Source organism: Setaria italica, chromosome III, assembly GCF_000263155.2.
Source record: "Setaria italica strain Yugu1 chromosome III, Setaria_italica_v2.0, whole genome shotgun sequence".
Classification (NCBI taxonomy): domain Eukaryota; kingdom Viridiplantae; phylum Streptophyta; class Magnoliopsida; order Poales; family Poaceae; genus Setaria; species Setaria italica.
The window spans coordinates 2,542,211-2,611,976 of record NC_028452.1 but is presented as its reverse complement, the minus strand read 5'-3'; the positions used below and the strand labels follow the sequence as shown (position 1 = coordinate 2,611,976).

The window sequence follows — 69,766 nt, the reverse complement described above, 5'->3', positions numbered from 1 at the left end:
TGGGCATACACGTACATCAAATATTACATTGAATTCCATTAACTTTTCAAGTTCAACATTGGATCAACTATTCTGAACCCGAGTCCTGACGGTGATGCTTATTTGATCCATCATTATGGAAATCCCTGCTGGATTTACTACCTCATTCAGAAGAAATCCACATAGTTGTTCTTGAATTGCTATGCTTTTTTCCGTCTCGAGGAGTGCTTCCTTCGTGTGCATCATTTGTGTCATTGGCAAAGGTTATTATATTAGATCAATGGATGTGCACAATTAGAACACTCCAACTTCTTGAAGTTATCTTTGTAATCCTGCAAAATTTCGTTAATACGAAAATTGCATGTAAGAAATGAGATGAGTAGCTTTGTGTACTCTCGAATCTATTAAGCCTAATTAGTCCATGATTTGACAATGTGTTGCTACAGTAAACATTTGCTAATGATGGATTAATTAGGCTTAATAGATTCGTCTCGCTGTTTAGCCTCCACTTATGTAATGAGTTTTGTAAATAGTCTACGTTTAATACTCCTAATTAGTATCTAAACATTGATGTGACACTTGCTTAAAAATAAGCAAAGGGAACCAAACGGGCCTAATGTCTTCATGAGCAGCGTCGATGCCAGGGGCTGGGTCAGACTCAGACACCAAAAGGTTCTGCAAGGCTCGCTCGGCACCATCAATGTCCCCAGGTGGTCTGCACAGAAGCAATCCAGAGTCCAGCAACTCTGAATTAAACTAGCCATCGATTGTGATATCAGAAGCTTGGACCTTGTGGCCCTTGTCCCAGTCCTCCCAAGAGCTCGACATCTTGGTGTTGCTCCATGTGGTGATCGCCCAGTCATGCATCAGGACGGAGCGGAACCCGGTTTCTTCATCATCATAAGGAAGCTGAGTGGCTTTAGCTTCCAAGTGAACAAGCTTGAGGCAGCGGGTGCCTAATTTGTCATCGCTGATGAAGGAAATGCCACGGAGGGACTTCGGGCAGCCTAGTTCAAACCCATTGCCATTCTTGCCGCTCATCCACCGGCATCGGCAGTGGCACGCCACGGAGCGTGGGCTCATCATGGAGCACGTCGCCGAGCAGGATGCCGCGCCAGAGATCGACCCAGCCCATGGTCCCCCCCTTCACCACCGATGGTGATCACGGTGGTCGTGTCATGGTAGAAAAGCCGGTAGCAGTTCCTGGGGACTTTCAACGGGAACTCCCCCTGTGGCTCCTCCACCGACACATGCCGGCAGCTCCATGTCTCGGCCTCTCGGGGGACTCGGAGTGGAACAAGTGGAGGTCGTACACGTCGAGCGTGGGCGTGGCAGACAGCACGGCGATGGTGTAGTGGTCGCCGCGGGCGAGGAGGCCGACGTCGTCGTCGTGGAAGGAGGGGTGCGGGCGCGACAGCCGCTCGAGCGACGGGCCCCTTTCGGTGTCGGCGCGGTAGACGAAGTAGTCGCAGTCGTCCGGCGAGACGTAACCCGATGGCGACGCGGAGGAGGAGGAGGCCTTCCGCCGTGCGGATGATGCGAGGTGGCACGGCGAAGTCGGCGGGGTCCAGTCCGGGGCAGTGCACCAGCAGGTCGGAGGGGAGCGGCGGGCGGGCCGGACGCAGGGATACCTCGGTGGTCTGATGCTTCCTCGTGGTGGCGCTGGCGGTGGTGGCGTTCGCGTGGCTGACTATACTGACGTAAGCATGTGCGTTGAGATTGAGATGGTCGGAAGGACCCATAGAGCCCGGGGCAAGCGGGGATTCGGAAGGCGGAAGCGGTGGCTGATGGCGGCGCCGCCGGCGCGCCGGGTACCAAGCAGGAAGGGGAAAGAATTGGAAGAAGGCGTCCTCCACGAATAGCAGAGCAGCGTTTCTTGGGCCTCCCGCACATGTACGGGGCGCAGAGGCCCAAGAATGGCCCATCAGCTGCAACGCGGGCGTTTGTTTTTTTTCCTTTTTTTTATTACATTATTACAGACTTGCAGTCCAGTCCTCGATTGTGGCATGGGCTTAACAGGCCCTTCACAGACCAATCACCCGCTTTGTGATGTCTCAAGATCAGAGAAGACGGCGGCATCATCATCTGAAGCATGCCGCAGGCCAGTAGTCTGCTGGGCAACAACTGAAAATCAGTACCAATTGTTTAGCAGCAGTCACAGTATTACGGTTTTTTTTTAACGAACGGGAATAAGATAGTGCCTATTTCATCGATAAAGAATCCTAGTCTTTTTTGCTCCTGCCGTGACCCAAGATGACGCCTCGTCTTTGATGCGCGCTAGGATGTCAAGACACTTATGATTCTCGATGTCTGAAGATTCTGAAATTTCTTTCCTTCCATATTTCCCAGCTGACTAGCAGCGCTAGGCTACGGATGGCCTTGCAGGGATGTCCGCCATCCTCGTGAGGTTTGTCCACCACCCCAGTGGTGTTCTGCTCTACGTCCAGGCCGCTGGGTCTAGATTAGGTTGTCCCACCCAAGCAGCCACCTGACTCCATACGCATCTTGTGTAGCGGTAGGTCGAAAGGAGGTGGTGCGCCGTCTCCGTTGTGTTTCTGCATAGTGGGCAGGTTGGGTTGTGGTCCCAACCTCTGCGCACTAGCCTGTCCGAGGACCAAACTCGGTCATGTAGGATTAGCCATGCGAAGAACTTGCATTTCGGCAGGCCTATAGTCGCAATGTCCGGCGTGTTGGGGATAGATCCCCAGCATCCATAAGGAAGGAAGAAGACGGACTCCTATTAGGATTTTCCTGTAATCCTACTAGGATTTGTACCCTGTAATCCTACTAGGACTCCTCCTTATAACCGACTAGTAATCCCGCCCCCGAAGTATATAAAGGAGGGTAGGGGTCCCTAGATCGGTAGGTGAAGACCTCAGAGAACAACAACAAAGGACTAAATCCTCAATACCAAACAATACCCAAGCGCAGGGCGCAATATACAACACCCCAAACAAGATGTAGGGTATTACGCTACTCTGGTGGCCCGAGCCTGTATAAATCAGTGTCTTGTGTCCTCGCTTTTACCTTCGAGTTCCAGGTCCGATGATCCCCCACCAACCAATCTACTACCTCGGGATACGATGTTGTGGTGCAGCCAATAAATTGGGCATTGTAAGCTGGTTGGGTCGTAGTCTCGCCATGCGGGGTTAGTTTCCAGGTTATGCGATCTTCATGCTCTGGTTGCAGAGTTGATGTTCTAGTTAGGTTCCAGAGCGTTGCAAACTCCATTAGATGTGCTGTCGTAAATCCCGTTTTATGGTTGAGGTCGCGAATCCAGTTATTGTTGTGTAGTGCGTCAGCCACCAATCTTTTTTTTCTCCTTGTCTTGGCGTAGAGCAGTGGCACGATATCCTTCAGCCAACGTCCTTGGATCCAGCTGGACAGCTAGAAGCTTGTTTTCTTACCATTGCCCATTTGGATATGTGTGCAAGCCGCGAAAAGGAGTCGATCTGCTTCATCGCACGGTGTCTCAATTCCTACCCATGCCTTTTCCGTAGATGTCCACTCATGCCATAGCCATCGGAGATGTAGGGCCCTTGCGAATTTCTCTAGATTGAGCACCCCTAAGCCGCCATACTCTTTCGGCAGACTGGTTTTGGTCCAGTTCATCTTGCATTTTCCTCCCGAAAGTTCTTGTTCACCGGCCTAGAGGAAGTTCTTGTGAATCTTGTCCACTTCCTCGAACACCTCTTTCAGCGGCTTTAACACAATCATGAGGTAAACTGGCTGGGAGGAGAGCACCGATTTAGTTAGACTGACCATGTCTTCTTGTGTTAGGTTTTTCCCACTCCAGTTGGAGAGTTTGCCGGCTGCTTTGTCAATTAGTGGCTGAAAGTCAAGTTTTCGTAGCCGTCTGGGCGATAGAGGCAAGCTGAGGTATTTTAGCGAGAAATGTGATCGCGCAACTGGCAGATCCGTGAGGATTGTGTCCAGGTCTATGTTTTGGCAGCTGATTGGCGTGACGCTCATATTTTGCAGGCTAGTGGAGAGACCGGTTACCGCACCAAATTGTAGCAGAAGATCTTTCAAGTTTGTCACATCTCTCATAGTCGGCTTGATGAATATTGCGGCGGCAGCCGCGTACAAGGAGGCTCTCAGCCTAACAATGCAGCCGTTAAGCTTGTTGAGCAGTCCTCTTTCTGTAGCAACATGGAGGAGTTTGCGCAAAGGGTTGATGGCCAGGATGAACAGTAGGGGGGAGAGTGGATCGCCTTGGCATAGACCTCGACCGTGTTGGATGGGGTCCAAAGGAATTCCGTTCAGCATGACACGCGATGTTGAGGTCGATAACAGGGTTGCAACCCAGTTCTTCCATTTTGTAGGGAAGTCTCTTTGCTGAATAAGCTTCATTAGGGAGTCCCATCGCACTGAATCGAACGCCTTGGATATATCGAGTTTCAAGAGAAGGGATGGTGCCTTGTTTTGATGGAAGCGTCTTGTCAGGTTACGTAAGGTTGAAAGTGGGAACGGGAAATTCCTGTAGACACTGAATACCGGAATTCCCGATCGGATATCATTTTCACGCGAAAAAACGGATTCGGGAAGAAATCCGGGAAAATACGGCGAATCCGGGATCGAAATCGGTTAGGGTGTTTTCCTGACCGAATTAGCGGATCCCGTATTTGCTCAGGAAATTTCCCGCGGGAAATTCTCGTTTTAAGGCCTCCCTAGCTTCCCTGCCTGCGGTCTGCCCACAAACAGCCCAGCCCACCCCGACCAAACCTCACACTGCGCGGCCCACTCCTCCAGGCAAAAGAATAAGCAAACCCTAGTCCCTACCGCCGCCCTCCGTCCCTCCCTGAATCGGCACTTCGGTGGCTCCCTACCGCTACCCACCGCAATCATCTCCCATTCTCCCTCTCAACTCCCAAGCCGTCGGTGTCAAGCTCCTGCATGGCTGCGCCTCTCCTCTCCTGGGCTCCTGGCCTCCATCCTGGTACGGCCGTGTGGTGCCTTGGCTGGCCGGTGGCCGCCGCCGCCCGCCACCCACCACCAGGCCACAAGCCCACGACAGATCCATGACTTGGGGGGCCTAGGGAGGCAGGCTGGATGCCAAGATGAAGCCATCACCAACTAAGCAAGCTTCTGGTTCTACATCTGCCTCATCCGCCTCCAAGCGCCACCTCTTCCTGGAGCCACCCCCGCCGGTGAACAGCAGCACCCTCGCGCCTTTTCCAACGTCAGGTAAAGATGTGTGAAACTGTGAATTAGTGTATCTGTGTATGTTTCATTTATTAGCAAAATGTTAGATGTGTGAATCACTACATGGGATTGCTTGTTGTTAGGGATGAAACTAACAGATGAATATTGTCCCCTTGTGTTTTATTGCTTGTGTGTTAGATGAAACTATCAAACTAACAGATGCATGAGTAAAAGTAGTTGAGTAAGGTCCAATTGCTACTGTCATTTTGATGTCTTCTATTCTTGTCTTGGCAGGATCTAAGAGGTCAAGTGAAAGCCCTGGTAAAGATCTTGGTATATGTCTGTCTGTATCATCTGAAAGTGCAACTCCTGCATCTAGTCCAAGTCAAGGCGGCAGTGCTATTGGTGGTGGCAGTGGTTCAGGTTTAGGTGGTGCTGGTGGCAGTGGTTCAGTTGGTGCTGGCCTAGGTGCTGGTGGTGGTGGTGCTGCTGTTGCAAGTGACAAACGTGCTACTGGGGCAAGTGATATAGGTGTTGCTGTTGCAAGTGACATAGGTGGTACTGGTGCAAGTGATAGAGATCTTGTTGTTGCTGGAACAAGTACTGCAAATACAATCATCGTTGAGGGTGATGAGCCTGTGCAACAGGAAGATGTACCCTGTGGAAAGAGGCACAAGAGGTGCACATCCAATGTATGGTAGTACTTTACCAAGAAGAAAGTGGTCGTTGAGGACAATGGCAAGACATATGTTCAGTTGTGGGCTTATTGCGATTGGCCCAAATGCAATCACAAGGGCAGATGTGAGAGTAACTACGGAACAACTGGATTTTAGACCCATCTGAGGGTGGCACATAGTATAGTGAAGGGCCAGCAGCAGCTCAAAGTGGAAAAAGATGGGGGGAAAGACATGACTGTTGTGGTACCAAACATGTATGATGAAGAGGCTAGCTTGAGAAAGTTTTACTTGGCAATAGTCATGCATGAGTACCCATTTAATATATCTAAGCATGAGTAATTTGTTGATTTCATCAAATCCCTACGTCCTACCTTTCCAATCAGATCTCAAGTTACCATTAGGAACAAAATTATGAACATGTTCTTGCTGAAAAGGAGAGGTTGTATAGCATGTTCAAATCTGTCTCTTATCGGTTTAGTGCCACCATGGACATGTGGACTTCAAATCAGAACAAGTCATACATGTGTGTTATTGTACATTGGATAGATGACAATTGGTGTATCCAGAAAAGGATTGTGAACTTTGTGCATGTACAGGACCGTCATACTGGTACAAAGCTCTCTGAGACATTTACTGAACTTATGGTTAAGTGGTATATTGACAAGAAAATGTTTGCTTTGACCTTGGACAATGCATCAGCAAATGAAGTAGCAGTCAAAGACATCATCTCTGATCTAAAGGCCAATGCTAGTTCAACGTCTTTGATATGTGATGGACTATTCTTCCATGTGAGGTGTGCTTGTCACATACTGAACCTTGTTGCTAGGGATGGTTTGAGTGTAATTGCACCAACAATTGAGAATATTAGACAACTAGTTCTTGCTGTCAAGGGATCTCCATTGCAATGGGAGGAGCTCATGAAGTGTGCAACTGAAGGTGGGCTGGATACAAACAAGGGTCTTTCACTTGATGTGTCAACCAGATGGAATTCCACATATTTGATGCTTCGAGATGCTTTGTACTACAAGAATGCATTCATGAGGATTAAATCATCAGATCGTCGTAGGTATGAAAAAATCACTCCTTCTCCTGGTGAATGGGCCATGGCATTTAAATTGTTCCAATGCTTGAAGAAATTCTTTGATCTCACTAAACTATTGTCTGGTACTTTATATCCAACTACAAATCTGTTCTATAGAGGGTTTTGTGAGATAAAGATTTTACTAGATGAATGGTCTATTTGTCAAGATACCACTATTAGTGCAATGGCTAGTTCTATGAGTAGGAAGTTTGAAAAATATTGGAAGAAATCATCCACTACACTTGTTGTTGCCTGCTTTCTAGATCCTAGATATAAGAAAAGGCTTATAGAGTTCTGCGTGAGAAAATTCCATGGCATCTCATCTCAAGTTCATGTTGATGAACTTGTTGATGTCATGAAGAAATTGTACCAGTTCTATGCTGCTCCTGCTCCTCCATCTTCAAGGTCTAAAAGTGGGTCATGCTAAGGATAGAGATACAGTTGACATGTTAGTGGACAGTGGAGATGATGAACTAGAGAACTTCTTATATGAGTCTAGTGGGCATGGTGCTGATGATATGAATGAGCTGGACAAGTACATGGTAGATCCGCCTCTAAGGCTCAGTGGTCAGTTTGATATCTTGGCATGGTGGAAGAACCAGACCGATGAGTATCCTATTCTTTCAAAAATAGCTCGTGATTTGCTAGCTGTACAAGTCTCAACTGTTGCTTATGAGTCTGCTTTTAGCGCTGGTGGACGTGTTGTTGATCCTTTCCGTAGCCGCCTTGACCCTGAAATGGTTGAAGCTTTGATATGCATGAAAGATTGGGTTGCTGTAGGAAGAAGAGGTTAGAAAAGCATCTTAGTTTTAGTTGTACAATATTATATCATAATCATGTTTGCTGATATATGAGTCTTGCCTTACTTTGAATTTCAGATCAGAAGATTGGTTCTATTGTTGGTGATCTTGAAGTTATTGAGGCCCTTGCTTCAAAGCTGAACATTGAGGTATTGTCAATTGAGTTATCTTAAGTCATTTTGCTACATTATTTGTTACTGTAACACACTAACACTCTAACACTGATGCCTCCTATTTTTTGTAGGACGATGATGTCGCGGACAGCGATGATGAAGTAGATGGACCACATGGAGATGATCTGAGCTTCTTTGACATGTAGTGTTGGCAGCTGGGCATGTTTCATTTTTAATTTGGACTTGTATTTGTGAGTTGAGTGTTGGATCAGTAGTGTGGTTGCCTTGCCTCATTGCCTGTGAACTGTGATGTACTGTTGTGACTTGTGTGCTATGTGGCTCAGTGGCTATGTGACGTACTGTTGTTTTATGTTGGCGTGTTGCTGTCAACCTGTCATTCTGTCAAGCACTGATGCTATGGTGTGGATATGTTGTTGTCATTTGTTTGAATATAGATTATGCATGGTTGCAATTATTGCGTTGAGCTAACTGTTTTAAGTGGTTACATGTATATCGATGTTCCCGTTTTGTGTTATCAATTCCCGATCGTAATCGACACGTTCCCTATCGAACTATTCCGTTCCCGATATCCCGTAATATCGAATTCGTTTTCTCGTCCGGCTTTTCCGTTCCCGGTTATAAAATGCAGGAGCGGGAATGGTTACGGTATTTTCCCGATCGTTCCCGACCGTTTTCATCCCTAAGGTTACGCACGTAGAGGAAATTGTCGTGGATGCTTCGCTTTTTAATGAAGGTGCTTTGGTAGGGTGATATCAGCTCATTGATGAATGGCGCTAGTCGCAAGGCTAGGGTCTTTGTTATGATCTTGGTGATGGCGTGGATCAGACTTATCGGTCTGAAGTCGCGGATGTCCTCAGCTCCGTCTTTTTTTGGGATTAAGATAATGTTCGCTTTATTTAGGAGGTTGAGGTCCGCACATCATGAACTATGTAGAGAGTTGATGGTTGTGATGAGGTCCTGTTTAATTATGTGCCAGTATTTCTTGAAGAATAGCCCAGTGTAGCCGTCGGGCCTGGGGCCTTGTTATGGGGCATCTGGCAGATTGCTTGCCAAATCTCCTCCTCCATGAAAGGTCAATCTAGATAGGTTAGGTCGACAGTTGGGAGATCCACGGAGGGCCAGTGGAGTCTCTACTACGTGGTGGGGGTTCGCTCATGATGTTCTCGAAATGGTCCTGGATGAGCTGGTGCTTGCCGGTGTGGTTGAAAACCCAACCCTCTCTCTTGCGGAGGCGTTGTATGAAGTTTTTTCTGCGTCTTCCATTTGCTCTAAGGTGGAAGAAGCGAGTATTAGTGTCCCCTTCCTGAAGGTATGTGATCCGTGAGCATTGTTTTTTTCTTGCCTTTTCAATTACCATCCAACCCATCATGCGCTTTTTTAATTTTGCCCTCAGTGAGAATTCGGCGTCGGAAAGCTGTCTAAAGTCTTGTGCCTCATCGAGACATAAGATGACCTCTTGGGCCATATGGAGTTTCTGTCACACACCGGAAAGGAGGGTGCCACTCCACGCCTTAATGGTGAGGGATGTGCAGATTGTGGCCGAGTCTATGGAAAGGCTCCGTGTGAGATGTCGGGGCGTTCCAAGCTTGTTGCACTACTTCCTGAAAATGGGGCAGGTGCGTCTAGAAATTTTCAAACTTGAAGGGTGTCAGCCATCACGGGCCTGCTTGGTCTGAGAGTAGGAGAGGGCAGTGGTCCGAGTGCGAGGAGGACAGGGCATGGAGGAGACAGCTATTGAAGGCAAGATCCCAGCTTTGGTTGCAGAAAAAATGGTTGAGGCGAACGGGAGTGGGTCCGCGCCTTTCATTGCTCTAGGTAAACTTCCTATTTTGTAGGTGATCTCTTTAAGCTCGCAAGACTCGATCATCCTTCAGAAGCGTCGCATGAGCCATAGGTTTAGGTTCCTATTATTTTTATCCCTAGCTTTATATATCAAATTGAAGTCGCCTACGATCAGCCACTTTGCTCCTCCCATTGGTTTCAGATTTCTCATGTGGGCAAGGAAGGCATCCTTTTTTTGCACGTCTCGATGGGTCATAAATCTCATGTGGGCAAGGAAGGCATCCTTTTTTTGCACGTCTGGATGGGCCATAAACTGTACTTAGCGTGAAAGTAGTCATGCAGTGTCGTAGAGTGATGTCGGCTGCGAGGGACTAGCGGCCTATGAGCACATTGTTCATGTCGATGGCTGCATCATTCCAGAGTAGGAGGATGTCGTCCCTTGTGCTGCTTGTAGGTTTGTACGCGAAACTGTTGAGGCGGTAAGCATCTAGGAAGAGCGCCTAGGTCGCGTCGATAGCTTGGAGCTTTGTTTCTCGTAGGCAAGCGATCTGGCACGGGTTGCAGGCCAAGGTCTCATGTACCGTTAGACATCTGGCCGCAGCGTTTAGCCCTCTAACGTTTCAGGAGATGATTTTGAAGTTTTTGCTAGACATTGATTAGATGTTGACGCTCGTAGGACCTGGTTTGCTTTGCCTGCTAGTTTGCTAGTGACTTGTCTGGAAGCAGTTCGAAGCGCAAGATGAATCGCCAGTTGAAGCGCCACTGCCTGAACGTCTACGCCAGCAGGGCAGTGGCCACGAAAGCGGTTGTGTCTGGTCTACGGGTGAGTACAAGTCGCCAGTCTTACAAGTTCTAGTTGCCCGAAGGTCGAAGCCAGCAGGACCGCAAATGAAGTCCGCCCGAAGGTCGCAGCCAGCAGGGTGATTTGTGCAGTAAATAGAAGATACATGGTAAATGAAGTGGCTCTGCTTGCCGATCGTTGTCGATCAGGTTGACGTAGCTCCATCCGTGGAGTGCAGCTCCGTCACCGCCGTCCCCGCGTGCTGTAGCATGGCATCATCCAGGAGATCGGCGTCGTCTTCTTCCAGGTTGAAGATCGCCGTCATCGCCACCACAATGTGTTCCGGTAGCGGGTCGCGGAACATGGCGATGAAGTCCTTAAGCACCTCCTCAATGGGTGCCAGCTTGTCATTGGAGATGCCGAGCTTTCGCCAAAAAAAGGTTCCGTTGCGCCTGCTCCGCCGCCGGCATAGGCGTGTTTTTGGTGAGGCGCACGCTCCTCCGCACCACCGTCATGTCGAAGGTGTGCTTCTGTCTTGGCCGGTGCATCCCCAGTTGCGCCAGGATCGACGGCTCCAGGGTGCAGAACAGGGCGTTGATCCCGGCAGCGTTGTTGCTGCTGCCCGGGGCTCCCTCCTGCGGTTCCTCCTTCTGCTCTCTTGGTCTTCCTGTCCCTGGATTGTGGTCGCCTGGACCAGAGTTGCGTGGACAGGCGGCATTTCTTCTGCTTTTTCCCGATCGATGTCTTCGGCACCGCCATCGCCAGAGACAGCCTTGATCTCAAGTCTGTTTATCTCTTCCGCCGGCTCATTCCGTACAAGGTACACGGGAGTACAAATTTCCTTGAAGCAGCTCAGCTGCTAGTCTATGCGTATTTAACAGTTCCATAGTTCCATCCAGTATAACAGCATGCTGTGTGGCTAAAATTTCTTGTATTTTCATTGCAGCAACATTGCACTCCATTGTGCCACTGCCCCTGGTGCTCGTGTAATTCCGGCGCCAATGCCGCCATGTAATGACAAATCCCAGCCGTGCTTTTGAATGAAATGCTCAGTGGGCGCATCTCCACCCCACGTTGCTTTCTTTTAAAAAAAAAAGGATACAACCGACCTATGATGTGAATCATTGCACATAACGAATTGTTGATTATGACTGGTCAAAAACGAGTACTCGCGCTAATGGGTGCTTTTTTTTTTTTGAAAGACCTCGCGCTAATGGGAGTACGTTTGCAGTTGTGAAATCACTTAAGTTGGGCCTGTTATGTTGTAATTAATCACTATACATGGGCGTGAGGTAATGGTGTAGAGATTAACCACTATACATCTTGTACGAAAATGATAAGCTCGTGCTATTGTGCGATACGATTTTTACAGGAAGTTTTGGCCCAGCCCAAATATAACCCGGGCCGTGTAATCAGAGTTGCCGACAACATACAGGACGTATCGTTTCAACATACTCGGAATTCCGAGTTCGTTTCCGGATCGATTTCCTTCCATGGCTCGGACGAGCACAATATAAGGCCGGGCAAGAGGGAGCAGAACACAGAAAGACACAACATAGATCGCGAGACCTGGGCAGCGAGGCGACGCAACCGCTCACGTACCATCATCAGAGATCGCCTGCGGTGCCTCGACGCAACAGCTTGACCAAAACTCAGATGGACGAAGCGGCGGCGGCGGCGCTCGGCGGCGGCTGCCAGAAGGGGAAGAAGAGGGCGCATGTGGTTGAGAGCCTGGTGACGGAGAACCACTCGGAGAAGAGGGTGAAGGCCAACTGCTGGGAGCCGTCGGAGGACGCCTACGTGGAGTCCGTCCGGGAGAGTGGCCGCGCGAGGTCGCTCCGGTCCCAGGCGACCATGGCAATGGTTGCCAAGGTGTTGGCGCAGGTAGACGAGTTCCTGTATAGCCTCAAGAAGAAGTAGTTCTAGCGCGGGATCTGTCCGAGGAAACATGTGGTAGCATACTAGCATATAGCTCTCTGATGTCTTGATTAGTACAGTTTTGAGTCATTCGTAATCAAAATTTATTTTCTTATGTTGAGTTTTGCCTTCAAAGATTGACATGTAAAGTGACATTACTATCTGAAGCAGTAGGAACAGAACGCTGCTTCAGTCAGCTTTTTTTATATGTGCTAAGTACGCACAGTTTTATAATCACTGAGGGATGGCAACACCTGCCCATTGGTGATTGCTTCTCAGTCGGTCAATTCTGTCTCTACGCCAAGCTATATCTGGAAAATAGATCCACAGCAAGAATTCAGAATTTGAGCCCAGCCTGTAGTATAGCACCCAGCCTTTCCATGGGTGATTGCATTTTGGTTGCTCCAGTTCTTCCACAAGAACATTTAGACCACAACATTTTGATGCCTTGTACCGCAAGATGTAAACAAACTCTCCTTGTAATTTTCTGGCCGGTGTTGGCCCTATATAACATGCAGCCGTGGTGAGCCTAGATTGGCAAGGAGTCGTGTGGTTTTCCAACAAGAAGAGATGAACCTTGCGAATACAGTAGTTTACAGGTGTGTTAAATTGATGCTCGGTTCTGGGGATGCAGACTGCCAAGACGCAACATGGGCCATGTGAAACACGTTGCTCTGGTTTTGCATCAGCAATATAAACCTTTATTCTAAATTGTAAAACTCTTTGATAATCATCTGGCCTAGCCTGGGCCAATGGGTGAAAATCTTAGGTAGAGGACTCTCTTCCCCTCCGTTAACCCATCAAAAAAATGACAGAAGCAAAAAGAACCACTTCAGGCCTCTGTTCATCATCTGGCAACAAAACAACACTCGCATTCATCAGGACTAGGGCGAAAACCAACATCCATGGCCTGATTACAACAATGGGGAAAACATTCTTCAATCTTATACAAGAAAACTAACATGCTTATTTCGTGCGACAAACGATTTCGATCACAATAGGTATTTGCTTAGGCTGTTTTACTACTTCAGCAGTGACCTTGGGTGCTCCGAAAGCAGCATCGGTGGCTCCACAGGGTGGCCCCCAAAAGACCTGATCCTGCTCCTACGACGGTTAGCCTCTTGCGCCATAGTATCGTAATCGTCCAACATCCTTGTAACGGAGCGGTCAATGTCAGAAACCTGACGAGAGATGGACGACCAGTCCATCGCGTCATCTGCTGCCTCTTGAACTATCCTCCGCTTGTTCACAAGTTGTCGGATAGACTTCACACGGTGGACCATATCAGTATAGACTTCACTCAATTCTTGGTTTTCCTCTACGACAGAGTTGCTGTTCTGCTTCGGACCTTCGGCTTCCGGGGGTCGGACAAAACAAGTTTCCGGGTCCTCTTCTTGTACATCTTCTGGCGGACCCTTGTAAGCAAGAAGTGACTGAGCCGCACGCCGGCGCGCCCTTCTTCCCTGCCCCTGCACAAGATAAGCAGCCAACATGCAACGAAACAGAACGATTACAAAACTAATCTATGCAATCCATCAACATCAAATTCAGATGGAATTATGCTATGAAATAGAAATACAACATGACATACCGCTGGAATTTGACCACGGCCAGCTGGGATTGCTGGGCGAGCTTGGGGTGCTCCTCTCCCATTGCCAATCCCAATTGGATGCGCTTGTCTAGGTGGTAGTGCAAGTGGCACACCACGCCCAACGGCGTCGAGTGCAATTTCACGCGCTGGTGCGCCATGCCCACCTCCGTCGACCATGGCTACACCGACGCGACCGCGGGCGCCGTGGCCGCCCACCCCGTGAAGGACCTCCGGGTGGTGGACGCGCACGCGCTCCACGGCCCCGGGCGCGACGGGGCTGACCGCACCGTGGAAGACACTGGGGCTTTGGGGGCCGACGAGTCCCGCTTCCCAGGGCGCAACTGGGACGGCCGCCGCGTGCAGGAGCCCCGGGTGGTGGGCGCCGACGAGCCCCGCGTCCAAGGGCGCGACGGGGACAACCGTGGCGTGGAGGAGCACGGGGTTGTAGGCACCGACGAGCCCCGCGTCCCAAGGCACAAAGGGGACGACCGTGTCGTGAAGGAGCCCGGGGTTGTAGGCGCCGACGAACCTCGAGTCCCAAGGCGCGACGGGGACGACCGTGTCGTGAAGGAGCCCGGGGTTGTAGGCGCCGGCGAACCTCGCGTCCCAAGGCGCGACGGGGACGACCGTGTCGTGAAGGAGCCCGGGGTTGTAGGCGCCGACGAACCTCGCGTCCCAAGGCGCGACGGGGACGACCGTGTCGTGAAGGAGCCCGGGGTTGTAGGCGCCGACGAACCTCGCGTCCCAAGGCGCGACGGGGACAACCGTGGCGTGGAGGAGCACGGGGTTGTAGGCGCCGACGAGCCCCGCGTCCCAAGGCGCAAAGGGGACGACCGTGTCGTGAAGGAGCCCGGGGTTGTAGGCGCCGACGAACCTCGAGTCCCAAGGCGCGACGGGGACGACCGTGTCGTGAAGGAGCCCGGGGTTGTAGGCGCCGGCGAACCTCGCGTCCCAAGGCGCGACGGGGACGACCGTGTCGTGAAGGAGCCCGGGGTTGTAGGCGCCGACGAACCTCGCGTCCCAAGGCGCGACGGGGACAACCGTGGCGTGGAGGAGCACGGGGTTGTAGGCGCCGACGAGCCCCGCGTCCCAGGGCACGACTGGGACTGCCGCAGTGTGGGGGAGCCTCGGGTAGTTTCCGCCGACGTGCTCCGCGCCCCAGGGCGCGACGGGTACGCCCGCGGCGTCGAGGAGCCCCGGGTGATTGGCGCCGACGAGCTCCGCGCTCCAGGGAGCGACGGGGAGGCCCGCGGCCTGGAGGAGCCCAGGGTGGTAGGCGCCGACGTGCTCCGCGCCCCAGGGCGCGACGGGTACGCCCGCGGCGTCGAGGAGCCCCGGGTGATTGGCGCCGACGAGCTCCGCGCTCCCAGGGAGCGACGGGTAGGCCCGCGGCCTGGAGGAGCCCCGGGTGGTAGGCGCCGACGTGCTCCGCGCCCCAGAGCGTGACGGGGACGCCCCCGGCGTCGAGGAGCTCCGGGTGGTAGACGACGGGGTGACCGGCGTCCCAGAGCGGGACGGCGGGCACGGGGACGCCCTCGCCGTAGGGGATCCATAGCTGGTTAACCGTGGCGTGATCAGCGCCCGAGAGCCCGACGGGGCCACCCGGATCCGCGGCGGCCCATGGCGCACCGTGTATGAGCTCTGGGTGGTGAACCGCCTCCCAGAACCCAGGGGCGCCGCCTTGCCCAGCAGCGACGAACCCCATCACGGCGTCTCTAAAGGGCGGTGGAGAAGCCATATCGGCGGGATTAAGCGAGTGGGAGAAGAGACCCGGACCGGAGGATTGGTGGTGGATGGATTTGAGGCAGGTTTTGATGGGGCGATAGGTTTCCTCGCGGGAAGAGGAGGGGGCCGAGCGAGCACCGCTAGAGAAGGAGGCCAGCTGGCCAGGGGATGGAAGGCGGTTGCGGCGGCGCGTTGGATTTGGGGGCGGGCTCTTGCGAATCGGTTGGTGCTGGTTCGTCCTCGATCGGAAGCCTTGTGGTGTCGGGTGGATTTTGGGGGCGGATCATGGCGCGCGCGCGGTGGCGGGTGCTGGGTTTTGTGGCTTCGATTGAGTCGGTCTGGACTCGCCTGATCGCGGTGGATGCTCAAGGGCGGATGCCTCATGGCTGCCGGGTCGGCGCGTCGTGGGATGGCTCGCTGGTGCGCCAGCAGGCAGCCGTGCAGTGGGAGGGAGGGAGGAGGCCCCAGCATGGACATCCGCACCAGCACCAGAGGGAGGGTGTCGGGTGGCGGTGCGCCGGTGAGCATCGAGCGCGCGGCGATAAAGGGAAGGAGGCGGCGGTGCTGCTGCTCTGCTTGGTGCTGGTAGAAGCAAGCAGAAGAAGGCGCCTGGGCGACCGCTGGATTCAAAATTCGAAAAACGGGTTCTCGTCGTCGATGCCGTCATGGGCTCCGCCGGGGAGAGAGAGGGAGGAAAAAGAACGATAACCGGCCCACACAGCCCGGATACCGGCCCATACAGAGCGGCGGTGCGGGGAGAGAGAGCGTCGGCACCGAAGGAAGCGGAGACCATCCGCCGCCGCAGTGGGAGGGAGGGGTGCGAGACGGCGGCGAGGGAGGCTGCACGGGCGAGCCCAAGGAGGCGGCCGCGGAGGGCACTCTAGGACCTCGCCTTCCGGTGGACATGTGGCGGCGGCAGCAGTCTCTCCTCCGCCGGCTCCCGCAGCTGAGGACGGTGGCGCATTCCCCTTCCCCGTGGCCGAGCGGCGGGCTGGGATGCTACTACGGGTCCGCGCCGGAGGGGAGGAAGGGAAAGACGGCGCCCTTGCAGGTCTCTTCCCATCCTTTTCCGATTTATGATTCTTCTGTATTCTCTCTCCGTCTGCCGCCTGTGGTAGTGACCGGCGGTGTGCACTGTACCGTGTGGATTTGGTGCAGGCGCGGGGGATGGTGGACAAGTTCCGAATGCGCGCAAAGGGTGGCGACGGCGGCAGTGGCTGCGTCAGCCTCAGGCGCTCAAGGTCCGACCGCCAAGGCAGGCCCGACGGTGAGTGACAGAGCACTTCCATTCACTACCTCTCTTGTACTGCCTTGCTTTCATCATACTACGAAATGTTGTGATGAACATTGTACCTGATGTTGCTATTAGTTTGGGTACCAATATGTTGGTTCCATTTGTAGTGACAGTGTGACACTCCCATCATTTCTTATGTCCCTTCATGAGAATCAAATCTATAAGGCTCAACTCTAGTTGCTTTGTCTGTTTCAAAAGCTTGGACTGTTGGTAGAACTGTGAATCTTGCTGCAAGCTTGAAGCTTGAAAACATGCTATTTTCTTCTGAACCATCCTGTTATTCGTCAGCAATTCTTCAGCTTTGTTTGGTTCAAGTAATCTGTTTTATTGACCAACAGATCATGAGCAAAGTAGATGTTAAACTGTGCCACTTACATGAAATCTTAAAGGTTTACAATGTTTCCCCTTTAAGTTGGTTGAAGTCAGTTCCTGCTACTTGGGCTAGTTTTAACACTCTACTGGCCAGAGTTATATTATTCACAATTATCTGGACCAACCGATCCTGATCAGGCTGTTCAAAAAAATGCAGGTGGTAATGGAGGAAAGGGTGGTGATGTCATTCTTGAGTGCTCGAGGTCTATCTGGGATTTCAGTGGCTTGCAGCATCACATGGTATGTTTTCAAAAAATCGTATTGTCCTGAATTTGTGTATGTTTGCCGCTTTGATTATTGCGCTTCATGTAAAATCCTCCATAAAACACCTTGGCCTAATTAAAAGTTTAGGTTGTGATTTGTGAATATATTTGAGTTAGAAAGGCCCAACCCGGACTTTTATTTATGAACCTAAAGTGTCAATGGTGTATCTTAATGTGGTAGGTAGCATTTGAATTCTAGGGATGCCTGACTTTTAGCCTGTTTTACTTTTGGTTTTCAGAGAGGAGGCCGAGGCGGCAATGGAGTTTCTAAGAATCAGATAGGAACAAGAGGTTCTGATAAGGTTGCTATGTGGATATGCATATATGCCCTTCTCAAATATTTTTAGGTTTACCTTTTCTAAGAAAACTGACAGCCCCATATTACCTTCTGTTCATCTGTGTAACAGATCGCACAAGTACCAGTAGGCACAGTGATTCATCTAGTCGAAGGGGAGCAACCTTCTTTTGCAGTAAATAAACCAACCAGAGCTCTCGATCCCTGGGACACACCTGGTGTGGCTGAACACTCCTCTGCCAGTTCGAATCAGATTGAAAATACGGTGACGAAAGGTTTTGAGGGTGGTGTATCCCATCGGCATATTGCTCTCAAGCATAATACTGAAGGAAACGAAACTGAAAAGGAAAGCAGCGGTCGGTCGGAAGATCGAAAATACTTGCATGCATGCTCCGAGCCTGGGTTCTCAAATGCTGATTGTGATGTAAGAACCTATCCACATCAGGAGGAGATAGATGAAAAAGATCAGATTGAAAGTGAGGATGAAGACTTTTGGGAGGATGAAGACGAGTTCGACACTGATGAGGAGGAGGAGGAGGAGGAGGAAGAGAGGGAGGAACAGGATGTGCAATATTCTGTTGCTGAAATGACAAAACCTGGGCAGCGGTTGATCATAGCACGAGGAGGGGAAGGTGGACTGGGGAATGCTTTTATCGTGAAGGAGATGCGCCCATCCAAGGCATACAGACAAGAGAAGATAGCCCGCTTGAGTACCGGAAAACCAGGAACCGAAACCTTCCTCGTCTTGGAACTGAAGAGCATCGCAGATGTCGGTCTGGTTGGATTGCCTAACGCTGGAAAGAGCACATTGCTGAGTGCTCTCTCTAGGGCACAGCCAGAGATAGCGGACTATGAATTCACCACACTGAGGCCAAACATTGGCAGCCTAACCTATGAGGACTACTTCTCTGTGAAAGTGGCTGATATACCCGGTCTGATCAAAGGAGCCCACAAGAACCGTGGTCTGGGCCATGCTTTCCTGAGGCACATAGAGCGCACCAAAGTTCTCGCCTATGTGCTTGACCTTGCTGCCACACTCAACGGCAGGAAGGGCATCCCGCCATGGGAGCAACTGCAGGATCTGGTCATGGAGCTGGAGCATTACCAAGAAGGATTGACAAGGCGACCATCACTGATCGTCGCAAACAAGATAGACGAAGAGGGAGCTGATGAAATGTATGAGGAACTGAAGAGGAGAGTGCAGGGTGTCCCAATATTTCCAGTGTGCGCTATCTTGCAGGAGGGGGTACCGGACCTGAGAGTTGGTCTTAGAAACCTAATGGATGATTCAGGTCCCCAGGGCATTGATTTGAGAAAAATAACTGTATAATGAGTCTGCATGTTTCTTTGTCACCCAAAAGATACTGACACAGAGGACAAGTGTGTTTGCGATTTTCGCATTCAGAACCACATGATCAGATGGGTTAGATATTTTATTTGCAAATATTTCTGTTCTTCCTTCCTTTTGAGTTACTTATGGTGATAGACCATTTACAAATGTTTCAGTGTATAATAATATCAAAGTGGGAATTAGTATTCCTTCTTAGTTCTTACCTTAGAAGAGCAGAGATGTGTTGTAACTAAAAGTGGTTCTTTTGAATCACTGAGTTACCTTAGGCAGGAATAACTCAAGTGGCACGAAAATATGTTTGTGTCATGCTGAAAGATGGGAAATTCCATTGAACTGTACTCTTCTCAGCGAAGGCAAATATTTTAAGGTCATTGTGTGTGCTGCTTTCTTCCTTGCCCTTCTCATCTCTGATACCACCTTTTGCTACTTCTGATTATTTTTTCTGTGGAAAGAAACTTCTGATTAATTTGTGCATCTTATTTACATTAGTGTGTTGTATTTGACGCCTTCCACCGCAGAAGCCGTAATTATTATTTGCTTATGCATTCACGTTTTTTTCATCGATGTTAATTGGCAAATGATTATTTTAACTCTGATACGAACATGTTTCTAAGAAACTCCTTTATTTTCTGGGAAGGACTACATACTTCATAAACATTTACAGCTTCAACTCTTCCATCAGTTAAAGCAGGACACATGTTTGAGAAATTAAGAAATACTGCTGGAAGAAAGAAAACAGAAATTAAACAACATTGCTGAATACTGATACACATGCTCTTGTTCACTTCCTCTTGTTCTTGCTGCTGACGAGCAAGACAACATAAAACAATGCTCTGAACAGGAACCCGCAGGCCACGGTTACCAGCAGGCACTTCCACTTCCCGATGTCGGTGACGGCCTGCAGCGCGAGCACGTCGGCGCCGGTGGTGACGCAGGTGTTGGCAGTGACGTTCGTACCCAGCGTGGCACTGATAGCTTCCAGCACCTTCAGCTTCACGGCCTCCGGCAGCCGCCCGATTGGGCTGCCGTCGAACAACTCGACGCCGCGCGAGAAGCAGCGCGCCGCACCGCCGAACTCGTTCTGGAGCACGGCCTGGTACGGATACTTGACCAGGGACAGGTAGTGGAACCAGATCCAGTAGCCCGGGATGCGGTCTCGGGTGATGAAGAAGCCGGAGAAGAGGAGGAAGTAGGCGAGGATGGCGACGACCACCGTGTACCCGAGCATGACGTGCGGCACCACGGCGGAGAGGAAGGTGACGAAGCCGCTGCCCGCCCAGAAGGAGGCTAGGATGGTGAGAACGAAGAAGAGGAACGACGAGGCGCCGCCGGCGAGCCCCACCGCCCAGAAGGTGGTGACGGCGAAGGCGAGGGATAGGAGCACGAGCGGCGGGAAGGCGACGGCGGCGTTGGCGAGCACGTAGGAGATGCGGCGGTAGGCGTTGTGCGCGGTCTCGCGGAGGTAGATGTGGCGCTCCTGCACGAACACCGGCAGCGCGTCGGCGCACACGTAGAACATAGTCGACATGGCCATGGCGAAGAAGCCCAGCCGCTCCTGCACGCCCTTGGGCGTGTCGTCCAGGCGCCAGAAGATGGTCGCCAGGATGAAGCCCGTGACCATGATGGTGCCGAGGCGCATGGCGAAGAGCTCCGGCATGCGCGCCGTGTTGGTGAAGGACCGCTTGATCAGCACCCACACCTCTGTCCACAGCGGGTTCGCGAACGTCGGCACCGTGCCGCTCACCGGGCTCCCCGACCCGCTCCCGGCGACCAGCTTACCCCGGGACACGCTCTCGGCGATGGCGAGCTCCAAGGGCATCGTGCTCATCAGCTTGCTGTCCTTGTCCGTGGAAGAAGCATTGTTCTGCCACTTGGCGTTGAAGTCGGCGAGCGCGGCGGCGCCGTCGGGCTGGCGCTCGTACTCGCGGATGGTGTCGAGCGCGAACTCGGCGGGGTTCTCGTTGTCCGGGATGGGCGCGCCGAACTCGGCGAAGAAGGGCTTGAGGCCGGCGGGCGTGCCGGCGTAGACGGTGCGGCCGCGCGAGAGGAGGAGCAGGTGGTCGAGGATGCCGAGGATGCGGGCGCTGGGCTGGTGGATGGTCATGATCGCCACGCTGCCGCTCTGCGCGATGCGGCGGAGCACCTGCACCACCATGAAGGCGCTCGCCGAGTCCAGCCCGGAGGTGGGCTCGTCCAGGAACAGCAGGATCGGGTCGTGGATGATGTCCGTCCCGATCGACACGCGCCGGCGCTCCCCGCCCGACACGCCGCGGTGGCCCTCGTCGCCGATGATGGTGTCGGCGGCGCGGGCGAGGCCGAGCTGGTCGATGAGCGCGTCCACGCGCGCTCGCTTCTTCTCCGGCGACAGCGCGCGCGGGAGGCGGAACTCGGCGGCGAAGTGCAGCGTCTCGCGGACCGTCAGCATCGGATACAGCAGGTCGTCCTGCATGACGTAGGCGGAGATGGCGCGGAGCCGCCGCCCCTGGAGCGGCTCCCCGTTGAGCGTGACGCTGCCCCGGAGGCTCTCCCGCGCGATCCGCCCCGCCAGCGCGTCCACCAGCGTCGACTTGCCGGAGCCACTGGCGCCCATGATGGCGAGCAGCTCGCCCGCGCACGCCTCGCCGGAGACGCCGTTGAGCAGCGTCTTGGTGTGCCTGGACCCCGACGACGACGGGGGCGCGTCCGCGGACGCCACCAGGCGGCTGCTGCTGGCGCGCGACGGGAGGCAGCCCGCCAGGCCGCCGCCCTTCCTGACGCTGTAGGAGAGGTCGGCGAAGCTGAGCACGTAGGGGACAGGCGCGAGCGCCGGCTTCGCCGCGTCGATGTCGACCACCGCGTGGCCGGAGGCCGCCATGTGTGTATCTGCTTCGTCGCGGGCGCACGGCCGGCGTCGTTGCTTGGATGGTCCGTTTTGGTGTGTGAAGAGCGTGGCGTGGGCTCGTCTACATGTTGTAGTCTTATAGAGGAGGGGTGCGCCTGCGGGCTGCGGCGGGGGGCCGACCGAGTCGGGCTCTGACTCGGATCGGGGGTCGGACTCGTTACATGCTGGAGCAGGAGACCGACTTGCAGCTGGGTTGGGCCCTGTACTAGGACTAGGAGAGATCAATGTCCAAGAACATATTAATTCCCAAACTGTCCATGATATGATTGTGCCAGCGCAAGAGCCGATCTGTAGCTGTTAATTACGCATTGAACTATAGGAGTACGTACATGAGACCACATTTGAAAGCTATTTCCGGACTCGTTAATTACGCATTAAATTAGGAGCCGGCAAGGTAGGGCGGAAGCTAGCTGCATTGATTTAGAGACAAGTTGAACTCCTTTCTGTTGATGTACATTCTTACACAGAGAAAGAGAAAACATTCTTACACAGAGAAAGAGACTTGGTATTGAAAGGCTGATTACACCTGCAATGTGTAGATGGAGCATCATCATCTTGTTTTGATCTCGGGACGTCCTCATCTAGCTAATCATCACAACCAGGGCCTGCATAAGAGAAGCGGCCCTCTGACTCTATGTTGGAGATAGGACAGCACATCTTTAGGTTTATATTGACTGGTGGATTTGTGTTAACAGGATGATTGTTACCATCTACATCAATAAGCTTGAGACCACTAAATGATGCAGCAGAGCCGCTAGCCGGAAAAATTACCATTTTCCATTGGAGGACTCGGTTTTGGCTTGCGGTGAAATACCAAACCACCGAAATGAATCTCCACTGGTTTATCTATCATATCAATCCCGGAAGGAAGGACTTCGGGAGGTAACCCACTGGTTTGGGAGCACTGTTGAATCCATAATGAATATGCCAATCGCCAGTCGATTTATCCTACAAGAACCAACAGCAAATTCATGGATTTTTTTTCAAGGGTGAATTCATGGATTTATGGACACAAGAGTAACATATATACACTATCTATTCTAGAATTATTGTGCATTGCCATTCTAGATAACTTATATTAGAATTGATCTTTCTAAATTGCCTATGCACCTAAAGTAAAATTTCAGAAATGTGGAATTAAGATCAGACTCGTATCAGAACAGAAACTTGGAACCGTATTATTCCTGGTTTAGATATAAATGATTTTATTTAGTTCTTAAAATATTTTCAAACAATTGTTTCATTTTTATTAAAAAAACAGTTTTAATGAATCTTGACTTTACTAGACTCCAACTAGCTACTAGTTTTTTAGGCTTATGAAAAAAAGACACCTTAAACAAAAATGCAATAGTATTTATGTGAAATGTTAATGCCTTGCAATAAAACATTGCCTATATAGCTAAAGTAAAGTACACCGAACAGACTTGGGAAACTTAGCCTAATCAGGCACAAGCTTGTGCCACCATATATGATAATTGCTTGCTCTTTTTTAGGTATATAAATGGTTTGCTTCCAGCCCGTAAATTAAATTGTAAAACAACTGTATCCAGTTCTTTTTTTGGGGGGGAAAACACTCTTATTGAATGCTGATTTACTTGACTCCACCTAGCTACTAGTTTTATGGCTTACGAAAAAAACACACCTTAAATATGAAGATGCAATATTTTTCATGTGAAAGGCTAGAGCATTATTGCAATAAAACATCATGCTTCATAATATTAATGGTAATAGATGTGGCATATTATGGAAGACATAAGAGAGAAAAAGAAGAGGAGATACAAGGAAACATAAAATTTTATTACTAGGCTAACATTAAAGCAATTGTTTGAGTTGGTGGTTGGTGTTGAGAGTTGAAGAGAGACTGAAAGAATGAATCCAAGGATTCTCTCCATTGATTGAATGAGTGGTCTAATTACATATTTATACAAGGGGAAAGAACATTCTCAAAGGGCATCATGTCCCTTGGGGGTTATCCCAATTAATCATGTCATTGCGTACTCCTTGTTAGTTGAAACAATTTTCCGTGAGCACTCCTCAATATCAACGTCATCATATACACGCACTAGTTATTTTTCTAGATAAGTTAATCTGCAGGGTAACTTAAGTCAGCTGAAGATGGCAACTCAAATAATACTATCAAAAGAGAACAATTAAGTTTTAAAAATAGGTCTATCAAAAGAGAATACAATGATTATATAAGGTATCCTAGAGAGTTTAGGATAAATTAAGGTGGCTTTGTAAAAGACGCATGTACCCCTCTTTACTTCAACATGGTGAGGTGTGTTGCCTGCGTATCATTTTCCTCTTATCATAAACGACAGTTGCAGATAACAAGGTTGATGTTTAAAATAATCCCACTAGCAAAGTATGGAAAGTTAGGTGGAAAATTTAATGAGCAATGTCCAAATACACCTAAAATATCATATATTGAGGGAAAAAATTTGAATTCTTGGATACCTTATATTTGATTTAGGGTGTGTTTGGTCGGATGCAAGGACGATCCCACCCCAATTTTGTAGGATGGGACGATACATTCAGGGTTTGGTTGAGATGGGATAGGTCCGACCCAGTTTTCCGTTTGGTAGGAGGAAACGGGTGGAATAGGTTGGACGAAGTTCTAACACTATTGTCCGCCTACATTGCGGGACCCGCATGTCAGCCTCCTTTTTTTTCCATCTTCTTCCTCTGTTCTTTCCCGTTTTCCCTTCCTCTGTCAAAACTACCTACCAGTCTTGGATGAAATTCATCATCTATGTTGAGATCGCAATCATAGCTCCGTTGATGTCTTGCGAACCAATTTTACTACTCATTCTCACGAATCAATGAAGGAACGAGCCAAATCGAGATCTGCTAGCACCAACCGCCGCGAGCTCCTCCGAGGCCCCTGCTAGCATCTGGAGGTATATTTCCTCGTATGGATGTTTCTATCCCACCTGTCTCCGAACTAAATGTGGGATGAAGTGGGATAGTTCCGTCCCATCCTACTTCATCCCTAGAACCAAACGCACCTTTAAAGTGGCAATGGGCATGGTAGGGTCGGAGGGATGGCACCCGTCCCCGCCTTGATCCCCGAAATCGACCCTGACAAGCTTAATAGGGCTACCTTTGTAAATTATCAAGTTTTAAATGCACCTTGCTAATTATTTCTCCGGATATAGATTGCTTTCAAGAGTATCCAAGTTTTGAGTGCACCTCATTTATTTGTTTCTTACTTAGATATTCTATGATTTTTTTTCTATTTTTCTTCATTCATTATGGTTCCTGGTTAGCACTATATATAAAGAGAGGAAGGATCTACGAAAGTCATCACTACTTGAGGTCCACTCTGACCTCTAAAGTTGAGAAACGTTCCTTGGTATTCTTCCTTGTCGTTAGTTCAATCAAGGGGGGGTGGGGGGGGGGGGAGGGGGGGGGGGGTTTACTTGCAATGAAGAGGTAACTTCCTACTCCCTCCATTTTTAATTAGCAGAAAAACTGGACGATGCCTTGGTCCTCTGGCATTCATCCACAATTCTATTCACCGTCAAGTGAAGGAATCACCCCTGATCAAGATACTACAGCATTTATTTATGTGAGTGTTCCTGATTTCCTTACAGTATCTCAGATTAACAAACTTAATTTTGTTCGTAGCAATCTTGAAACCTGCACAACTTTTACATTGGGGATGTGCGGATGTCCTTTGCACAGGCTACATCCCATGTATATGGTCTCCAGGAGATGGAAATAACTATTATGGTGCAGAGGCTACACTAGACGTTTACGGATTTACTTTAAAGCCTGACCAATTTAGTCAAGCTGGAATTTGGATTCAAGTTGGATGGCATGTAAGTCATATGCATATCTAATTAAAATTTGGAATTTAAAGTTTAAGCTGTTAAAATGGTATCATGAATTCCAAGAAAAATATTTTAATTTCTATTTTGGATTCCACATGAGTCAATATCTACTTTTTTATTCCTTGGTATTGACCTCAGGTGCTAAGAAAATAGAGATGAGCGTATAAATAATTAAGTAGCTAAAAGGTGTTTGCCACTTCACTACAATAAAGTTTTAACATAGTAATGCATGTGACTGTTGCAATATCAATAATTTATTATATCATTTAGTACTTTCTTGCTGTATAACACGGCTACCTGCACTTTGACATAGATTTCACCGGCATTCTACAAGGATTGTCAAACGCATTTCTATACATTGTGGACTGTAAGTTTATCGCAAACTCCATGAGTTACCATATACCTGCTATGTGCTTAGAAATGTAAAATAAAATGAGCAAGGGTTAAGTTGAATGTTTATGCTATTTACAGATGTTATATATGATACTAAACGAACAAATAATTACACTATAGATGTAAAAGCCCTCTTGCCAAGGCTTCAAAAGGATAATAAATTCTTGGCAGTGGCAAAATATGCATCCTAACAGGACCGATCGCATTACATTTTATAGAGGCACATAGTAGGTGAAGTCTTTTAAGTAATGTGTATATAGAGATAAAATGAGCGAGATGCTGCTGAACCTATGTAATTTCTTCATTTAATTTGCAATGGCAGAGTGTCGGGTCCGAAAAGGAATGCACAAACATGTGCTATCCTACCTCCAACATCGATTCGGAGGGCCGTTTCTCTTAATAGTTATGGGGGGCCTGGTTGTGCTGATTGGCCAAGGATGCCCCCATCCATTCCGAATGAAAATTTCAAGTTCATATATTCCTAAATAGTTAATTGAACGGTATGTTCTTTTTATTTCTAAGATATTTAATTGCAGGACCAACTGTATGTCTACCTAGTATGGAGGGGAAAATAAGTAGGATTTGCTTACAGTAATTGGTTCGTTAAAAAGGTTCCGTTGAAAGGACAGCTCCCATTTGTACAGGCATAGCAGGTCGTCAAGCCTCCAAATCTAGACGGCAGTTAACACTTCATAAAAGGGCAGACAAACAAAGATAATTTTTCAAGTGAATATCCAAATTACGCAGGCTAAGAAGTTCAAATATCAACGTTACAAACCAGGGATGGCCCGAGGGCTACAAATTCTTACACAAGTTTCTAGCTCACAAAAGCAGAAGCCGTCGAGAAAATGAGCAAATACAGTTCTGTCTTAAAACTGAAAACATAACCGTTACAACCGAGCCGGCACCCTACATCTCAAACTGGGATAGGTTTTCAGGGGGACTGACTTCCTCTTGGTGAACCACGGCCATCATCATCACCTGCGTTACCTTTGGGACTAGGGCTACGGTCATCCCTAGGGCTGGGGCTGCGCCCATTGGCTGCAGGACTTCGGTAGCCATCAGATGGGCTACGGCTCCTGCTCCTGCTCCTGCTGTTCTCCCTCCTTCCAGGGCTGTCACCGTTGTCTGAACCATTGCGCTCACCATTGTCCTTTGGTGGCGGGCTCACCTGATCCCTGGGGCTGGGACTCCTTGGGCTCCTACTGCCGTTAGGTGTGGGGCTACGCTCCTTTTCCTTTGCACTTGGTGAGGCAGAACGCCTGGGGCTCCTGCTGTAGCTAAGACTCCTTGATCTCCTCTCATCGCGATCACGGCGCCCGCCCCTGGGAGACCCAGATACGGATCTAGAACGGCTGAGTGTAATAAAAGGAATGTTAGAAAAGGCTGGATGGAAAAAAAGACATTATAACCAATAATGTGAATAGCCCAAAGAAATAACCCATAGGGGTTTCTTCAGCATACCTATAACTCCGGCTTCTGCTGTAGCTCCGACTGCGGCCCCGTCCACGGCGTGGAGATGGTGACCGGGAATAACTTCTCTCACGCCTAAAACATATTTATCGAGCAGATTGTCAGTAAAAACATACAATATAAGCTAAGGTACAACAATTAAAGAGCCAGATAGCAGTGGAATGGAGCTGCGGAATGTTATCAATAAACACCTGAGGTTCCTTGGACTATTCTGGCAATTCCTTTCTATATGGCCCCTTTCTCCACAGCGGTAGCATTTGTTTTTCCAGTCACCAGCCTTGCAGTCCCTTGCCCAGTGACCATCAATTCCACAGTTAAAACAACGGCCTGTTCCTGGAGGAGGTCCTCTTCCCATGTACTCACGGGAGCCACCAGCACCACGAGGAACCTGCATACATAAGATGTTTGGAAGATCATGAGTTAGAAAAGACAATTATTGTAACCATTCAGAAATTGGATCACTAGCCAGCAACTTACCCCTTTAGCAAACTCAACAATAATGCGGCTCCCATCAACTTCCCTGCCATCTAGGTTGTATTGTGCATCATCAGCATCACGAGGATCGCTGAATTCCTGTTTGGCAATTAAGCAAGAATAGGCAAAAATAAAAGGTATGTGAAAAACATTTTTTCTTTCTATTCCTATAGCACGAGTAAACCAGCATAAAGAAAAGGTGAAGCCTTCAGAATTAAAATGATGGTAGTAAAATTCACGTACAATAAATGCATAGTCGCGCTTCAACTCCACTTCTCGTATTCTGCGCAAATGGTTGCCACAAACAATAAAGCCGTCATGAGTCAAGTACTCAAATGCATCATCAAGTTGCAACCTCCACTACAACAGTCTATAAGATTACACCAAGGGCGCCCTTCACCAAAGTCCTCCACAAATATTGGAACAATGGCCACCAATTCCACCAAGGGCACCCTTCCACCACAGACCTCCCGGGTTGTGTAAAAAACCGAAAAACCTTCAACAAGATCATTCAAGTCAAACACAAGGCCAGGAGGTCAAACATCCACGCTGTGCTTGCTGAAATAACAGAGAATAGCAAACAAAAAGGTGGCTCGGATAGCCTCATCCACAAAGAGCTGAGAATGACTCCTAGTATCACTGAACCCAACACCTGCCACAAACCACCTATATGAACAAGGATAGGAAGCTCCCCCTCACTTATTAGTGTAATCTAAGTTCTAGATACCAGACAACCCGCATCCCCACGTCAGAAGGATTACAGAATTACATTACAGTATAAGAACTGATATCTTGATTATACCACAATGTTTAACTACAACTGTCCTGACAAGTTAGAACTGGTGTTTGACCCTCATAATAAGTAGCACACTCCGAACTTCACAAGAACTCTTTGTGAAGATGGTTCTTACCTTCCATATTTGCTGAAAAGATATTCTAGGTCACGAGAACGAGTGCGGGAGGACAATCTGCCAACATACAAGCGTGTGCCCCCATAACGATCATCATAGCGAGGCATGTCTCCTGAACACATGAAAAAACTTCCATCAGTCCTTTCATCAAAAACTAAGAAAATCTGGCTGAAGTACAAATGATAGTACCAGGTATGATCTCTACAGTTGAGAAACAGCACACTAAGTACAGACAACGATATCAGAAGTTCAGAACCTACAAATAATATCACATACTAACTAGAAAATTTTCCTCAAGTCTCAGTTTACACGACTCAGATGGCAGTTGGAACATCACAGCAATTGCAGCATCTCGCATCACAAGCTGTAGTTAGGAATTGGTGTCCCCTCCCACCCCCGACAGATACAAACTAAACCATGCTGATCGGTACTATCAGAAGACTCACCAGAGAGAAACCACTTGTGAACATCCACGCTAAATTTGATGCTAGCAAACTGCCCACGAATTGGTGGTTTAACGACCTTTTATTCAATCCTAGTAATATAAAGCTGCAACTATCCGTAATTTCTGAGGTAGTAAACCTAAGATCCGCACTACCGTATCCGACGAAAACAGCCCGACCCCCAGCAAAACCACAAAGCAACTCGCCGCACCCGCGAAACACGCAGTTCGCAACCAAAAAAAAAATCAAACTTTTTTGCTCAGAAACGTTAAATAAAACTAGATCCGACCGAGAATTAACAAATCCTCAAACAACATGGGGATGGGGACCCTGGAAAGCAAATCGATACTAGTCACCACCACGGAGCAAATCCAAGTAATACAGAAAACAAAAAAGCGCAGCAAACAAAACAAGAAAAAAAATTTGGATTCGTGGGCTCGCAGAAGTGCAGAGAATATGCAGAAGACGAAGAACAAACAGTCGCGGCAAGCTACCGCCTCCCTACCAGCAGAAGAAGTAGCGAACGGGAGGGCGCCTAAGTGAGGAGAAAGAGAGGAGCGGCTGCGGCAGCGGAGGGATACCTGGATCTGGATCGAGGCGCTCCCGGCGGCGGCGGCGGCGCGTAGGGGGCAGAACGCAGGAGGGTAGGGAAGGGGAGGGGTTGGGGAACGGATATGGTGGTGAGCGGTGAACCAGATACGCAACTTGGGCCAGGCCTTTCCGTTCCGGCCCATGGACCCAACCCTCTAGAGGCCCACCTTGTAAGTCAGACGGAACTCGGAAGTGAAACCCCCTGCCCCCTCCGCCCGTACCAATACCACCACTCACTAGGGTTCCACCGCCCCCGACTTCTCGAGAGAGGCTCCCTCGAGAACCTTCCCCCCCACCCGGTCCGAGACGCCACAACGCCACCATATCCGTTCCCTTCCCCGACCCCTCTCGCCGTCGCCGCCGGCTCCAGCACGCCGGCTCCGTCCGGATCCAGGTATCCATCCTTCCGCCGCCTCCTTTCTTCTTATTCTTCCATCGGTGAGCGTGCGCCCTAGCTTTCTCCCACGGGCCGCGCCGTTCGTAATCCTCCGCGAGGCCTCAAATCGGGAAGATAATTGCTAGGTTCGCTGCGCTGCGTGTCGGCGACCGCGTACTCATCGGTGTTCATTTTCCACGAGCAATTATAGGGCTGAATTCAACCCCCGTGCCCCGGGTTCGTTTTGATGCGGGGATTTGTGAAATCTTTTTGCCCGATCTAGCTAATAGGGTTTTCGAGAGTTGCTCAGGGTTTTGCTAGGGAATTTAGCTGTTTTCGTCGGATAAGGTGGAGGATGCTCTACTGCGATTTTTTTTCTGTACCTCGAATTGAACAGCCGCTGTATCACTGTGGTCTCTTGGACACGACAGCGCCGTGCAACTAAATCACAAGGCCTTTAGTAAAGGGCTAGTACAGTTGAGCCCCAATCCATGGGCATCAATCCTAATGTAGGCTAGGCTGATACAGTTGAGCCTTCATGGGCATCAATCCTAGCGTGGGCTACTGTTCATAAGTAATTTCTGTATGGTGGCTTTCATGCTTAATGAGCAGCAAGAAACCATAGGTTGGTTTATATCGGATTTGACAGGGGCCACCTCCAAGTTTTAGCTGCAGCTGCCCACTTTATTATCATTCCTCTCTTGATGTGAGGTGCTGCAGTTACTGTGATGTATGCACTGCCTTCGAATTGTACAAGGGGACAGTGACGTTCTTATAGTCTAGTGCCTAGTATTCAGAGGGTCTCATGGACTTGTCTGTACTATTATCTCTGTTTAAATCTCTTGTAGTGTTGATAACATTCAGTGTAGTTGCGTGTTGTCGCTTTAATCATTAAGCTTTTGACGTAACAATTGATGAGGGTTTTCTTGTGTTTAGCAGATATGCCTCGCTATGATGATCGCTATGGAAGCACTCGCTTGTATGTTGGCAGATTAGCCTCCCGCACTCGTTCCCGTGACCTAGAATATCTGTTCAGCAGATATGGAAGGTAAGAACAACACTATGTTAATTAGGAGTTCTCCAAGAATGTTCAGAAGTAAAAGAATTTTGAAACTTGGCACCTTTATAAAGTACTATGTTAATATTGTGAGTAGTGTCAAAGCAGTTTTAGGGGCAGTTGATTAAGTATACTGATTTCTGTGGAACATTTAATCTGTAATCCATTCCAACTGACGGGAGTGCTGGGTTAAAAGGCAATCTGTACTCTGTAGCAGGTGTTGGGTTATAGACAGTTCATAGCAGGTGTCGCGTTAACTGGAACACACTTGTCTGTGATTTGCTAAACAGTGGCTATTCTGAACTGTTGGAGGTGCTAGTCGTCTGATACATAGAATAGATTAGTAAGCTTTGGGGGTCTTTCCAACTGATCTAATAGGCAGTTTTAGCAGGTGTCAGGTCCTGTGATACTCTTGAGTCTCTTGAGGTTGCTTGTTGATGGGTTTTTCCAAACCGTTCTGTCTTTGGTAGTTTCTGTTACTTCATTAGCATGACGTCAAAGTTTGACACCTCAGGAATTGTGTGTTTGACTTGAATGATCTTGTTGAAGGTTTTTCGGTTTTTACCGGGAGGTCTGTGGTGGAAGGGTGCCCTTGGTGGACTTGGTGACCATTTGGTGAAGGGCGCCCTTGGTGTGATGTTGTTGACTGTTTTAGTGGAAGTTCCAAGTTGGTGATGCATTTGAGTACTTGACTCATGACGGCTTACTGTTTGTGGCAACCCTTTGCGCAGAATACGAGAAGTGGAGTTGAAGCGCGACTATGCGTTTATTGTATGTACCACCCTCAGTTCAATTCTGCAACACTTTACATTTTCTGATGTTAGCATGCTTCTTCTTGTACGGTATATATATGAGTTTTTATTTACATACATGAGATCTTTCTGCAATCCTTCTTGCCTACTAAACAGGAGTTCAGTGATCCTCGTGATGCTGATGATGCGCGATACAACCTAGATGGCAAGGATGTTGATGGGAGCCACATTATTGTTGAGTTTGCTAAAGGGGTAGGTTGCACCTTTAGTTGTATGATTTTTTTAATTAACTGTTTATAATTTTTATCTTAATGTCAGAATTAGCATGTGTATTTTGATATTGAATTTGGTTACGATCTTGCAAACAACTTGTGCCTGCAGGTTCCACGTGGACCAGGTGGTTCCCGTGAATATATGGGAAGAGGCCCTCCACCAGGGACAGGTCGTTGCTTCAACTGTGGAATTGATGGTCACTGGGCAAGGGACTGTAAGGCTGGTGACTGGAAAAACAAATGCTACCGATGTGGAGAAAGGGGCCATATAGAAAGAAATTGCCAGAACAGCCCTAGGAGTGTCAGGTGCTTGTTGCTAATATTCTTCTGCTCCAGTCTAATGCTAGCCTGCATTGAATTGCTGAATCTTAGTTTATCCTTAAATGATTTTATGCATATTTCAGGCGTGAGAGAAGCTACTCACGCTCCCCATCCCCACGCCGAGGACGAGGACGGGGCCGCAGTCGGAGCTACAGTAGAAGCCGGAGCCGGAGCCGGAGCTATAGGTATGATTAGGAACCTGTGCGCATGTTTTTTTCTTGAGCTGTTTGTTTTTAATTGGTTGTTTGATCAAGTTTTTTTCTGGTATTCCTTCCCCTTTTTTGTGTCACACTGCTTGTTCTAACATTTCCCTTTTATTATCTTCAGCCGGTCAAGATCCCTATCTGGATCTCCTAGGAGAGGTCATCGTGACCTTGAGAGATCAAGGAGCCTTAGCTACAGCAGGAGCCCCATGCAATCTGCCTCCCCACCAGCAAAGGAGCGCAGCCGCACGCCTGATGGAAGCAGGAGTCCCAGGAGCCCCAGCCCCCGGGGTGAGGTGAGCCCACCTCCAAAAGATAATGGTGAGCGCAATGGCCCAGACCGTGGTGGCAGCCCTGGAATGATGGAGAAGGAGAACAGCAGGAGCAGGAGCCGGAGCCCATCTGATGGGAACCGGAGCCCTGCAGCCAATGGGCGGAGCCCAAGTCCTAGGGGTGACCCTAGCCCAAGCCCTAGGGGTGACCGCAGCCCAAGCCCTAGGGGCGACCGCAGCCCAAGTCCGAAGGGCAATGGTAACAACGATGATGATGACCGTGGCGCTTCACCCAGAGGAAGCAAGTCCCCCTGAAAAACTCCCATCCCATCTTTTGATGCTTCATTACATAATGGGCAGACTTCATGGTAGTAGCTATATTGTGAGTTCGAAGACTTGATAAGTGTATTTTGCTCCTTTATTAAAGCAGGACTTGCTTTCTTGTGCCTTCGAGCTAGAAACCTGTAAGGATTTGTTGCCCTCGGGCTGTGGTTGGTGTGTTTGGGAGATAATTGAACGCCTTATTATCCTGCGCAATCTGAATAAGTGAATGGTTTACATGTTTTGTTGTTGATACTCGTTTCATTCTGAAGCCTGTAAGGATTTGTTGCCGCACTTAAGAAATGTTTGGGAACTGAAGAGCTAAGCCAAGCCTGTTCCTGTCCTAGCCTACGTAATTGACTGTGAGTTAAGGTGCACGGAAGAGTTGTTGCTGTCGACTTGCAATCGTTGGCCGAGTCTCTCGTCCTTGCTAGGTGCTGTTACATCTTGCAGTTGCGAGCGGGTGAGCGTTGAGGCCGTGATCGTCCTGGATGATGCAGCTCTGACCACATGACCCGGTGGACTCGCGGTAACAGGTGCACCAACAACCGGTTTCATGTGCTACTAACGCAGTGAAAGCTTTTTCTATGCTTGTGCTGGTAGGAGGAGAAAGGAGGAGGGTTTTAGTTTAGTAGGCTTTCGATGAGAGATGGTTGGCAAATATTAAAGTTCAGTTGATTCTAGTAATTACATGGAAAGTACTTTTGAGAGACACAGAAAAAAAAATTATATGGCTGATAGATGTACACCATGATGTTTATTTTCCAAATTATATAGGTTTGCTGCATCTCATTGCTGATTTCTGCTTACTCATGGCAGCACAAATCAGTAATGAGCCCGTGTCAGGATTGTATAACACACAAACATGACCAAGAACAAACTTACACCACACAAATTTTTGGTTAGCGTGCGTACTAGGATGCAATTCTACGATGCCAAGAAATACCCGGGTCCCTCCTCTTTGGGAAGCAGGTGTTAGCCCCAGACAATCGTGATCGAAAAAGAAAGCACCGAGAAGGGGAAGAGGAGAGAAACGGCGTGGACGGCTGGTCGCCGGTCTCCATTCCCACTCCGACTCGTGCGTCAAGTACGAAACGGAGCCGAACCCCTGAACCCAACTCGGGCCTGCCCTCTCCACCGCCTCTTCCTTATAAGCGAACGCGCCCGCGCCACACCCTCCCAACACAACCACTTTGCCCGCCCAACGCGCGCGCGCGCACCCACCGGAGCCGTGCCGTGCTCTCCACAACGACGCGCCGCCACCAAGATCTTGCGCCCGGCTGACGCGACTCCACACACCATGATGGCCAACTCCGGCCAGGCCGTGGTCGACATCGACGAGGCCGGCGGCGAGGCCATGCGGCCGCCGGCGCTACCGCCGGTCCCCTACGTGCTCAACTTCACCGACCTGTCGTACAGCGTCAAGAAGGGCGGCGGGCTGCTGGGCTGCCTCCCGTCGCGGCCCAGCAACCGCCTCGCGTCCGCGGACGCGCCGCCGGCCGCGCCGGCCGGGAACACCAAGACGCTGCTCGACGGCATCTCCGGCGAGGCGTGCGCGGGCGAGCTGTTCGCCGTCATGGGCGCCAGCGGCTCCGGTAAGTCCACGCTCGTCGACGCGCTGGCGGGGCGCATCGCGCGGGAGAGCCTCCACGGGAGCGTCACGCTCAACGGGGAGCCGCTCCAGGGGCGGCGGCTCCGCGCCATCTCCGCCTACGTCATGCAGGACGACCTGCTGTACCCGATGCTGACGGTCCGCGAGACGCTGCACTTCGCCGCCGAGTTCCGCCTCCCGCGCGCTCTGTCGCAGGAGAAGAAGCGCGCGCGCGTGGACGCGCTCATCGATCAGCTCGGCCTCACCCGCGCCGCCGACACCATCATCGGCGACGAGGGCCACCGCGGGGTGTCTGGCGGCGAGCGCCGGCGAGTTTCGATCGGGACGGACATCATCCACGACCCGATCCTGCTGTTCCTGGACGAGCCCACCTCCGGGCTGGACTCGGCGAGCGCCTTCATGGTGGTGCAGGTGCTCCGCCGCATCGCGCAGAGCGGCAGCGTGGTGATCATGACCATCCACCAGCCCAGCGCCCGCATCCTCGGCATCCTCGACCGCCTGCTCCTCCTCTCGCGCGGCCGCACCGTCTACGCCGGCACGCCCGCCGGCCTCAAGCCCTTCTTCGCCGAGTTCGGCGCGCCCATCCCGGACAACGAGAACCCCGCCGAGTTCGCGCTCGACACCATCCGCGAGTACGAGCGCCAGCCCGACGGCGCCGCCGCGCTCGCCGACTTCAACGCCAAGTGGCAGAACAACGGTTCTTCCACGGACAAGGACAGCAAGCTGATGAGCACGATGCCCTTGGAGCTCGCCATCGCCGAGAGCGTGTCCCGGGGTAAGCTGGTCGCCGGGAGCGGGTCGGGGAGCGCGGTGAGCGGCACGGTGCCGACGTTCGCGAACCCGCCGTGGACAGAGGTGTGGGTGCTGATCAAGCGGTCCTTCACCAACACGGCGCGCATGCCGGAGCTCTTCGCCATGCGCCTCGGCACCATCATGGTCACGGGCTTCATCCTGGCGACCATCTTCTGGCGCCTGGACGACACGCCCAAGGGCGTGCAGGAGCGGCTGGGCTTCTTCGCCATGGCCATGTCGACTATGTTCTACGTGTGCGCCGACGCGCTGCCGGTGTTCGTGCAGGAGCGCCACATCTACCTGCGCGAGACCGCGCACAACGCCTACCGCCGCATCTCCTACGTGCTCGCCAACGCCGCCGTCGCCTTCCCGCCGCTCGTGCTCCTCTCCCTCGCCTTCGCCGTCACCACCTTCTGGGCGGTGGGGCTCGCCGGCGGCGCCTCGTCGTTCCTCTTCTTCGTCCTCATCATCCTGGCCTCCTTCTGGGCGGGCAGCGGCTTCGTCACCTTCCTCTCCGCCGTGGTGCCGCACGTCATGCTGGGGTACACGGTGGTCGTCGCCATCCTCGCCTACTTCCTCCTCTTCTCCGGCTTCTTCATCAACCGCGATCGCATCCCCGACTACTGGATCTGGTTCCACTACCTGTCCCTGGTGAAATACCCGTACCAGGCCGTGCTCCAGAACGAGTTCAGGGACGCGTCGCGCTGCTTCTCCCGCGGCATCGAGATGTTCGACGGAACACCCGTGGGGCGCATGTCCGAGGCCGTCAAGCTCAAGGTGCTCGACGCCATCAGCAAGACGCTGGGGTCCAACATGACGGCGAGCACCTGCGTCACCACCGGCGCCGACGTGCTGGTGCAGCAGGCCGTCACGGACATCAGCAAGTGGAAGTGCCTGCTGGTGACCGTGGCGTGGGGGTTCTTCTTCAGGGCCCTCTTCTACGTGGTTCTGCTCGTCGGGAGCAAGAACAAGCGCAAATAAGCTAGTAGAAAAGGAAAAATATGTTCAGTTATTTTGTTGAATTGTGCTGGTGAAGCAAATGTATAGCTCGATCTGTGCAACTTTTATGTTTAAGAAATATGTATCATTTTTTTTTACATTTTACGCATAATGAATGCAATGCTTGGTGTGAAAAACTTCAAATACTAGTTTTACAGCAGCAATTATTCAGATTACTATGTCCTATGTGGTGTGCCTCGATGAATCTGCTTGGTTCATGGACTCATGGTCAAGGCAGCGGTCTTTTCACATGGAGAGAGAGAGAGAGAGACTTCTTTCGTGTCTGTTTCAACATTCCCCAAATGTGAGTGGCAAGCAGCGGCATGTTTTAACAGACGAGCAGCACTAGCACTCATAGAAATGGCATGACGAGCTCACGCTTCTGGCCTGCTGGAAACGGAAATAGCAGTAGTGCCTACTGCAAAGCATTACCAACCCTACAAGCAGGATATACATGTTGGTGTGAGATGGAGCGGCTATGTAAAATTGCAACTTCTTGTGTGCTTTCTCTTTCTACACCTATACATTTTTTTAGAAAAAAAATGTGTGGCTTATTAAGTTATTTATTTTGGGATGTTGGAGTGGACCAAATTTGAAAATGAAAGCAAGGGTCAGAGTAATGACATTTCCTTCTTTTCTTCAGGTTGCTAGAATTTAGGCCGCGAGTGTATGTTGCTCTGCTTCATGCCCTTCTAGTTCATCTAGTGTCATGATCTGTTGTTTCTCATGTAACAGAGTTGAAATTCTACCGTCCATTAACTGTCATTTTTAGTTACTTGCTACTTTGTTAAGGTTCGTTGTCAGCCTATCGATTCTCTAGTTTTTATAATTTCTTCTTCAGCGGAATGTGAATGGTCATCCTTTGATTTACCAGAAGTAGAGAAAGAATTTGTAGCAGGTTATCAAACCGAATATTCGGTATTAAATATGGTTCATTGTATCTTGCTTCTAAATTCATTAGTTATAATAGGTGAAATATCTGTTGCTCATTTTAGGTTTTTATATGTTTTTGATTTGACACATACTAATGTTTTTTTTGGCAACAAGTGTAAATGAATAGTGCAAATGTAATAGATACTTGAGGAAATACAAAATCATGGAGGCATGATGAATTGTATAATAGAATTTTGACACAACCCTAACATGCTTGAGCTTTTTTATAAAAAAAAAACACTGTACTGTATCGGCCTTTGTTTTTTATTTTTATACCTGGTAAAAGTAAGATGTTTGCTCGATCAGGAGTGACACTTGTGCAGCACAACCTTTTAAGTTTTTTTATTACGGGTAAACAACCTTTAAGTTGAATTTAACGTGTGCATCATAGAAAGGTTGCACGCACCATACGTGATTTTTTTTTCCTTGTTCCTGTCAGGTGTTTGTTTATGGTCGTTTGTTTGATTGTACGGTCAGAATGAGGCATCTGTCTGAAGAGGCTTATTTGGTGAATGAGAAAGAATTGGTCAATAACTTTTTAGGCAAATTTGATCAAAATTAAATGGCAGTAGGTGCTGATCCACATAAATCTTCAGTTCCTTCGTTCTTTTAATGGATACTAGAGCATGCAGTTAACAGATACTACTCCGTATACTTTCGTTTCGTTTGGTTTCAGAGAAAAAGGTACTTGCGTATACAGTGTAGATGACCCATCCGTTGGAATGTCCCGAGAAACTTGTGTTTTCAGACACCTCTTCTCTATCTGAGGAACTGTTGGTAGCAGCCTTGTTAACTTTGTCAAAGAAAAAACTTGCGCCAATATCAACACCTAGCTTAGAAAATAAACATGGCAGGCGCCAATTCGACCAGTGCCGCTGAATTTTATCCTCTGTTTAACCGATCCAGTGAAAACCGTGAATCTTTGCTGCTCCATTTGTGGCGAAGCATACAACATGCGGCAATCGCAGATGCCACCGTACGTATCGCTCTCGTACACGACATGAACCTGAGATCTGTGGTCAAATACCTGCCTTGAAAGTAATAACACTCCAAGACTAGTGGTTTGGCACCTAGCTTGCAAGTCAGAAGACATGGGCCTGCTGCAAACCTGAAACCTGAACCGATACACAAGCATGTCAGAGTTGGCGGGTCTTGCCGTCCACCCATGCATGATCCACACATCATATCACAAGGAAAATTTGCCTGTCTGGCTGGCTGGCCGGGTTGGGTAGCTTGTTCAAGAAAGGAGAAGTGTCGATGCCAAGGTTGGGGACCCATCGGCCACAGCAAAATCTCATTGCCCTCACGGCTCTCGCCGGGGCGGCGTCGCCATTGGCTGCTGCGTCCTTGCTCGCGTTTTTGGGCTACCTCTGATGGGGGCTGCAACCAACCAAGCTTATCCCTTTGCTTGCTTTCACAACAGTGAGGGGTCAGTCAGGACCAGCCAACTAGAGCCATTATAAAATTATTAGAGGTGAAGTTAAAATTTAGAGATTATAATATGTGGGCAAATGGTTTTACATTTTGTGATCTTTCGTTTGTCCCTTCTGCACGCCCAAGATGATGTGCACTAGCAGTCAGTGATGGTAACTAAATATTAGGTGAAGCGATATCAATGTCAGCATCAGTGTCATCTGAGCAGCAGCAGCCAGTTGTGGACGATGAGAGAGCTGATTCGGAGCTCGTGGCTAGCTGTTCTTGCTTGGTGCATGACAGCATGAGGCGATGTACGAAAAGGAACAGGTGGATTTGGAGTCTGGAGGACGCACGGGTTGAATTGAATCAAGTTTTCGCAAAGAAAAAAAATGTCCAGCTTATCAATGTGAAAATAACACAGGAAAAAAGGACACAGAATTGGAAAATCGCAGGCGCACACGTCCAAAGGTGGGGAGAAACTTGGCAGTTTGTTGCCCCGAAGCTTGGGCACATGTGCGGTTTGTGTTTTTGTCTTGCTCTTGGCTCTTGCCAATTGCCATGCTGGTTGCTTGCATCGCAGGTTGCAGCAGTTCTCGATCCTTGATGAATTCTTCTTCGTCGGCTTCTTCCTCAACAGGAACAGCAGCAGCAGCGCGACAGGAAGAGAAAGACCGAAGGAAAAAAAAACGCATGTGTTTCTCCTGCGGCCTGTGCAAATGCCACTCCGGCAGAGTCGGAGACGAACGGGTGGTCAAACTGCTGCTAGAACCCCCATCATATCACCGATCATATCATCTTGTGCTCAAATTCTTCAGGCCAGGCAGATCCACTACCAGGAGAAAGATCCCCGCAGCAGCTGAAACCCCATCATGTTCGGCGACATCGATCACATCATCTTAGCCGATCTGGGCCTTGTTTAGTTGCTCAACTTTGAAGATGCAAAATTACTATGCTAGTACTGTAGCACACTGTAGCGTTTCGTTTGTATTTATGAATTATTGTTCAAATATTGACTAATTAGGCTCAAAAGATTCGTCTCGCAAAGTACAACAAAAATGTGCAATTAGTTTTTAATTTCGTCTACATTTAGTACTCCATGCATGTACCGCAAGTTTGATATGACGGGGAATCTTTTTTTTCATAATGTTAAAGTTGGAAGTTAGGGGTAACTAAACATGACCCTGATCAGTTTCGCGCTACAGGACACACACGAGATCAAATTCAGGTCGCCGCGGCAGGCCGGCAGCTGCCGAACTTCTTGCAGCATCAGGAACAGGCACAGTACCGGCGGCAACCAAACCGTCGCGGCACGCCCCCATTCAGATGGAAAAATTGGAGCGACCAATACCGCTGCATTGACTTGACCTGCTGCTGTACAAACAAATTCGACCAGTGTGTTGGGCAGCCGTCCCTGCTTGCTGCATCACGAATTCACAAAAATCACAACCACTGCAACGCCGGCCCATGCTGCTTTTCGCAAAGAAACTGCATCGTCTTCAGGCTGCAGTAGCTAGTTAGCATGCCGAATTAATAGGTTGCGAAAAGGTCTTTGGTGGCCTGCTGCAGAAGTGCAGAGGCAGAGCATTGGCATGGCAACTGATGCTGATGGTGATCAAGTGATCACGAACCCTAAGGTCTTGTTTAGTTTCTCTTTTTCCTAACTTTAGCACTATGTAAAAAGAAGATTTCCTATCACATCAAATTTGCGGTACACGTATGCAGTATTAAATGTAGACGAAATCAAAAACTAATTGCACAGTTTTGTTGTACTTTGCGAGACGAATCTTTTGAGCCTAATTAGTCAATGTTTGGATAATAATTCACAAATACAAACGAAATGCTACAGTTGCGTATTTATGGTAAAAATGCAAACTTTGTCACTCCCAATTTAGGAACTAAAACCTAGGTTTGTCCGGGTATTAACTCGTGACGGTGCGTCGGTGTCAGTGTGCGGAGCTGCAGGCTACAGCAAACCGTCTGTGCGCTGAGGCCATACGATGAGCATGCCGGCTCTACCCCTCTCGCTATCCCAGCACAAGGAAAAATGAGAGGGGTCAATGCTCCCCCATCCTGTTTTTATGACTTGTCGGTTTAGATATTTATATAAGACGATCTTCGGTGCGTGCCTTAAGTTTTCGAATTAAATTTGGTCAGCATGGCCATTCCCTTTCACTATTCTTTTTCGAAAAGGACAGCAAGAGGTTTGCAGAGCATTTTATTACGAAGAAAGCAAAGAGTACAAATTAAAACGACTAGGGAAAAATGTAAAAAAAAACCCAAGATTCAAAATTGTTATTCTTTTATGATGATTCTACAAATGCCCTTTTGGAATGACAAATTCTACATGCTCTTTGCTCAAAAGGGAAATAGCAGCTGTCTGTGTACGTAGCGAGAGTCTGGGAAGAGGGTTGGCATTGTGAGACGAGGCGAAGAGTGAGCAAAGCTCTTGTGACAAAGTCCAAGCTTGTGTATGCTACCTCCAGGCTCCAGCCACCTGGCGGCCCGTCCAAGTCCATCTCCAGCTACTTCTTGGTGGTCGGAGAAAGCCCCTCCCTGGAGCGCCGCCGCAGATGGAGGAGGAACGCCGGGCAGATTGGCCGGCCGTGATTTTGACAAGCAAGACCTGGCGAAGTGCAGCGGTTTGGTAAAATGATAAGCCATTCATCCTTGACTTTGACCTCAGCTGGCCGCTCCACGCGCCAATCACGTGTCATCACTTTTCCGGTTTTCCCCCATTCCATTTTGCTCCAGGCAGCAGTAGCGAATGGGCCGCCATTCAACTGGGTCCGCCCGCCCGCGAGATTTTTCCTTGTGCTAAATAGTTCCTTGCAGCCCATATTTTTCCAGCAAGAGGCGGTGACTTGATGGACCGTAGCCCACAATGGACCGTAGGCCCAAAAAATCCAGAATGATGCGTTTTCTTGGACCACGTGGGTGGCGAGGCCCAAACTGCAAGGACCCATGATTCCTTTCAACCCACTGTATCCTCCTATACTCTCATTTTGTTCTTTATTTTCAGAGCTCATGTCCATTTGTTTTGGAGTACTTAAAATTATAATTATAGATCGTTTTGGTATTTATAAATTATGTCTAAATATAAAAAAAATTAAAAAATTATGTATCTAGAAAAGTTAAAACGCAATTTGAAAAGGGAAGTACTGTACGTTCCTAGGTTCCTCTAAGTTGCACGGTGCATTGCATGCAATCCTACATTCGAGTACCGTTTCGATAGGCAAGAGGTCGCCGCGAATAATTGGCACGAGAAAATAATGGCGCCGCCCCGCACTCAAAAGCTGATAGCTGCTGCTACAATGCAAGGTGGTGGTAAACCGGCCTGCTGATCCATCTCTTCCCGTGATCTAAAATTCATCCCCCAACTGCAAACCCGTTTACCTAATCCACAAACTACGCAAACCAGGCACACCGACCCCTCGAGTCCGCTCCACGCCGGTTTCGACCCACGCTGACATGTCAGGCTGCCTCCCTCCTCTCTCTCTCTCGGTGGCTCTCTTTCTCCTCTCTCTCTCTCTCAGCACATCCAAGCGATTCCCATCTGGTGAACTCCACACCAGGTCTACGGAGGGAGATGGCGAGCGCAGCGGGTGGGCACCAGCATCTCCGGACCGTGGGTCGCCGAACGGAACAGCCGCGTGCCGCCCGCAACCGGGCGGGAACTGCCGTCTCACGGGCACGGAGACCACCATGCGCTTGGGCGGCGGCGGCTTCGCGGACCCTAGCGGACGCGTGGACGCCAGCGCACATCAAAACCGGCCAGAAGTGGGCTTGGGGGTTCGCATCGCATGTCTGGTTTGCACAATTGGGAGCTCGGGGTTGAATGCTAGACTCGTGGAAGGAAGAGATGAGGGAGGTGGAAAAGTGCCTTTCTGTCGCGCTCTCCCCAGGGCTCGTCGCTCTCAAAAGTGAAAAGTCCCACCGCATGCACACACCTGGCACCTAGGCAGCCTGACTGAGAATAGTGCATCCTGAATTCCTGATGGATGGATTTGTTGATCCCCGTGTCGCCGGAGCAGCAGGTAGCAATGATCATCCTCCACCGCCCGATCCCATCGGCGCCACGTATTATCATAGCGATCTCTCGGACATTGCTTGTCTACGTACACCGCGCGTCTCTCTCTTTGCTTGCAGTACGGGCCACGGCACGGTTGCAAGAACAACACACAGCAGCAACCCAGGATCCAGCACAATGCAATGCAAGGACCAGGAAGAAATTCATTCAGAGTACTAATTAGTTAATTAATTAATCTGTGTGCCCGTCTGCGTCATGATGGTGTCTCGTGAGTGACACTGTTGGTTGTGTTGTGCGAGCTACCGCGCGTCTTGAGGCTTCTGCTGCTTTGGCCCCCGGATGCTGATGCATGCATGGTTTAAGTTTCCTTTTCCTTTTCCTGGATCTATCTTTGATTACTATTAGCCGATACCGCTGCAACTACTGGTAATCTCTGGAAGGGAGGACCACATCGCCATCACTCACCACGTAGGTCGACGATCATCGATGCAGAGTGATCACTCCTAGCTAGTCTACAGGCCGGCTGCAGGCAGTAGAGCCGCTGACACTGGACTGGGCTGCTGTGCATTTGCTTCACATGCGATGCGGCAGTGGCGCCGCGCGTGCACGGTGGCCACAATGATACTCTGCATGCATGTGTCATGTGTGTGTGCTGCCCGCTAGCTAGCTACCTCGTGATGCCGCTGCTGATGCTGATGAGATGAGATGGGGTATTCGATTATTGACCAGCCTAGTGCTTCACGGTGTCCTGTCCTGTCTGGATCTTCGTGCGAGAGCAGGCTTAGGTTGTTTATTTCTTTCTTTATCGACCCTGCTATCAAAGCTATTGTCTGCACCGCACGCCATTGTCTGCCCGCATCGTTCTTCCTAGTGAACAGGAAACCCATGCCTTCCACAGTTCCACTGCAATTAAAAAGAAAAGTTTTTAACGCTGACGGACCTGAGCCACTGATAAAAACACAAGCTACCATGTCTGAATAATTGAATTTGTCGAGGGAAAATGCCTCCTTTTGTAATCTAGCTAGCACTTGGCAGTTGGCACCACCACCACCACCACACCACGTACTAGCTCACACAACGCTTGCAGATTCTGTTGCTCATGCACGCGCGCTTCCACCTCCAATATGCATGATTGTGATTAAACAAAGGGCAGCAGCTGCTGATCATTTCGATCACTTGATAGTGCCGAACCCCACATCACAAACTGTACCTGCCAATTGTCTTTTCATCCTGAAACAAAGGTGTAAAACAACAAAATCGCATCGAACATACATAATTTGAGAAATTAAATCCAGCTCACAGTGCAGATTGTCCAAGTCTCTTGTGCGCGCAGCTACTCTACTGTCCATGAGAGGCATGTGCTCCTATCTTAATTTGCATCAACAAGGGAGAGACGGGGAGACCTGTTGCATTCGCTACTGCTGGAAATCAGTTGAAGTGCACCGGAAACTTTGGTTCTCTCTGGCATGCTGCTCCTGTCCCTTTCTCGTGCCTCACCTCACCATACCTCTACGGACTACGGATGCATGCCTCCACAAGTCAATTGGTCAGTACAGCAGCTACAGACCTATCACTAGTATTGACATACTGTCATGTTTCAATTTGTTACCAGTGAGCGTGGCCCTCGGAATACGTACCCGAATTATGAGTCCTTAACCACAAGTTTCAATCATTCCAATCCATGCATGCTCCATGCCTCTGTCTAGCTGTCCTCCTTGATCGAGCTCAACACACGGATCTACCCCTTTGCTCCGTCAAGGTTAGTTGATCATACTGCCAAGAAACTGAAGAATCGGTTACTAGTATAGTATCTAGCTTCTAGTCAGCTGACATATGCATGTGTTGTCCAGTCCAAATGGTACAAGCACATAGACATGGTAGGCTACCTTCCTGACAGAAAAAAGGCCGTCGAACACGCCACGTAATTAACTCGATTAAAAACTAAGACCATGTTTAAATTCCTGCCAAACCACGAACAAGAACAACCCCATAGACCCTGTCCAAACTGATCCTCACAACGGAAAATGCGACCAAATTTACTTCATGTTAAAGTTTCTTCTGACATTTTTCACTTGGACTCTCGCTAGTGCAGTGCTGGACACATGTAAATAGATAGGTTCAGAGTGCGCCGGCGCAGAAGGCCTCACATTTTGACTGGCCAGGCTGCGAGGCGAAACCATGGCCAGCAGCTAGCACTCATTGCTCGAGAGTGACCACGATGATGATGCCACATAATTCCCGCGGCAAAAATGGAGACACCTTTCCTTGCAACCAAAGCCAAGCGCTCTCCTTCGTCTCCCTTTAACCTGTCCCTCACATGCTCCCATGCCGCTCCAGTCGCTGTCGCCCTGTCTCTCTTTTATACCCCACACCCACACAGGCCACCGAGCTAGCTCCTCCCTGTCCTCTCTCTACAGCTACGCGCGCGCGGCTCATGCAAATGGAAGCAGAGTGAGCTGAAGCTAAGCAGCAACAGTGATTAATTGGCTGAGAGCAGAAGATTAAGCAGCAGCTGGCTGGGTAGCTAGGTAGCTGGCCGCGACGCCATTAATGGCGGCCGGATGCAAGGCGGCCATCGGCTGCGTGGACGCGCGCGCGCCGGTGCGGGCCAGCTACGTCAGCCTGTACAAGTGGCCCGAGTCCGACGCCGAGTTCGTCAAGTCGGTGGCCATGGCGCGGCGCCAGGGAGGCGGAGGCGGAGGGCAGGAGAGCCCCGGCGGAGCCAGCGCGTCCTACTACTACAGCTACAACGGCAGCGGCAGCATGCGCCGCGGCGGTGGCGGCGGCGGCCTCAGCGGCGAGCTGGCGGCGGGGTACTGCAGCCCGCGGGTGGTGGACAGCTACTCGTGCCGGCAGATGTACCTCCGCAGCTACACCTTCTCCAAGAAGAAGGAGACCGTGCCCGAGCGCACCATGGCGTGCCTCGGCCGCGTCCGGGAGCGCGCAGCCGTGTTCCCCTTCCTCCCGCAGCGCGGCGGCGGATCCGCGGCGGCCTCCGACGCCGGCTCGGTCGGCAGCGCGAGCAACATCGCCGTCGGCCGCAGCGAGAGCAGGGACAGGGAGGACGTCGGGCTCCGTGACCGGAAGGCGAGGAGGAGCCGGACTCGGAGGAAGAAGCAGAAGAAGAAGCGGTGCACCATGGTTAGGAGGCTGCAGGAGGCGTCGTGCGGCGCGGTGCACGCCATCTTCCGCCGCCTCCTCGCCTGCACCACCAGCGTCGACGTCGCTGACGCCGGCGCGCGCCCGGCCCGCTGAAATGACCACGCATGCACGTGCGACATGGTGCGGTGTGGTGCTGCCATGCTGTTCTGCTTTCTGCATGCACGCTGCAATAGCTTGTGTGGATTTTCTTGTGCCTGGCTGCTAGTACAGTAGCAAGCAAGCAGAACTGCAGAAGTAGTGATCTGCAGTAAGACGGCATGGACGTAAATCAGGGATCGTACGTACGTATTATAAGTTAATCAAATATCTGTGCTTGTGTTATTTATTTGGTATATGTATACACCTGCTCTCTTGTGCATGGCTACAACTTCAGACCTTCAGCCAAGTTTTTGTGTTGATCTTGCAGCTTCTACTTGACTTCATTCCTTTTGAAAGAAATAATTTGTTTGAAATAAAAGATTTGTCACTAGTTTCTAATATAATGTACATTTGGATCATTCTATTTTTCGATCATCAACGCAAACGGCCTAGATCCTTAAATTACTAGGCGTGCAGCCTGATACTTCACAGTAACGGAATGCCAAGAATGCTCTTTGAATACTGGCAAACCAATTCAAAGCAGCACCTTGTGTGCTCATTTTAGAGAAACATGACAATTCAGAGCGGCTTTGGGGAAAAATTTTTTCCATTTGAGAGTAGAGGCAATCCCAAATGCTTCACTCAGAATTCAGTGATCTTACACGGAAGCAAAGGCTGCATTGATGCTAGACAAGTTTCATATATCTCAGTAAGAGTTAGCTGGTGTGATCGACCATTTGAGCATTTTGTCTCTGATTCGTGAGCAGTCTATCACAATTCGACGATTGTGGCGGCCGAGCGGGTGGAGAAAAACGATGAGAAGCGGCGGCATTGAGGCGGTGGCCGGTAAGCAAGTGACACTGCTGTGCACAAAACTGCTCTGAACGTGGTGACATTATTCAATGTATTTTGTCCAAAAACAAACACCAAGTCGCAATGAAGCTTTAACAAAAGTTAAAACTGGAACAGAGGACTACAACTCATAGTTGGAACTTTAGTTCCACCAATCAATGGTTCGAGAGGTAAACATCTCTAAACTCTAACCAACATTCATGTTCCTGTGGCAACAATACTAACAGTAGCAAAGTTAAAGGGAGTGAAAGTACCATTTTTTACAGAGGGTCGACAACCTCAATGAATTGAAAAGAGCTACAGTAGCATATACTCTCTCAACTAAGGAAGTGAACCAAGTCAACCCAGCCAATCCTTCAACCTCAATAAGCAACCCAACCAAATCAGCCTAGCAATTCAATCATGATTAGCTTTGGAGGAACCAACATCAGATCCCTCATCAGAGCTCTGCTATCAGCATCAAGATCTTCCTTACTCCGTAGATTATCGCGAACAGTATGAGCATCCTTACTCCAGGAGCGCATTTTCTCTGAAGCTGTAAGTGTTGTCTTCTCTAACACCGTCTCCTCTGTAGATGTGTATGCTTCCTTTGCACATCTTACTCTAGTGTATATACAACCTCAGATACGCCACGGATGAAAACAGACATGAGGCGAACATTCATGAAGCGACGCCAGGTTCCTTCTGAGCATATGACGGCTATAAGTGACAAAGCTTGCATCATTTGCTCTTGACTGTACCTCATTATCTGGCAGCACACTGTAGGTGAAGAAGAGTTCTGGAGCACCAATTTTTAGCTTCTCAAAATTCACCTGGACTCCAGAACGTCCGTAGTTGGACTTGTACGGAAGTTTCACCACGAATTTGTTGATGTTAACCCCAAAGATAAGTCCCTTGAGACTCACATCCTTAAACAACCTCCACTTGTTACCGTAGAGGAATCCAAGAAGGTACAGATCCCACGTATGGAACAGGAGTCTGACCAGAAAGTTTAGCTTGGGCTTGCCCTCGGAGTCCAGGAGAACTGACCCATCAGGCCCCATCTGGTACCATCCTGATGAACGGAGCAAGATAACAAAGAACCCGGAGTTTGGAAGTACAGTGACCTTGTACTCATACTCCAGCAGAGGAGAGAACCGCTGCGGGATACGAGTGATCTGGTAACGGACTTGGACTTGAATTCCATTCTCTCGTACCATGTTAAAATATGCAATGTATACTTAAAACGTTCTAACTAACTTTGCTATATATAAGGATAATATCATGGTAAGGTAAGAAGGTTTAAAAAATTGAAAAGAATGCATGAGCCATAATTGCCATACTTCATGGTGAAGTGTAAAATACTCTAGAACTAGATATTTTAGCATGGTAGAAATATAAGAAACTAGATAAGGATGAGGAGGGTTCTAGAGTTAGGATATTTTATATGGAAGAGTGTGGAAGTTGCCACATGGCAACACCATAATGATCATGAGCACCTATAAATAGAGGTGCTCCTCTTCCTCCTAGCCATACCATGGCATAGAGTGGCATGTGAGCCATAGGTGAAGAGATGGCAAGGTTACCATGTAGTGTAATGATGTCATGGTAGGATAACTATGTAAAGAGTGTAAGAGTGAGTGTTGTATCAAGTTGTGAGTAGGAGAATAAAAGATTTGGTTCCCTTGTAAAAAATTGGTCTCCCGTGTTGGTGTCGGTGTGAAGGTCTCCTTAGAGTAGTGTGGGTAACTTAGAGTAGTGTGGGTATAAGGTCCACAAAAGAAGTGGTGTTACACCACTTTGGTGCCACTTTTAGGAAGTCGGTTTCAAGTTCGAGATGCTAATTTCTTAACATACCATGAATGGGCTCGACCCCTATTCTTGGAAGCCGATTTCTTCGCCACTTCATCCAAAATTGTCCTCACCATGTAGCTATAGTTTATCGACATTGCTTTCGGGTGTTCACTCGTTTGAAAGATGATATGCGGGACCTGTAAAACACATAACAGTTATCATCTTAAGACATTCCTAGTGGAGGTTTTCAGAAATGTTTGCAGCCTGATACTACACAGTAACGGAATGCCAAGAATGCTCTTTGAATGCTGGCAAACCAATTCAAAGCAGCACCTTCTAATGTTTCCTGCACACCTTCTAAAACCAGTGCTATTTTGTAGATTTCCCCTAGAAACTGGTGTTTGCTCTGCATCCAAGAACGCCATAGGAACATATCACAGGGACACAAAAAAGACCGAGGGACTAAAGAAACAAACACCCCCTAATGTTTCCTGCACACCTTCTAAAACCAGTGCTATTTTGTGGATTTCCCCTAGAAACTGGTGTTTGCTCTGCATCCAAGAACGCCATAGGAATAGATCACAGGGACACAAAAAAGACCGAGAGATCTCACCTCGTCGTCGATGTCTGCAACGATGTCAAACGCGAACACGACTTCACGATCCATCTCGAGCGGGCTGGCGGCGTGGCCTGGGCTCGAGAGGACGGAGTGACGGGGGCTCGACAGGGGCGGCGGAGAGGGGGGGGCGGCGTGCTGGAGGACGTGGAGTGCGAGAGGGGAAAGAAAAGACTACGGACGGTAACCCTAGGGCAGGGCAGGCAGGGATTCGGTCTTGGAAGCAAGTCGGCCTCCAGCCCCTCCGGAGCAAGATGTTGAGCCGGCCCATGAGAAGGGTGTGCCTATAATCCCAATGCGGGCTCCGGCCTGAGCCGGCAGACCGGCATTCAGAAGAAGGCAAGGCCTGGGCTCCGGATTTCTCCACAGGCCCACGGTCGCAGGGCTTCGCTACAAAAAGAATTCGACCCGGTTGAATCCTTACGGCTGCGCAAAAGTGTGTATGTGCATGAGGATTAAATTTCAGTAGGTACTAATTTACAAATGACGAAGTGCAGATTTTTTAGATCTTGAACGGACACACATCACCTCAGGCAACAAAAAAGGTGAATCTTGTATCGTTACCTCGTCGATGTTTTGCCCAAGAAGACAAAAAAGGTGAATTTTGGGGGTAACTTAGAGTAGTGTGGGTATAAGGTCCACAAAAGAAGTGGTGTTACACCACTTTGGTGCCACTTTTAGGAAGTCGGTTTCAAGTTCGAGATGCTAATTTCTTAACATACCACGAATGGGCTCGACCCCTATTCTTGGAAGCCGATTTCTTCGCCACTTCATCCAAAATTGTCCTCACCATGTAGCTATAGTTTATCGACATTGCTTTCGGGTGTTCACTTGTTTGAAAGATGATATGCGGGACCTGTAAAACACATAACAGTTATCATCTTAAGACATTCCTAGTGGAGGTTTTCAGAAATGTTTGCAGCCTGATACTACACAGTAACGGAATGCCAAGAATGCTCTTTGAATGCTGGCAAACCAATTCAAAGCAGCACCTTGTGTGCTCATTTCAGAGAAACATGACAATTCAGAGCGGCTTTAGGGAAGAAATTTTTCCGTTTGAGAGTAGAGGCAATCCCAAATGCTTCACTCAGAATTCAGATACGCCACGGATGAAAACAGACACGAGGCAAGCATTCATGAAGCGACGCCAGGTTCCTTCTGAGCATATGACGGCCATAAGTGACAAAGCTTGCATCGTTTGCTCTTAACTGTACCTCATTATCTGACAGCACACTGTAGGTGAAGAAGAGTTCTGGAGCACCAATTTTTAGCTTCTCAAAATCCACCTGGACTCCGGAACGTCCGTAGTTGGACTTGTACGGAAGTTTCACCACGAATTTGTTGATGTTAACCCCAAAGATAAGTCCCTTGAGACTCACATCCTTAAACAACCTCCACTTGTTACCGTAGAGGAACAAAGAGCAAGATAACAAAGAGCCCAGAGTTTGGAAGTACAGTGACCTTGTACTCATACTCCAGCAGAGGAGAGAACTGCTGCGGGATACGAGTGATCTAGTAACGGTCTTGGACTTGAATTCCATTCTCTCGTACCATGTTAAAATATGCAATGTATACTTAAAACGTTCTAACTAACTTTGCCATGTATAAGAATAATATCAGGGTAAGGTAAGAAGGTTTAAAAAATTGAAGAGAATGCATGAGCCATAGTTGCCATGCTTCATGATGAAGTGTAAAATACTCTAGAACTAGATATTTTAGCATGTACATTGTTTCCAATTTATAATGTGAATGCATTGACCACGTACTCCCTCCATTCTCAAATACAAGACATCCAATTTTTCAAAAATTGTCATTAAATACAAGGCATTCTAAGCACGTCTAAATAATTATTCTTATAGTTCTCCTTGAAGTTGGCAGTATTATTTTGGCTGGTAGGTGGATTAGTTGAAGTGGGCTCATTATTAAATGCAACAACCATTAAAACGACCAAGTAACACAATTGCCCATGTTATAGCCCATGTTATAACTCAGGGGTATATGTGTTTTTTCAATCCTCCTAACGTGTCTTGAAATATCTTCTTGTACTTCATCCGTCCTAAAATACAAGGCATCTTAGAAATTTTAGGACATATTACCTATGTACCCTTGAGTTATAACGAGAGGATTTGTGTTGTTTAGTTGTTTTAATGGTTGTTGCGGATAACAAGGAGGCCACTTCAACTAATCCACCAATTAGCCAAAGAAATCCTACCAACACCGAGAACTAAATAAACAATTGATTAAATACATTTAGAATGCCTTGTATTTTGAGGATGAATTTTGAATGCTTGGATGCATTGTATTGGATGGAGGGAGTATTTTAAGACATAGGGACTATGAAACATCAAAATTGAAATTATGCATTGTAGGGAAGTATTTTAACCATCAATTGATTGCTATTTTTTCACATGATATTCTTGAAAATATTAAAATACAACTTGCCATTGGGATTTGCCTTGGTTGCTCTGTACATCTGGCAAGCCACACATTGCATTTACTAAAACAAGAGCAACCATCATACATCATAGTAATGAGTAAACATAGTGAAAAAGTCCTCATTAATAAATAGATCGCACAAAATTCATCCTAGAAACAAAATTAAACTTGAAGTGTGCAACTTTGTTTAGGTCTGGACTCTGGGTCGCAAACTCGCAATCAATCTATGAGCCAATGCTTCTGACAGAGACTGCTAGCAGCAAAATCAAGCACGATTTGATTGTGCAACAAAACTAATCACGTCCTCGTATGTGTCACATGCGCAACTCCTCTTGTGTGAAAATCGAGGGGAGCTGAACCAGCAAAGTAGGGGCTATTGTGGCGCTTCCGCCGATCGAAGCGCCGTCAACCAACCAATCCCACCGCCACCGCCCACCACCGCCTCGCGGCTGAGCAAAACCCCAACCAATACCCTCGCCACCCAAACTCTTGTTCCGGTTCGATCGGAGGAATTTGTTTTTTTTTTCCTACTATTTTCTTGAACAGTGGACTGGCTGGCTGAAGGAGTGGGGTGGGAGCCAGCAGTCGCTCCATCCCACTCCCCAGCCGTCCGATTCGGAACGCCCGCTGATCTCCTTTCCCTGGCCCGCAAGGTGCTAGCTCTCCCGCTCTTGCGCGGGAACATTGCTGCTGGACTGGGCATTGACCATCCAACAGAATCGGCCAGAACCTTCCAGTTGTGTTTGAATTGCAATTTCCTGTGGTCAAGGACTAGCGCTCTTACGAAAATAACTAAGTAGGAATCGCATTGTCTTTTTTATAAGGTAGGAATCACATTGTCAACTTTTGCTATTTTGCCTGGGCCGGAGTGTTTGTTTTCTTTTGGAGAACTGACTCTCCGTACTCCCTTCCCAATAATTAGCACGAATCATAAAGCATGCCGAGTTGATTTTTAATTGTGCTACTCTGGGCCTGGCCCTATCCAATCCCAAGCCATTCCTAGCCCACTTATCAGGATTGATTCGGGATCGCACAAGAAACCACACCGCGTGCTTGGATCGCACAAGAAACCACGCCGGCGTGCTTGGGAGCTGAGGACTTGGGAGCCGCCGAGTGGTGACGTCAAGGGAAGGTGGAGCTCTCAGGTTGCACGCGGAGCACAGATCAGAACTGCAGGATGGCAGCGCCATCGATCTGTTGCGTACCTCTGCCCCAGCAAACGCAAGCAGGCAAGCGTGCCAGACGTCGGCGAGCTCCTCACAGGCGGCGACGACGGAATGAAGGAAGAAGCCCGGCCGTGATGAATTAGACTGGATATGGATTGGGGTGGGCCTGGTCTGGTCCGGATAAAAACACTGAAAATCAAATAATTAATTTAAGGTGCTTTTATGATTCGTGCTAATGTGTAAGAAGGGAGTATTGGAGCAGTTCTTTGGGGGCTCCAGCAGCAGAAAGCGCCGCGCAGACGCACCCCAAAATCCCCACCACTTCGATCTAGCCGTCCTTCCCCACCGGCCACCGCTCGCTGGCTCCCATCTGAGCTGCAGCGGCAGCTGGAGGCGGCGCCGAGCGCAGGCTCTAGCATGCGGCTGTCGGAGCGGAACGTGGTGAAGTGGTGCTGAAGCTGCGGGTGCGCCGCATCATCGACTTCAACCTCGACTCCGGCAAACAGTTCATAACATCCGTACGCCGTCTGCCCCTCTCTGTTTTTTTTTTTTGAAACCGTCTGCCCCTCCATTTCGTTCCCGGGGTTTTGCCTGTCCGCTGCTTGCCCAATCTCACCAACACCACCGCCCCGTTCTTGTGTCGTTTGATTCGATTTACCTTGCCTGCGTAGGGGTTGCAGCAGCTTTTAAGCGTATTCTGTATCAAGAGATCAATGGTGTGGACTATAGAAATAACGCATAAATTTTGGTATTAACGATCTAAGCACTGGATTGGCCTGAATTTTCTTTACCTATCGCTCAGTTTGTATCGTAATAGTTACTGAACTAAATGAATGTTTCGGAAGAGATCTTAAGATATCGGGGTAAAAACTCGAATGAATGTTTACTCATGAACAAATGAGGCCAAAAATTACTCAGTGTTAGAAGTGGATAGACAATTATTGGTTACTTCCTGTCGTTGAACAAGAGCAGAGTGGAATAGGTTCTCACAGTAGATAAGGTATACTTTCATAAGACTGCATGTATTTCTGCTCAGTGAACATGCATTCCCTCTCTGTTTTCCATAAACTGCTTGGTTCAAAAAATTCTTCTAGCTAGCTTTTTAGTACTCCCTCCTTCCTTTTATATATGACGTTGTATAGTTCACTTTTGAACTATCCGATGTTTTATATATAAAACTTTGTATCTTTTAAGTTATCTGTTTCCTTTAAATGGAATCATTGCCAATGTATTTTATCCCATTGCGTTGTTAAGAATTATTCCAGGGTGATGAAGGCTTCCATGAAGAAGGTTGAAAGTTTTGCTTAGCCTGTATCGTCATATCATAGAAGGGTAGAGACAGATCCCAGTTTATCCCTGTGTGTTGCCAACATGTGCTGTTAAATTGACATCCAAAGAAAAGATGATGAGCTGTTTCCTCTTGAGTGTTCATATTACACAGTTGTCGTCATTTCCATTAATCTTGTGGTTCTTCTTTTTTAGAATATTTCTGGTGGTCAATCTATCCAGTAGAAGAAGCCATGTGAATACTTTTGACTTGTTGCTGCATTTTGATTTCCATATCCAGATAACAGGGATAGGTGGCTGAAAGCTTTAAAAAGAATGAAGATAAAAGGGGATGTCATGGTGTAGTGATTCTGAGATCCCCATATGTAGTGCCGTGAGTCCTTTTCATTGCCTCATGTATTCAGTCCTGTATCAATTCCTTCAGACTTTTAAATTCGTGAAAAGCTCGCTCAGATAGTGGGATGTGAAACTGTATAAACCCCATGCCCCATAGGATTTTCAGAAACCAGATGTTACCAGCTGGTTCCTTGAGGGTTTTTTTTTTCATAATGATAATTGGTTATCTGTGCATTCTGTGTTTCTGGCTATGGCATGGTAGGTTCTTGTTTCTAGTGTCCAGATGGTTAGGCTTTTAAACATTTTATATGATCCGGATGGTAGGAATTTTTATGTGATGTTGTTTTTTGCAGGATAAGCTGCCATTTTCAATCTACATGGTATTGGCTGATTATGACAGCACTACAGTGAAACTTCTAGCACTACAACCTGCTGCTACTGATGAGGTAAGTCACTTAAACAACTCAAACTTATGTCTACTTATTCATGCTGTCATTTTCTTTGGAGCCAAAATATTGACCATGTGCACATACATGGGTGCGCCCCCAGCAGGCTAGCGCACCCATGTAAACATTGACACCACCACACTACCGGGATGTGGATCATATATATTGATTGACTGCCAACTGTCAGTTCTACCCATTTATTCATGCATGAGTAAGATCTTTAAGCAATTTACATGTCTTCCAGGGCTGGAACAAAGTAACCACTAACTACGAACTTGTATTGTACTGTGTCTTTGCCTTGTGGGAAGAAGATTGCACATTGGACCGAACACGAGAAAGAAAGATCTGGAAGAAAGGCTGATGCCTGAACTGAAATCCCTGGTCCTCGGCACAACCAAAGAGCTAGCAGCAATATTACGTGCGTGCTGGGCCATGTCTTCGTAGATACACAGAGCAAGCGTCAGCTTAAAAGGTTCTTTCTTTTGTTTGCATCTGGCTCTAGCAATTTTCATTGTTTCGAAGCAAAAAATAGCAGGAAACTGATCCTGTGATTGTAAGAATCCTGGTTTAAAGTATCGTTCATTCCTGCACTCCAGGGTACAACAAAATTATCCTATCATGTAATACAGAATATTGTGGATGTTCATATCAAATTTAGTAGCAGAAGAAATTACTACTTACTAACAATGAATCCAGACGTGTTTGGACTAATCTGAGAAAAGCTTGAAAAGAGGTCCACTTCATCCATTTCCCGTCCATCCGGGTCCTGCAGTTAAGGCTCTCCAGAAATCTTGTTTCAGGCTCAGTCTGAGATCCTTTGGGCTCCCAGCTTATGAGCAAATAGGAGGATTTTTCCCTCCAGATCAGCTTGACGCTGCTGTGCTGAAACGCGACATATCTGAGCATACACAAGGCCCATACAATCGCAGGCACAAACAAGTGTTCACAGTGGCATAATTTTGCTAAGAGTGCTAGCTTTAGAACATCATTAATTTTGCCCTAAAAGAACTCGGTATAATTAGGCTGAAAACCTGCTAATTTTTCGTGACAAATGCCAATTCGTAGCACAACCCGCCTGAAACTTGAATGAAAGGCAATTGAATCAGAACTAATGCAAGTTCAGGTTATGATTCCAGGTGAAGAAATAATTAGGTCGGAGCTTTATAGAGGCAGTGTGCAGCCTTTGGGTAAATCCAGATGATGTACAATGTCATCTTTACCAGATGAACGCATACCCCTTAGCCATTACCTCTGACCTCGAGACTCTTTACCAGATCCTTTCAGTGAACTGAGTACGCTCTGAGGTGAGATCCTTTGCTCCATCAATGTCAGACGATCCACGCTTTTATTTTATAATGTTATTAGTATGCCTTCTATATTTTATAAATGTCATAACAATCGGTTTAAACGATGGTATAACCCCTAAAGCAGGGTGTATGCTTAGCTGGCAAACGAAATCAGAAATCCATGACAAAAAGATCAACCATAATAATAGTTTAGATGATCACAGTTTTCCATTCAACGATTATCCATCCTAGACATTAGACAAACTTCACGATTACAACGTAACAGACTTCCTACGGATCATAGTTTTTCGTAGATCCTATGCAGACTTCATGATTACAACGCAACATGCCCAACATAACACATCATACGTCTAACAGAATCACCATACTGGTAACCGAACATCAGACTTGCATAGTTACATCAAAGCCTACGGATGCTGCAAACAAAGCTTAAGGATATAAATATTTGCGTGAAATTATCGACCATGTAACCTTCACACACATCTTAATGGAACCACATGTTATTTCCTTTTCACCTCCACCGTTGACTCCTGGAGTAAACTTAATGGTGGTGATTTTAGTTTTACCATCACCAGTACGAGCAGTTATAGTCATCATCAGCTTCTCCTTGAGACAGACAGCTACCACGTTTCGCAGCATTTGGATGACTCCTTTACCATTTCCAGTCATTGGTTCGGCCACTTTGCTATCGTAAAGCACAATGCTATCTCGGATACTGGTGGTGCAAGCAGTAATTTCTCCATAAAATCTTCCCTGCAGAACTTCAATTGCAAAAGTTGCCTCGACCGCATACTTCACAACTGCATATGTAATCACCACCTTACTGAGTTTAGTGTCCAGGGTGTCACTTTCAACCACCATTTCATCCTCCAATCTAAGTGGTACGCCATCCAATAAAAGGTACCCTTTACTTAGTTGTTTGTCCTTCCGCCTCCGATCACCCTTGATCTTCAAATCTATCTCAAAATATATATCACACTTAAGTGCAAGTCCTCGTTTTGGGCCAGTCAAAATCTACGATTCATCCTGTGAAAAAAGGTTCACATGATGGTGAGTGGTACCTTTATCTGAATATAAGTTGCTGCAATGAAAATATAAGAGATTTCAACCACACAGCATGCTGTTACAGTGGACGGAACTGTTAAAGATGCAATGCAATGTGTGTGCAAGCATTCGCTAGTAGAAGTATTTATCAGTATAGGTCTCAACATGGTAGAGCATGAAGATTGAGCTGCTAACGATAGGACTCAAATGTCAGTTTTAATCTGTTTCCTACCATGCTAAGACCATTTTGTTACCTTACTAAATCCACAACAAATTAGCAGTAAAGGAAGTTGCATCAGCTAGCTCTAGAGCTACCATGCACTTAACAATTCCACATTATGACACCAAGACATGTTCATATTTTTTATTCTGATGATTGATAAATAACGTGTACATTTTCAATTGTAGACATCACACACATCCATAGCACCTGAAAGGAGGAAAGAAAATATTGTGCACCATCAAGGATTTGCCTAGGGGATTGTGGGTGTTTATTGGAACCACTAGCAGCTACATTGCTGACCAATAAATATCAAGTGCATGTCAGGATGTGCTGTGGCCACAGCAGCAGCAAAGAAAAATGGAAAGAAGAAAAAAAGAAATTAAAATTTTGATACACAATAAGGCAATGCAATCAAGTTCGCCCACAAAATATGCGTAAACTAGCAGCTAAGGACTTGTTTCAAACAAAATTGTACTCACATGTACCTTTGACAGAATGAGTTGCGGATGATCTCTATCACGGCGGAAGAGATAAACACACTTGAGATCAATGCTGTCTCTGGCAATTACGGTGCCGTAGACGTCGATCCCGAAGCCAACATCAGAGGAGACTATCTTCACGGTGAGGACGTTTACAGAGTAACATGGAATAAACCGCTTTGATCCATCCTTGGAGGGTATCTTCACAGAAAGCAAATTTGTAGAGTCACTGGGAATGAACTGTTTCCCACCATCTGAGGCAAGGATGTTTGCACAGTCATCAGGAAGGAACTGTTTCGTGCCCTCTTCGCAGAGAGTGCCACGCACATCGATTGATGCATCAGTCTCTCTCATTGGACCAAGGGGTGCTGCAGTGAAAGAAAAGAAAATCATTACAATTTTAGATTCAGCCATGTTGATTGTGGATGATACATCAACACAAGCAGTTGAAGATTATTTAGACTCGAGGGACTGAAACTAATAAAATCCATATTAGCCACGCTCGATCCTAATAATTAAATCTTCTGGAATAAACAAACAGAAGAAAAAGGTCGTGCAGGTACACTCAAGTGCCACCAATTCTCCAAAATCTTCACCACGCACATAGTAGAATGATTTGGAGAAGACAATTAAGCATTCGGTAAAGTAATTGTGTGCGCTACCCCACGGATGGCAAACAACTAAAATGCAAAAGGTAGTTAGAATCGAGTTTCAGAAGGTGGGTAGGTAATTAAGGTTTGCTCATGTATTTGAGAGAAGGATGGCTGGCCCTATCACATCAAATATTTAAATACTAATTAGAAAGTATTAAATATAAATTAATTATAAAATTAATTGTATAAATGAAGACTAATTCACGAGACGAATCTATTAACTTACGAATGATTTGACCATGTGATGCTACCGTAAATATGTGTCAATCATGAATTAATTAGGTTTAATAGATTTATCTCACGAATTTATCATGACTCATGCAATATTAGTCAATTATGGATTAATTAGGTTTAATAGATTTATCTCGCGAATTTATCATGACTCATGCAATTAGTTTTATAATAGCCTAATTGGTCCGACGTGACCCGATCCTTACACTCCTCGTCGAGGTCGAACGTCCCGGGGTCGACGAAGTGGAATCGGGAGAAGTAGGTACTATCATTCCTGGGATCGTACTCGCAGATCCGATCCAAGGCGGCCTTCCGCCTCTGATGTAGCACCGCCTCCGCCTGCACTCTCCGCATCCGCCTCTCGTGGTCGGCCACCGCCGCTGCCTCGTCGAAGAAGAAAGGTTCCAAATCTGTCGACTGGGGAGCAATCGGATCCTTGCTTGGGGTCGTAATCGCGGATCCCGCCCTCGACGACCATGTGGGATTTCCGCCGCCTCCTCGCACGCCGCTTCTTCGTTCGCAGATCCTTCAGATCCTGCTTCCTCTCCTCCACCGCAGCTTGCTCGGCCATCGCCGCTTCAACCAACGCCGCCGCCGTAAACGCCCACAGGGAGGAGAACCTATCCGATCTGATTGATGATTGAGGTAGCTAGGACACGCGTACCGGTCCCTTTGTTACCAAGGCCTCAAGGGCCGAGAAGAGAAACTGACCGCGTCCTAGGCCTTCTTCCGGTCTTGTTGGATCGCCCAGCTTGTTGGGCCGGCACGTGAATATATAGGTTGTGCTGGGGGATTTCACGGACAACGCGTATATAACTTCATGAAGTTTTTTTTATAGAGACTCTATGTTTGAAATTCGTGCACGTAGATGCCGCGTCTCTTCTCCCTCAACCCACTGCAACCGCTGCGACGTACCCCAGCACTCCACCGTCACGCGCGCTGCCCCTCCTGCGTCATCGTCGCCACTTGCGCCACCGGAGTCGAAGAAGCAGCAGTCGGGAAAATAATAGTTTGAAAATATTGATCTAGGTTTAGAAAAACGTTGGATCATTCTTTGAAGATGTTAAATAGATTGTAAAAAATATTTAATGTGGTATTTTTTAGAATGTTGATTTATATTTTGAAAATTGTGAGCCTGATAATTTTAAATGTTGGTCTCACATTAAAACGGTTGAATTTAGCTTTCGATTTGGGCTTAAGGTAGTTTCTTCCGACCGTCGAGCCATTTGTAAAAAAAATCCTCATATTTTTCTTAATCAACCCGCAATCCTGAGAGTTACACAATCGTAGTTCTCAACGATTTGAAAAAAAAAATCCCTTTCCCGTGCTCTTGATGATTGGAACTCAATCAGAACAGAAAAAGGAGACTGCTTTGAAAGGAAGACGAAAGAGAAAAGAGAAAAACATCCAGATCAAAGGTGAAAGGTGAAGAAGAAAAGAGAGAACATCCAGATCAAAGGTGAGGAATATCCGTGGATGCAAAATCGGTTGCCAGATATATCGTGCGGCTCGCCGTCTCGCGCATTGTCAGCTCCCACCCCGTCCAACCCACTGCTCGAGCTCCGCCTGCTGAATCTACCACGTCACCCCCACCTCGTCCTTTTGTCGCTGGTGCCGCCGCTCTGGAGCATGCTGGACCCGCACGCCAACAATCTGCAACGGGAAGTCATGGGAAAAAACATAAATCATGGGAATTCAACAGGAAATCAAGAAAAATCGGAGAACAAATCCACAAGAGGAATCCACGGAGCAACCCATAAATCTTCGGAACCAAGAAAAAAAAGGACCACAACACCGACCCGGATCTGAAGCTAAGGCGAACATGCCTGTCCATGGAACCTGCGCCAGCATCCTCGAGCATCCTGGCAACAGGCTCCCTCGTGCGCTACCATGGGCAGGCTCACGCGCTGCTACGCTTTTGGTCAAGAAGCTTGTGCATTCGCCGGAGGCCTCCCTCGCAAGGACGACGCACGCTCGAGCTCAACAAGCCAGAGGGGACGAGAGATGTAGGCGGGTGAGATGAACGCAATGGAGGGAACGAGCGCTGGGACTGGGAGGATTAAGGCTGAGCGATGCGAGAGACGGTTGCCTGGTTCCGGACCCTGAGACTGGCAACATGGGCCCGCGCATTCCTTCTGCGCGGTAGATGGCCCACCCGCATTAATGAGCTCTAAGCTGGTGCGTGTCGCAACTAGCAAGGCTGGGCCGAGCGCATGTGAGCTGTGCGACGAAGGGGCAGCAGCAATAGACAGACATAGGGGACTCGCTTCTCCTTGGAACGGCCTATGGCCCGTGCGTATGAAGTTTGGTCTAAAAAAAGTCCAGTCTCGTTAATGCATGGAATACCAGCGGTCCATGAGTCATTCAAAACTGTTATTTATTTAATATAAATTCAGATTTCAAAAGAAAACAAGCGTAAGAAAAATAAACCAACCAATATTGCTAATGTACTACTATTGGTGTCACCACATACACCTCTACATATTGTTGACTCTGACATACACCTGCATGGTATATGTGGACCATAAATTATATAATATAAATAATTCATGTGGAGTATAAATATAATTTATCATCTGAGTTTTGTACATATTTATTGAGTTAGCGTTTTGCCATAATTTTCTTTCTCCTGTTGCAACGTACGGGCATATTTGCTAGTAAATCTTAAAGCCACGAGGCCTGATTGGACTCCCTCCGTTCAAAAAATTGTATGTTATCTTGGTTTTTAAAGGTGCATTGTACAAACAGAAAAGTACAAGAAGACAAGCTCGTTGCTTTAAAAGGATTACTTTCCGTCCGTCATACCCTCCTAGTCTCCTGTCCCTCGCTGCTTTGGAGTTTGGACCGAACCAAACCTTTGGCATTATTAAAGGCCGACAAGTTATGCAAGATAATACTTTGTTGGTGGCAACGGATAGGAAAGACTGGGACTGTAGTGTTTTCCCTTTTTCCAACTTATCTATGATCGTATGTTTTCTTCTGAAAAATGATATATATATATATATACATATATATATATATATATATATAGTACTAAATACCAACTGTGCTACTAGTGGCTGCTGGTCCATTGTTTCAAGAGCGTCACAGTTGGGGTTGTGCCGTGAGTCTGTTTTTAAAAAAAAATCTATTAAAAATATAAAAAGGAACATACTACGCTGTATATTTTTTTAGATGTCCCCACCTTTTTTATTTATTGAGTACGAATTACAAACACCACCCAATGGTGTTAGAAACATGATCCGGTGGTGTTAGAACCACACATGTCTACCGAGCTGAATATAAATCGAGCTCCTGGCCAGCACATGTGCATCAATGTTGGATCTTCTGCTTTCGTGCACAACCTCAACAGTTTCGAATCTTCCTCTCCCTGCATTGATCTCCCGGATGATCTGTCCATAGCTATCCATGCCAGCCTCTTGGAGATTCTTGATGACACTAGCACAATCACTCGCCAGCCTGAATTTCTAAATGAGTAGGTCGCTTGCTAGTGCTAGGCCTTCCCTGCATGCCAGCGCTTCTGCTGTCTCGACGTCTGTGATCCCCTTCAGTACCACAGCTGATGCTCCAACAAAAGCGCCAATAGCACTTCGCGCGCACTGCTGCTGATGTTCGAGTTTTTGGACATGGCCGCATCAACATTGATTTTAGCAAAACCATATGGAGGGGGTATCCACTTCGGAATCTGAATCTGTCCCAGTTGTTGTTGTGACTTTGGGCTTGATTTCAACATCTCCAATTCTGTTATAAACCGTTCCACAAAACAATGTGTTGACAGAGGACTTTGGAATATATTCTCATGAATTGTCTTGCGTCGTGCATGCCACACTGCCTATAATCTCACGACCACCCGTATAAGTTTATCATGTGGCAGTACCTCCATCACCTCCTTTAGCCAACCTCGAGCATCTTGATTCTGAGCCTGACCCAAAACTTCTATAATGTTATCGTGTTCCAGTACCCAGACACACCTGAACATGTTGTACCCTAGGCAATGAATGTCTCCGTGAGTCCGAGGCTAAAAAAACCACACTGTATATTGATAGAGATAGTCGGTGACTCGATTCTATCATCACGGCCTGCAATTACCGGCAGATGATGGGCTCAAATGGCCGGCAGCAACTGTGGGCCAGCCGTCCGTTGAAGACCTCATGGGCCACTAAAAATGGTAATTGCGCAGTGAGTGCCTGGCCTGGGCCTTCCGCTTGAACCACGTTGGGCTGTTTTTGTTGGGCTCATGCCATAATTGGTTGTTGTTGGTTGGGATCGCGCAGCTTGTTTGGTGAAGCCAGCAGCCAGCAGGAGGTCGCACGCTACTCGCTTCGCACTAGTGTGCAGGGCACGGAGGAATTTTTACTCCTGTCCGTCGTGTCCTTGGCGACTCAACCAACTTTGGCAGTCTCCAATTGAGGCTTATTGCTGTGATCAAGTGGAGAGATACGAAATACGATAGGTCTCCCTCAGTCCCTGCCTCCCTGCCCTCTTGATGAACGCGAAAGGACAAGAAGAGCCTGTACTACTCCAGAGCCTCCACGGTACAAGATAGCTTGCCGGTGGCTACGGATGGATAGCAAACACTGCACCTGATCCCCGTCCGGTCTGAATCCGATTCGCACCGCCTACGTACCTGTTATGCTTTACCTTTACTCCATGATCCATCCATTTACCCCACTCCCAACCAGCCAACCTGAATCTTCACCCAGTCGTGAGAAAGCTCCATAAAATGGCGGCAAAGGTCGGTCCCCCAAACCAAACAAGCACCTGGAACAGAACACGGTGCCGACATGAACAGAAACCAGGACAAGTTGCCTCCTGCCTGTCTCCCCCTCCCCTGAGCTGATGCGCATGGACACTAACACTAATCGTACGTGGTTAAGTGCTTAATCATATACTACTCACTAATTAACCAAGGGGGATCCCAGATCGGATCCATCCATCCAGGCAGCGCCCCCGTTTCTTCATGGGCAAACGGAGGGATTATTCCATCTGCTGCTTCCCCTCCAGGCAAGGCATCTGCAGTTAACCTCTGACACTCTCCTCTGATCTACTCGCACGTACGGATGGATACCATACCGGTGCTGATTCGTTTGCTAATCCTGCTCGATTATTACATGCATTTGTCAACTAATCCAGCTTGCGTTCATGCCATGCACTCCAGCTTGGCATTTGGGTGGCTTTTTTTATGTATAAAATAAACTTTTATACACCACGGATCGCCCGATTATTGCAGAACCGGGTGATTAGGTAGGCACTAGCAGAGTCAGCAGCCATTGGTGGTGGGGTGTCCGTACGTGCGCCGGAAGGTCGCAGGAAGGAGCTGCAGGGAGACAGCATCCGGCATCGCCATTGCATTGCATCCATCTTCCTAAAAATCACCCAATCAATATATAATCCATTATTTAGCAATCGGTCCGTGCTGCAGATCCAGCTGTCCCTGTCTCTTTTCGGTAGAAAACTATAGTTACCATGATCGATATCGATCCGTCGCCCATCACTTGCCAACCACTAGATGGCGATCTGCTTTTACCTTCTGTTGTTGGCAAATGGCCATTGCATTGCCTGCTGCAGTCCTGCTTTACCACGTACTTTTACTTAACTGTACGATGATCGATCACCTCTGCTAATTACGACCATAACTACTCGGCATCTGGATGACCATGAACTATGTATCTTGATCCTTCTGACTTTCTCTCTCTCTCTCCCCTTTTTCTTCTTGATGACCCCTTTTGCGTGCAGTGGATGATTTTTTTTTTGTTTGAAAGTGAAACCACCTAAACATATACTACTCCGAACTCTGATTAAGGCCATGCTGAAGCTGAACCGCAGCCGTCCGATCAGGCCAGCAGTAACTAACTTAACAAAAAGAATATAATCAACTTAACCAAAAGAAAATAATATAGCCTAAGAAGGAAAAAAAATTGAAACCGGAGCTTCGGTTCATGTCTCAACGTCCGTACGGTCCCTACGTCTCGTCCGTACGAAACCGTCGTTTTGCTTTTGATTAATCTTCCGCTAGTTTGGTGGTTAATTCATCGCATTGTTTTATATGCCGCATCGCATCATCGAAATTTCTCCTGCAAGCAACTGCGCCGGAGAGGCCAAGCAAATCTCCATCCGCTAGAGAGAGACCGTCACGGCAACAGCTTCTGCTTGTGTGTACGTGTCTAGTGTGCGTCGCCATCATAGCTAAGCACTTTCTTAAATCCACGCTGTTAACATCGCTGGAGTTCCTTTTCCAAAAGAAAAAGGAAAACGTCATGAGAGCTCAATTATTGTTTTTCTATTGTCATATCCTCCCAAATGATCACTGCCTTTAGGCAGAAAAGATATGTGTGTGTTGAACTGCGAATTTCTTGGAAATTTTCGGCGAAAGCTACTACGCTTAAGTTTAGGTGTGAAATAGTGCTGACTCTTTTTAGATGTGAAAGGATCTAACATGCACTTGCTCGATTTAAACCTGGAATACGGTTTTGTGAAGTTGCACAGCCTGCATCTGCCTCCACCATTCCAATTCCCAAAAGAAGAAATTTGTGAAAGGTACTTCCAGAAGATCTGTTGAAGAATCATGTTTGTATACCTCTTGAATAACCAGCTTAGCTCGGAAGTTACCAAGCAAGTGTGCGTTCTTGGAATCTTGGCACAGCTGCTTGTTGCTCACGTTGATCCTCTTTTGTTTGGTTGGCTGTGCTTTGGAAAGGATGTGCAGGTCATGCTCAGCTATCCAAAAATAGGCTATAAACATCCATCCAGTTGCCGGCTTCAAAACGCTTTAGGTTGTCTCCTACCTATTTGGATTTGGTTGACTCGGCACTTTCAGCATATTCCCGGTAAGTTTCGGCTCAACCGAGCAGACATGAAAAAACGATTCTGTAAGTTCAATGGTCAATTGGTCATGTAAACGGAGATAGTATTAAATTCAGTGTGCAGCGTTCCCAATCAAGTATTCGACCAAGCAAACGTATTCCTTGGACGATCAACATGTCGCTCACGTTGATACATTCTCTCTTGTTTCTAATACTTTGACATGGACAGCTAAGTGGCATATAATCATCCGCAACTAGGGTGCAGCTAGTTGCCGGCTTATGAAAATGGTCTTTTGCAAGCCCTGCCTGTTCTGGAATGAAGCGTAAGAGAGTCCTTGGTGTTCGACGAAAACAAATTCATCCAACTAAGCAAGCTTGCAACTGCAAAAGTGCGGCACGCGGCATGCCAATGCTTGTCGGCTTTGTTATACTAACTTTATGCCCTTTTTCTTTTTGTTAATCCAAAGAAAGGTTCTGTATTTTGGCTTTTGCTCCTTCTGCGTCGATGAAATAAGCACCTCATTGTGCTTGTTCGTCCAAAAGAAAAACTTGCTTGTGTATCTTCCTTTTTTACATTCTTGTTAATGTTTGTGCAGATCTAGTAGTACTTGGGATCCATGACTGGACTAAAAGTTGCACACACAGCTGGTACTCCAAAATGCATCACACAAAGCTGTAGGAATGCAAGAAAGAATCAATGAAATGATGAGTTGAATAAGCAAGCAATAAACTAAGCAAAGCCTGCCTTCTTGTCTATTGCTATTTATTTGGATGCCAAGTCTTAAACAACTTCATCATTGTATTTTACTACTAATTTAGCAAGTGCTGCTCCTGCTAGGATCAGAGCAGAGGGATAGATGCTCGATCAGTGCCTCGATCGGAACTTTCCAAGAAGCAGCGGACGAGGTGTGAATATTCTACAGATTTCTAAACCATGCCTGGATTAGCTAGCACCCAGGATTAAAAGATTCTCCACTTGTAGTTATCCTAGTAACAACAAATTGAATGTTCCTCGGCATAAGCTATATCTTTTTCTTAAAAAAATAACGGAATTGGTTAAGGACACTGAAGCATTCACAATGCATCAGTTTGAATAATTGTCTGTCTCTGCGCCCTATACTACCCCCTCCTTTCAAAGTACAAAGGTTTATTTTGTTTTGAAAAGGCCAAACATTATGCAGTTTTGATCAATAATGAGTTAAGTGATGGTTCTTACGTAATTTTCCAAGGGTTGATGGTTCTCATGTAGATGTAGAGCTATACGTCGTCTGGTGTTGCTGTGCTTTACTTTTCACACAAGGTAGGGCACACTCTAGTAGCGTGGACAAAAGCAAAGCTCCAGGCATACAGCATGTGCATCGACTCCGTCGTTGAGTAGGACCAAAGGAAACAAACTACAGTGAGCAGTATTGTATACAGTTCAAGAGAAAGTGCAGGGAAATGGTTCCAATCATTATGTTGTTGGGTGCCTGACTGCCTGCTGCAAGCAATCACCCAACACACACTTGTTGCAAATGTGTGCCTTTTATGAACACAAAGCTAGACGTTTTTGCGAGTTCTGTATGAAAGCACTGTAGATGCCCTCCTACTGTTCTTAGCTACCAATCTGGCTAGAAAAAACGATGACGCGCTGATAAAAAAACGAACGGAGGGAGTAATAAAAAAAAATACGTCACAAGTACGGCAACCACGCAAAACAAAGGACGGTGAGGTTGCGGTAGGTTTCCTTCGCAATTCTCGCCATGGCTGCGGCGCTGAACCGCCGCCAGCCACACATGAGGCGTGGCTAGCCGTGGCTAGGAAGCGAACATATCATTTGTGCACATGTGCTCTAGATACGTACTTACTACACAATGTACGTACTCCTCTGAAGTATGGAGTTCATCTTGATGAAGGCATCTACCGTTGACTTGAGAAACAGGCGAGGACGCGAGGACCGCTCGTTGTCGTTGAAACGAAAGCCCAGGACACCGGTGATGACACGGACATGTGACGGGACAGAACAACACAGTTACACAGGACATGGCAAGCAACCGGTTCCCAAATTAGGAGTGGTAAAGTTTGCATTTTGTCATAAATACGCAAGTAGCATTTCGTTTGTATTTATGAATTATTCTCTAAACATTGACTAATTAGGCTCAAAAGATTCATCTCGCAAAGTACAACCAAACTGTACAATTAGTTTTTGATTTCATCTACATTTAGTACTCCATGCATGTACCGCAAGTTTGATGTGATGGGGAATCTTCTTTTTGCATAGTGCTAAAGTTGGAAAAAAGGGGGACTAAATAAGGCCCCATTTCGGCGGTGTTTGGATCCTGGAGCTAAAGTTTAGTCCGTGTCATATCGAATATTCGGAGGCTAATTAGAATGACTAAATATGAGTTAATTATAAAACTAATTACACAGATGGAGACTAAACGGCGAGACGAATCTATTAAGCCTAATTAATCCATCATTAGCAAATGGTTACTGTAGCAGCACATTGTCAAATCATGGACTAATTAGGCTTAATAGATTCGTCTCGCCGTTTAACCTCCATCTGTGCAATGGGTTTTGTAAATAGTCTATATTTAATATTCCTAAGTAGTATATAAACATTCGATGTGACGGGGACTAGAGTTTAGCTTGGGATAAAAAAACCCCTCAGCATTTTGACTTTGGCCATTGCAGACGGAGAAACCAAACCAAGAAGATGCCGCGGAGCGGAGTCCCCAACTCCGTCCATCCTCTACTCTACTGGCCTTGGTGTGCTTTTCTATCTATCTCTATCCTATCTATCTCTTCATTTGTCCCCTGCGGTGAAAGAAAGAAAGAATTTCTCAGGATGTGACTCGCCCACGCACTCTCGGGACGACGACGATGCCTTCGCTGCCAATGGCTCGTGGCTGTGGAAAAAGATGGCCGCTGGGCGCACAGGCAGAGAATCCTTGGTTTCTTTTGTCGCGGCTGCGTGCGCGGAGACAAGTCAACAAATCCATCCGTCGAGTATTCCAGTGGATGGAGATGGATAGAAGAATAGGTACGCGGGCTAGCTATTCGCTTGGAGATGACCTTCGAATCTCCGGTCTCCAGCGACTTCCCAACCCGGTTGCTGCTTTGACACCCGTTGCAATATTTTTTTAGTTTCAGATATTAATAAAGACATCTTCTCTTCTCTGCAGTATGTCATTGTAGCAGGTACTACATGGCATGCATCCCGTTGAATAAAGTAGCGAAAGAGCTGTCACTTTGCTAAGATACACGCACCCAATGGCCATTCAAGTGATATACTCTTCTTTTTTTATTAAAACAAAACTTAGTGATATTCTCAAATACGTTCGCTGTATTTC

The 69,766-nt window shown here is 48.0% G+C and overlaps 6 protein-coding genes and 1 long non-coding RNA gene across 8 annotated transcripts; 5 read left to right on the top strand and 2 right to left on the bottom strand.

Annotated features, from left to right (window-relative positions):
• Nucleotides 1-16,362: 16,362 nt before the first annotated feature.
• Nucleotides 16,363-19,578, top strand: LOC101760915 (probable GTP-binding protein OBGM, mitochondrial). The gene is made up of 5 exons (XM_004960259.2): nt 16,363-16,663; nt 16,771-16,879; nt 17,436-17,518; nt 17,781-17,843; nt 17,949-19,578. Exons 1-5 carry the CDS (start codon nt 16,517-16,519, stop codon nt 19,164-19,166), a joined length of 1,620 nt encoding a protein of 539 aa, XP_004960316.1. The 5' UTR covers nt 16,363-16,516; the 3' UTR covers nt 19,167-19,578.
• Nucleotides 19,579-19,787: 209 nt separating this feature from the next.
• On the bottom strand, nt 19,788-22,128 carry LOC101760496 (ABC transporter G family member 16). The gene has a single exon (XM_004960258.4). It carries the CDS (start codon nt 22,039-22,041, stop codon nt 19,969-19,971), a length of 2,073 nt encoding a protein of 690 aa, XP_004960315.1. The 5' UTR covers nt 22,042-22,128; the 3' UTR covers nt 19,788-19,968.
• A 4,872-nt stretch (nt 22,129-27,000) lies between these two features.
• On the bottom strand, nt 27,001-30,331 carry LOC101760091 (serine/arginine-rich splicing factor RS2Z33). The gene is made up of 7 exons (XM_004960257.3): nt 30,180-30,331; nt 29,156-29,267; nt 28,488-28,527; nt 28,248-28,343; nt 27,962-28,158; nt 27,762-27,845; nt 27,001-27,652 (listed from the first exon to the last, which is right to left on the bottom strand). Exons 2-7 carry the CDS (start codon nt 29,260-29,262, stop codon nt 27,232-27,234), a joined length of 945 nt encoding a protein of 314 aa, XP_004960314.1. The 5' UTR covers nt 29,263-29,267; nt 30,180-30,331; the 3' UTR covers nt 27,001-27,231.
• An 89-nt stretch (nt 30,332-30,420) lies between these two features.
• On the top strand, nt 30,421-34,016 carry LOC101759429 (serine/arginine-rich splicing factor RS2Z32). 2 transcript variants are annotated; one of them, XM_004960255.2, is made up of 7 exons: nt 30,421-30,583; nt 31,505-31,613; nt 32,354-32,393; nt 32,531-32,626; nt 32,756-32,952; nt 33,051-33,152; nt 33,295-34,016. In XM_004960255.2, the coding sequence occupies exons 2-7, from the start codon at nt 31,507-31,509 to the stop codon at nt 33,755-33,757; spliced, it is 1,005 nt and encodes a 334-aa protein (XP_004960312.1). In that variant the 5' UTR covers nt 30,421-30,583; nt 31,505-31,506; the 3' UTR covers nt 33,758-34,016. The 2 variants fall into 2 exon arrangements, with proteins under 2 accessions (XP_004960312.1, XP_004960313.1); XM_004960256.2 differs by having other exon boundaries at nt 31,502-31,613.
• A 906-nt stretch (nt 34,017-34,922) lies between these two features.
• LOC101759026 (ABC transporter G family member 16) lies at nt 34,923-37,337 on the top strand. The gene has a single exon (XM_004960254.3). The coding sequence runs from the start codon at nt 35,064-35,066 to the stop codon at nt 37,146-37,148; it is 2,085 nt and encodes a 694-aa protein (XP_004960311.1). The 5' UTR covers nt 34,923-35,063; the 3' UTR covers nt 37,149-37,337.
• An 8,573-nt stretch (nt 37,338-45,910) lies between these two features.
• On the top strand, nt 45,911-47,112 carry LOC101758618. The gene has a single exon (XM_004960253.4). The coding sequence runs from the start codon at nt 46,093-46,095 to the stop codon at nt 46,795-46,797; it is 705 nt and encodes a 234-aa protein (XP_004960310.1). The 5' UTR covers nt 45,911-46,092; the 3' UTR covers nt 46,798-47,112.
• Nucleotides 47,113-53,633: 6,521 nt separating this feature from the next.
• On the top strand, nt 53,634-56,381 carry LOC101758214. Its single transcript, XR_001163587.2, has 4 exons — nt 53,634-54,143; nt 55,193-55,285; nt 55,602-55,694; nt 55,939-56,381. It is a non-coding gene; the product is annotated as an uncharacterized LOC101758214 (long non-coding RNA).
• Nucleotides 56,382-69,766: the final 13,385 nt, after the last annotated feature.

Coding starts and splice junctions, on each gene's coding strand:
- LOC101760915 (XM_004960259.2), top strand. CDS start 16,517: ATGTGGCGGCGGCAGCAGTCTCTCCTCCGCCGGCTCCCGCAGCTGAGG. Junction 16,880..17,435: donor CCGCCAAGGCAGGCCCGACG/GTGAGTGACAGA, acceptor AAAAAAATGCAG/GTGGTAATGGAGGAAAGGGT. Junction 17,519..17,780: donor GTGGCTTGCAGCATCACATG/GTATGTTTTCAA, acceptor TTTGGTTTTCAG/AGAGGAGGCCGAGGCGGCAA.
- LOC101760496 (XM_004960258.4), bottom strand. CDS start 22,041: ATGGCGGCCTCCGGCCACGCGGTGGTCGACATCGACGCGGCGAAGCCG.
- LOC101760091 (XM_004960257.3), bottom strand. CDS start 29,262: ATGCCTCGCTATGATGATCGTTATGGGGGCACACGCTTGTATGTTGGC. Junction 28,344..28,487: donor AGCGCGACTATGCATTTATT/GTACGTGAATTT, acceptor ATTGCCAAACAG/GAATTCAGCGATCCTCGTGA. Junction 28,159..28,247: donor TTGTTGAGTTTGCTAAAGGG/GTAAGTTGCTGG, acceptor TTATGTATGCAG/GTTCCTCGTGGTGCTGGTGG.
- LOC101759429 (XM_004960255.2), top strand. CDS start 31,507: ATGCCTCGCTATGATGATCGCTATGGAAGCACTCGCTTGTATGTTGGC. Junction 31,614..32,353: donor CTGTTCAGCAGATATGGAAG/GTAAGAACAACA, acceptor CCCTTTGCGCAG/AATACGAGAAGTGGAGTTGA. Junction 32,953..33,050: donor AACAGCCCTAGGAGTGTCAG/GTGCTTGTTGCT, acceptor TGCATATTTCAG/GCGTGAGAGAAGCTACTCAC.
- LOC101759026 (XM_004960254.3), top strand. CDS start 35,064: ATGATGGCCAACTCCGGCCAGGCCGTGGTCGACATCGACGAGGCCGGC.
- LOC101758618 (XM_004960253.4), top strand. CDS start 46,093: ATGGCGGCCGGATGCAAGGCGGCCATCGGCTGCGTGGACGCGCGCGCG.